Source organism: Nuphar pumila, chromosome 5 (genome assembly GCF_984573655.1).
Source record: "Nuphar pumila chromosome 5, dmNupPumi1.hap1.1, whole genome shotgun sequence".
Taxonomy (NCBI): Eukaryota; Viridiplantae; Streptophyta; class Magnoliopsida; order Nymphaeales; family Nymphaeaceae; genus Nuphar; species Nuphar pumila.
The window spans coordinates 24,826,840-24,898,928 of record NC_143253.1 but is presented as its reverse complement, the minus strand read 5'-3'; the positions used below and the strand labels follow the sequence as shown (position 1 = coordinate 24,898,928).

General features: G+C 38.4%; 3 protein-coding genes across 4 annotated transcripts; all 3 read right to left on the bottom strand.

The window, feature by feature from the left end:
* Nucleotides 1-7,661: 7,661 nt before the first annotated feature.
* Nucleotides 7,662-9,003, bottom strand: LOC149837159 (uncharacterized). The gene is made up of 3 exons (XM_090007980.1): nt 8,540-9,003; nt 8,372-8,480; nt 7,662-8,228 (listed from the first exon to the last, which is right to left on the bottom strand). Exons 1-3 carry the CDS (start codon nt 9,001-9,003, stop codon nt 7,662-7,664), a joined length of 1,140 nt encoding a protein of 379 aa, XP_089864106.1.
* Nucleotides 9,004-14,035: 5,032 nt separating this feature from the next.
* LOC149837158 (uncharacterized) lies at nt 14,036-16,037 on the bottom strand. Its single transcript, XM_090007979.1, has 3 exons — nt 15,999-16,037; nt 15,746-15,821; nt 14,036-15,598 (listed from the first exon to the last, which is right to left on the bottom strand). The coding sequence occupies exons 1-3, from the start codon at nt 16,035-16,037 to the stop codon at nt 14,253-14,255; spliced, it is 1,461 nt and encodes a 486-aa protein (XP_089864105.1). The 3' UTR covers nt 14,036-14,252.
* A 13,899-nt stretch (nt 16,038-29,936) lies between these two features.
* LOC149837157 (putative E3 ubiquitin-protein ligase LUL2) lies at nt 29,937-65,256 on the bottom strand. 2 transcript variants are annotated; one of them, XM_090005859.1, is made up of 4 exons: nt 64,354-65,256; nt 40,712-41,183; nt 31,188-31,222; nt 29,937-30,234 (listed from the first exon to the last, which is right to left on the bottom strand). In XM_090005859.1, exons 1-3 carry the CDS (start codon nt 64,995-64,997, stop codon nt 31,190-31,192), a joined length of 1,149 nt encoding a protein of 382 aa, XP_089861985.1. In that variant the 5' UTR covers nt 64,998-65,256; the 3' UTR covers nt 29,937-30,234; nt 31,188-31,189. The 2 variants fall into 2 exon arrangements, with proteins under 2 accessions (XP_089861985.1, XP_089861984.1); XM_090005858.1 differs by lacking the exon at nt 31,188-31,222.
* Nucleotides 65,257-72,089: the final 6,833 nt, after the last annotated feature.

Below are 72,089 nucleotides of genomic sequence, written 5' to 3'. Positions count from 1 at the left end.
ACAAAAGAAATCACATATTTGACAGACAATAGAAGTGAGAATAACTTGGTGTTATCAAAGTTTAGCGTGCCTGCAGCCTTGGTTTTGACCCTCAACAATTGCTCTTTTTTTTGGTATGTTTGATGGTTTGTCTAAGATTAAACCAAATGAACAAAAAAGACAACAAACAAGTAAGGATGCCATCCTCACACCTATAGAGTACACAGCCACTCAACAGGGTACAAACATTATTGCTTTGAACATTGAAAATAGTGGTAAGTAAAATATCATGCTTATCAGGTAGTGGTAGGCTTTTCTTTTTAAACTGAGGTGGGAGCTCTAAAGTACAAACAAGTAGGGATGTCAACGGTTTGAGTTTGGATCCAGTATCTGGCTGACCTGAACCCTATTAATCGCGTTTGGTACAGAAAACTGTATCCTATAATCAAATCGGGTTGGATTCGATTTGTACAATCGGATTCGGTTTCGAAGCTGGTTTTTTATCGAGATCCAATCGGATTCTCAAGGGTACCATATATTTTCAGGAAAAAGAGTCACCCATGAAACTCAAACACAGCAGACTTCATGCATATCAACAACCTTGAGGCACTGTTTGAAAACTAACAGCTGGGATGGGAAGCGGCAGCTGCCAAATCGTGGATTTGGCAGCTACCACCACTTAGTGGTGGTGGAAATTGTCAATTGTGGAAATACAATGCCACTTCCCATCCCCAAATGCATTAACTCTCATCCCAGCTACCAGTTTCCAAAGTCACTAGGCGCTAGTTTGACCAACTTTTTGTCAAATGCATTAACTCCTATCCCAGTTCCTAGATCCCAAACAGGCCCTTAATGTTGGCTGCTAACCACCCAAGATGGCGTGCACTGACTGCTCCTGCCAGACAAGCGGAACCCCCATTGATGATAGGTTGTGGAACATTGTTTCTTACAACCTAACAATTAATCCGATCCAAATCACATTTTTTAACATGGATTTGTGGTTGGATTCGGATTTGTTTTCAATAATTTCGTGTCCTACTTTCAATCTGATTCCAAGTCCTATTTTTCAGATTTGATAATGCCCACATCCAACCCGAATCAGACCCGTTTACATCCCTACAAACAAGTGCAGGACCCTGGTTAGGGATGGAAAAAAGTAAAACGCTATAATCGCTTTAACAATCAAATAAGATGCTCAAAAGGCATTTTTGAACCGTTTCATAAAGAAAGAAAGAAAGCAGTTTAATTTGGACAAGTATGCCAAGTCCATCACGGCATTGTTGGTGATGTCGATGAAAACAGATAGATCAGGATATATGGACGGGAACACTGCTTCAGTTTTGTTTAATCTTGTAAAGAAAAAGCCAAGGAGAAAAGCTGCAGTTTCAGTGCTGGATATTTCAGGAAAATTTTCAAGGTTTTCGGATCTCACTCTTTTCTTAGAAGTTCTTAGATCTGTTTTATCTCTATGTACTCAAATGGTACACAAAAAAGAGAGAAAAGATTTAATTAAATAGTGGGGAAGATATCATGCAGGGTGAATGCTTTCCCCTCCTCCAAGAAAAAGATGTGGGGGAGTAGAACTAGAGGGTGAGTACATGATAGTGTTGGCAAACAAAGTGTACGTTTCTCACCTTTTCTTCTTCACTCATACCAAGGGAAGCCACTTTAGACCCAACACTGACGTTGTGATATTAAAGCTATAACATACTGGCCTGCCTAACGTACACTTTTTTCAAATTGAAGCATCTAGGGGACAAAAAGCTTCATGTGGGGCACCCCCACTTTGCCTGAAGTGTATCTCTCTGCACAAATTTAATTCAGTCATAACCTTCTTCTGATTCCTATTTAAAAGTAACCGAAGATTTGATTACAAATTAAATAAATAATAGAAATGCCACAAGAAATTCTGCTAACTGCTCTGCTTAATTATTGAGATTTGCAGGTTGTAAACATGAGCTTTAGAAAGTGGTGGGGATGGAGCCCGGTTTTTCTGGAGTTTGGTATGTATGAGAGACAATTACACCATGCCAGGTGCGCCGAATGTAATTAATTTAATTAATTGAAGATTTAATTAAATTAATTACATTCTGCGCACCTGGTATGGTGGATATATATATATATATATATATATATATATATATATATATATATATATATATCCAGGGGCTGTGAACGTGGTCATTTATTTTGAATTGGATTGATAATAATAATAATATTATTATTATTATTTCACTTCGAACAGCTTGACTATACAAAACCTTGATTGGGGATGTAAACGGTTTGGATTCGGGTCGGATGTAGCGAATACTATATCTGACTAATTGGATGTTGTCTAAACGGATTCTTATTTGGTTTCAGATTTGAGCAGTGAAAAGCTCATACCAAATTCAACTAAACAAAGTCATATTCAGTTGGATATCTCATAAAATTCAATTCAGTGATCAAATCCCTACCTTGAACCTTAATAAATTGACTGCTAACCAGATCATGGCAGTATAATACGAGTAAGATGTTCTATTTCTAGCTTCAAAATGAAACATATAGAACGCTGTAAGGCACCAATTCAGTCACACCTGTTTTTTGCTCAATACAAAGAGGTAAAACCATAGTTTTGGCCCAAATCATGGAAACTTGGTATTGAAAGGTATTAATTTTCCTGCCTCCATTAAGCATGATCTCTGTTTTTTGGCATGAGAAATTTTTCTTCGATTTTTTAACTACCATAATAATAAATGAGTACTTGTTTGAGCGAAAACCTGTAACAGTGGATGGGCAAGACGTCAGGCGTTCTTCCAAAGTCCATCTACAGGAATTAGCGGCGGTCATTGACCGCAGCTAATGTTCTGGGCGGAAAAATGGTATTTAGCGGTGGTCGCAACTGCCACAAAATGTCATTTTCCCCTTGAAAGCATGACCACCATTAATCGCACATGCGATCAGAGGTGGGCGTGCATCCGACTAACAGTGGACGTTTTGTCGGTTCAACGTTACAGGTTAGTCCTTGTTTAAGAACACTAATATATATAAATGACAATTTGGTTTTCAATGTTTTATCACGTTTTTTCAAATCAGACCTTTTAAATGTGATCTCTATAGTTTATTTAATGGAAAGTGTATTAGAGAAGAAATTTTAATGTCTGCATATTTATAAAGGAATATAAAAATCAACGGTTGATAATAGCACCTAAACTTTATAACGAAAAAATCAAGTTTTTTCATTGAAATAGTTTGACCCAGCAAATGTTTTCTGATAAACAAGCAATGATAAATACTTCGGTGGATTCAAATTAAGTAGAAACCAGTTGTACCATTGAAAATTAAAACTGTTCGTGTCGCCCACACTGTAAGATGTTAACCAGAGCCTCTCTCTCTCTCTCTCTCTCTCTCTCTCTCTCTCTCTCTCTCTATATATATATATATATATATATATATATATATATATATATATATATATATATATATATGGTAATGATAGGGTGCTGCCGGAGTCCCTACTCTCACCTAATAGAAGCTTCAATTTTTCTAAATTTTTGAATTTTTTTTGTTGACAAGAGCTTATAGATATGATCTACAATTATTATTCAGTGAAAAACAAGTTTTAGATCATGTGATTATAGCATACGTGTAGGTTTTTTAAGATCTTCGAAATCGATGGCTCACAATATACTAACATTTTATGACTTAAAATATCTTATTTTTCTATCCAAAACGCATGATCGAAACATGATTCATATCAAATAATCTATGTGAATACATCTATAAAGTTTCATTGAAAAGATGCAACATAGATATATGACTTTCACTAGGTGGAAGTAGGTGCTCCCTGAGAACCCTAGCCTTACTCACATATATATGAGTTATTAATATTGGGTGTTATTCTCTACTACTCATCTTCTTTTCATGTTTTTAAGTTTTCTTTTCGTAGATAGGACCTTATGATTTACAAGATTTGGTCAACTAGAAAGTAAATTTCCAATCATGTGATTGTGACATATAATCAAGCTTTTTAAATACTTTAGAAAAACAACGCTCCACAATACAGTACAAATTTTTTTTTTTACTCAAAAAGCCATACTTTTAGATTGAAATAACATGATCTAAGGTTTCATCAATTCGAGTCAATAAGGGGTTGTTTGCATGGCATTGTGAAAAGGGATTTCAGCTAAAACTGAAATCTCCCCCAAAGCCCCTCCCCCCCTTCGGCGGAAAATGCTTCCTCAGCAGCAGGTAGGGATGGCAGTGGACCGAGAGAAAACGGGGCCCCGTCCTGCCTCACCCCGTTTGGACCAGGGATGAAGGGTATGAAACGGGGATGGAGGTGGGGACGAAGGTTAAAATCCATCCCCGTCCGGGGGTGGAGGCGGGGATGGACGTGCACTTTTCCCCGCCCCGTCCCCGCCCCAACCACTTTTTCTCGCAATATCCCCGCCCCGCCTCATCCCCGTTTGAACCGGGGATGGAGGACATGAAACGGGGATGGAGGATAAAATCCATTCCCCGCCGGGGATGGAGGCGGGGGTGGAGGATAAAATCTTGAGGCGGGGCGGGGGTGGAGACCTTGTCCCCCGCCCCACCCCACTGACATCCCTAGCAGCAGGTGTGTGTGTGACATGGGTTTTAACTCGCTCTTTTCCACTTGACGTTTGTTTCAATCCTGGCTGAAAACTGCACCAGTAGAGGTGGGCAACGGGCCAGCCCGTTCAAAGCCCAGGCAGTCAGTTTATGGGTCGGGCGTTTCCATTGAGAAAACCCCGAATCATGGCCCACCCATTAGGCCCATGTTCCTAAACAGGCTGGGACGGGTTGAATATATATTCGGATCGAGCTATAGGCTCTGTTGGAGCTGATCCAGAGCAAAATTTACTGGCCCAGGCCCAGGCCCAGCTCATGGCGGGCTGGGCAGACCCACCCGCAGGCTGCCTGGCCCAGGCCCAGGCCCAGCTCATGGCGGGCTGGGCAGACCCACCCGCAGGCTGCCTGGCCCAGTGCACCCCTCTAAGCACCACCAATGCCGTCAGTTGTATATAATGAGTCCGATTTTAAGACATAAGGGCACGTTACAAGGATGACTGTCCCTGCTACTGGCAGATTGTTCCGAATCAAACGCGGCATACTGAGTTGTGTTTTGACAATTAATTTTTTGTAAAGCAGAAAAATATGATCAAGAGTAATAAGACAGCTGAATGCTGTACAGGGTCAATGTTTAGTCGGCTAATTTCCACGGCTTCAAGTCAGCTTGTTTTTTTGGCTTCGAATTCCCAAAAAAAAAAAGAAGAAAAGATTGAGACATCATTTCAAAGGGATCATGTCAGTGAAACCCGCAAATTGGGGAAAATGTCTTGCGCGTGTATCGACTTCGTACGGTAAACGTAGACAGAACGCTTGTCTTGCATTCTCTCTCTCTCTCTCTCTCTCTCTCTCTCTGAATATTATTTTTTACTTATGCTTGTGCAATTTCAACATGAATAAAATAACCAAACAATTAGCATATGCAAACTTTCTTGAATAACTGACATTAAAGCCTTGATGGTATACAGTTAAATTTTACAAGATAAAGACACTCATAGTTGTCTAACGGAATGGTTTGATTTTATGGGACAGGTCTTTTCCTCAAAAAAGAAAAATAAAAAAAGATTTAATGGGACTGGTCGCCGTGATAGTGGTAATGATGATTATGTTTTGAAAACCCTTGATTTTATTCAATGTTGTTGCATAGATGAGAGAGAGATGCAGCCTGGATCTGGAGGACTCAAAATCTATGTTACCTTACTCTTCTATGCAAATTGAACTATAAAAGGATAAAATTTTAACAATAAATAAATTTATAAAATTAAAAAAAATAATTGAAATGTCAATCAATTAAACATTTATGAGAATCACTGTAATAAGTATTTATAGAGAATATGAAAAACCCTAATCTTAATTAATGGATTAGAGATAGATCCATTACATGACAAAATTATCTAAATCTAAATAAAAACTGCAACATTCTTTTGGGGGTTGGGGAAGGCTTTCTCTCAATTATAGATCTTGTTTGTGCTTCTTTCAATTTAGTTCTACTTTAGGGGTAATATCTTTCAATTTTTTGCCCACAATATGAAATTGAATAGTTTTTTTTACTCTAGAAACTGTGTAGACCAAACATGATATGCTCCAATATATATGTTGAGAAAACCTGAAATGTTATTCAACCATCATCAGATGCATCATCAAATAAATCAAATAGATTAAACAGATCTAGTTTCAGTTTGATCCAACTTGAAGAAGTCCATGAGGAGATAACCTAAATCTCTTGTTCTATCATCCTACGCTCTACTGATGCGTACAAAATAAGCTCAAGTTTGGTTTAGGTGAGATGGGTATGGCTGAAGTTTGGATCTAGATAAAAGGTAATGCATATGATAGGTTTTTGGAGATTGGATCAAATGGACTCAAGTTTAGTTTCATGATAAGGTTTTCGGATATGAGGATAAGATAGTTTAAGATGGGTTTAGAAAGATCAAACAAAATGAATTTGGACTCATCACGTGGTTTTGGATCTCAAACTTCTTTAATTGTATCTAGGCTTGGGATGGGCTCTATAAAAGGTTTTAAGGTCATTCCATCAACGAAAGGCTTTTATTATTTCTCTGCCAATCAACACGTGTTTCTCTTGCTTTGTCTTGCAACAATCCATACCTTGGTCATCATTATACGCCATGAGAATCATCGTTCCCAAATGGGGCTTATCTAATTCTAGTGTTAGAATTGACCTGAATGTTGATGCAGTGAAACATTTGTGTGTGTAGGGATGCACACGAGCCCAGTTTGAGCCAAGCCTGGGTTGTTCGTATTCGGCTTGGTGCAACCATGCTCGGAGCCGAGCTTGAATGGCTTTGTCCAAACTTGGCTTGGTTCCGAGCCAAGCTTTAAGGCATTCCAAAAAAAATCATTTTTTTAAAAATATTGTTGAAGGTGGGTTTCAAACCCAAACCTCTCAAGTTTTCCAAAATGACTCACCACTAAGCCAAAGCATACATTTTAATCATTGACACTGAAAATAATATATACATACTAAAAGTACTCTATATTAACGACATAAAACAGTGAAAACGAGATTTAAACTATGAGCTTTTTGATAAAAACCCAATAGCCAAACCATTACATCAACAATAACTTATTAAATAGATTTGCAAATATATTATATATATACTTATATATGAGCCTTATCAAGTCTATCGACCTCGGTAGGCTGATCAAGCTCGGCTCGTGGTCTGAGCATTAGAACCATGTTCAAGCTTGGCTCATTTAAAGCATAAACAAGCTTCAAACCGGCTCGGTCCGTTGTGCATCCCTATGTGTGTGTATGAAAGTTAATATCGGCACATCCATGAGATCAGGGGATGTGGTTGTGTTTGGTTCAAACACTCATAAGAGTGCTTGCCATTTTAATAAGGGGTAGTATTGTTAAGAGTATACGATCCAGATCTAAATTCCAGCATCAAGAAAGATCCAGAAGGTGGGTCAAATGAGAAAGATTTAGAAGATAAGAGACAAAAGAATAAAGACCATCAAGAAGATAAGAAGTCCATCCAAGAGAGGACTCATAGGTCGACTTACTTTCTCATAAGATGCAGTTATTTATGTGATATGGCATCTATTTTTTGGTGATTGTACACGAACCACTAAGTGGTAAACAACTACGACCTCCAGATTAACCGCCATCGCTTACTGCGTTGAAGGCAGACCAGACCCAAGATGAGGTCTAACACAAAGGACTCCTTCATAACCAGGACCTCTGGGTGCCTCCATGTCCTACGAAAGATCTCCACAAAGGTAGGGCAAGACCAGAAGAGGTGGAACGAAGATTCCTTAGCAGCAAGACAAAGCACACACCAGCTCGAAAGCTGGAAGCCCCACCTCTTTAAGGTAGAGTGAGTTTGGACCTTATCGTGCAAGATTAACCAAGCTAAGAACCGAGAACGGGGTGAAGGGCCCTTCGCCCAGAGTGCAGATTTAGGCAACCAGGCTGCCCCCAGGAGAAGCAACGATCTATAGACTTTGTTGGTCAGGAACTTATTGGTAGGAGCAATAGCCCAATGCACCCAGTTATCAATATCGGCGGGATCATCAAAATTGTCATTGAAGAAAGCTAAAGCCAACAACCATGACTTACGCAGATGGGAAAACGCTCCACACAGCAAGCGGAGGAAAACTGAAAGGAGAGAAGGAGGCTCATACTTAGAGAGGAAAACCGGAAGGATTATCTGATTGATGAGCAAGCCAGCATTGCTTAGAGACCAGAGCAATACTTCTGAGTCTGGGCACAAGAACACCTAAACCGACCATAGAACGCGACAAGACCACCGAACGCCAGCCAACCAGATGGCGCTTACCCTTGAGATGTTACCCAGACCAAAGGAATCCTGCCATCAGACGTGTCAGTTGTTTCTCCATACCCACAGGCATCAGAAACATGGACATAAAGAATTCCAGAATGGTTGAGAGAACGTGCTTCACTAAAATTAGGCGACCAGCATACGAGAGATAAGAAGCTTATCACGAGAGTAATTTGTACCTAACTTTAAGAAGCGTCGAAGCCCAGGTCACAGAGGAAAGACACTTAACTTGTAACGGCAAACCCAAGTACAACATAGGCAGCTCAGATATAACATAATTAAAAATCTTCATCACAACAGCTAACATAGACGGTTGGACGTGGAACACAGAAAGAGAACACTTTTGCGCATTAAGAGAAAGGCCGGAAAGAGATAAACAAAAGTAAGGAATAAGCTTAAATCTAAGCATCTGCTGAACACTAGCGCGATAAAAAATAATCATATCATCGGCATAAATAAGAGCATGAGCATGGAAGTCTTGGACCGGTAAGGGATCAATGAAACTGCAGGCAACAGCTCGTTTAAGCAGCACAATAAGACCCTCAGCGACCGCATTGAACAATAAAGGCGAAAGAGGGCAACCTTGACAATAACCCCTATCCGGCTTGAACAGTTCCCCGAAAGTGTCGTTGATATTCAACATAGCCTGGGCATTCAAGACTAGTTCCCTAACCCAACCAGAGAACCGATGACCAAACCCGAAGTTCGATAACATTTGAAATAAAAAGGGCCATTGAACAGAGTCAAAGGCCTTATGAAAATCTAATTTAAAAACAAAAGAAGGCTGACTGCAAAGATGCAAAGAGTGCACAACCTTGGTTGCCATGATAAAATAATGATGTACCCTCTTATTATGGATGAAGGCAAACTGGGAGTCCGAGAAGATCTACTGAGCTATCAATTTTAGCTTGTTTGCCAAAACCTTGACAATCATACAGTAAAGAGCACTCGTCATCGAAATCGGGCAGAACTGAGAGATATCTGAAGCGTCGACGTCTTTAGGAATAAGCAAAATAATGGCTAAATGAAAAGGGTAGGGCGGCCTATAATTGTGATAAAACTCATCGAAGAGGCTGACCACGTTCGGTTTGATAGAATTCCAGAAAATCTTGAAAAAGTCAACATGAAACCCATCAAAGCTAGGTGCTTTCCAACCATACAGATCCTTAATAGCACAAAGGATCTCAACATCCAAAAATCTTTTTTGTAAAGCACAAGCTTGGTCATGAGAGGTCGTTCGTAGCATGATAGACCCAATATTCTCCTCTGCAACCACTGAAGAGGCATAAATAGACTTGAAATAGCATGTGACGACTTGGTTGACAAGCTGATCAGAGAAAGAGACACCCTCAATGGAGATAGAAGGGATGGCTTTCCTTCGATGGCGATGGGATGCATAAGAGTGAAAAAATTTAGTGTTGTCATCACCGGCTTTTAGCCAATTCACCCTGGATTGCTGCTTCCAACGGATTTCAGCCCTGACTCTCAAGTTATTCAACAACATAGATAGCTTAATGGACCTGGCCTGAAAACTCAAGAGTTGAGGTTCAGAAAAAGCGTCAAGGGAAAGACATAGACTGGTACAATTTAGAAAGCTCACGCTCCCAGGAATCTAAATGCTGAAATTTCACAACGTTGCAATTATGGATCCAAGCCCTAATATCTTTAGTAAGACGCAAAAGTTTGTCGATAAGCCGAAGAGCAGCTCAATGCTCGGCAGAAGGTTTAGATAAAGAGGTCGAAATAACTGAATTGAAATCTGACTTCTAAAGCCACAATTGCTCAAAAACAAAGCGCCTGGTGAAGGAGAAGTCATCCCCTAAAGAGTGATGAGCTGACCATAGTCAAAGATAGAGGGCGCAAGCAAGACACATTTAATGTCAGGGATGAGGTCCAACAAAGAAGGAGTGACAAATACCCTATCCAGAACCTGACAGCACGAGCGCGACCGCCTATTCAACCAAGAGAAGCGCTCATTGGTAAGAGAAAGAGGATAAAGGAGATGCTGGTGAACAAATTCTTGGAAGCCTCGAATAGAGAGATTAGGAAGGATGATAGAATTGGAATCATGAGAAAAAAGCAAACAATTGAAATCACTCATAATAAGGTGGCACTAATCATTAGAAGTAACCAGCCTATCAAGGTCATCCCAAAATGCGGGCCTCCTGTTAGGGAGGTTGGGTCCATAAACCACGAACACCACTGCTCTCCGACCAACCGACTGTAAGCTGAAGGCAACTGACAAAGAGTAGAGATCCACGTCCAGTTGCGATAAATTTAAAGACTTCTTACTGAAGAGGAGAATACCACTGGCATGGTTGACTGCTGGCTTAAAGAAAAAAATTGCACTTTACTAAATGGAAGAAGCGACGCAAGCGAGATGTCCTCCATTTTAGTTTCACAAATGGCAAACAGGTCAAGATTAGCCTATCTAATCCAACTCACAAAAACCAAGCGCTTGGAGGCAGAATTGAGGCTCATAATATTTTAACAAACAAGTTTTATGGCATAAAATCTAAAAAGACTCGTGGTTGCCGCAGCCTAGGTGATCTATGAGGAGACCAACCAAGAGAAACTGAATCTGAAAAGACAAACATCCTCCATCTATGGTTACCAATGGGAGAACACTGAACATGCCCAATAAGAGAGTCATTCTGCGAAGAATCGAATGAAACAGAAGGGGGGGGGGGGGGACAAAGGATATCCCCGAAAACAGAATGGAGACCAAAAATAGTTGAATCTATGACAGCCGATAGAGCTAGAAACTGAGATGTAGAGAGAGATATCCAGCAGCGTCGCCGATCTCAATACCCAAGAGGTGTGAACTAAGGTGCAGATGGAGCTGAGAGGAAGGCAAGTGAGTAGACACACCCCCCGACAGACAGTCATCGGGGCCGATGATAGGAGAAAAAATCGATCACGGGGAATATGAGATAACCTCCAGGGCACGAGAGGAAAAAGGGCGAGGATGAGGAACCGAGAAGCCAATCACCATGCAGTTTCTGGTCTGGTTGGAGATAGCGTGAATCGTCATAATATGAATAACAGGATAATCAAAATTCTGGGATGGAAAGAGAATGAAGGAAGAGATTGAACTAAGGCCACCATGAGCAAGACTATCCACCTGCACCACCGAACAGCAACTGGAGAGGGAGAAGGTCGAAGAAAATGTTGGGTCCCAAGGATGTAAAGAAATGATCGACTGACTTGGAGAATAGAAATGAGAGCAGGCCTTGGCATGGGATTGTGAGCCCAAATCTGGCAGCACGAGCTGCAAAGGAGAAGGCAGAGGCACCACAAGTCCACCTCGGGCAAGCAAACCTGAAGGCATCACCAACGAGACTTGAGAAGGCGTGCAAGAACAAGCAGGTTGAGAGCCCCGCTCAGGAGGATAAAAAATTGCCAGGTCCCGAGAAGAGAAATCATTGAAAGAAACAGACTGCATGTAGCCATCCCCATGCGGAATGACCAACGTTCTGGAGAGGGATGAAAAAGGTGTCAGGTCCCAAGAAGGAGACAAATTACCCGTATGAGTTGTATTATTGAAATCAATGCAGGCCTGGGCATAGGCATGCAAGCCCATACAAGACAGCACGAGCGACGATGTTGAATGATGAAGGTTTGATTCTCCACTACATTCAAGCATACCTGGAGAAGCCGCCATAGAGACCTGAGAAAGAGCGCCAGAAAAACCAGACCCTCGCGAAGCAGACGACAACTGGGAGACACGTGCATCGAGAAGTTGGGCTGGAACGAAGATATTCTTCACCAAAGAAGAGGCAGGGGAAGCCGAAGACGAGGACTGAGAAACCTTTGCAATGGGCGGCGGCCGAACCGGAGAGAGAGAGAGAGAGAGAGAGAGAGAGAGAGAGATTGGTAGTTGCTCACATGTAAGGTGTGAAACGTTATGTGCTAAATGGGTTTTCTACTCTTTCAGTATTTTTTTACAGTTTTGATCCCATAAATGTATCGTGCATGTTCGATTTATGAGGAATCCACACCTAGATCATGTGTTTTAAATAAAAAAATGATATTTGGATCCTTGAGAATTTATTAAGATTTTGAATTGTTAATTTTTTGAAGTTTATAAAAACCCACCCATGTGTCAGAATCTAACGCTTCCAGAGTTGATCCCTATAAAATCAAGTATATAGATCACGTCAAAGAAGCTGAAAAATTCATTTAGCATGTTCATTTTGCATAGCAGCTACCAATCACCTTTATATATATATATATATATATATATATATATATATATATATATATATATAGAGAGAGAGAGAGAGAGAGAGAGAGAAACCTACCATGTAGAAAACGCACCAACCCTACCCTACTAAGTATTTCTCCCATATTTTTTTAAAAATTCTGACTTTAAAGATGTGTTTTGATTTACTAGAAAATGACACTTGGATCATGCATTTTGGATGGAAAAAAATGGTATTTGAAGCCCAAAAAAATTATGAAAAATGTATATTGCTGATTTTTTTAACCTTATAAAAACATATTCATGCATCAAAATCAAATTATTCAAGTGTCAATTTCTAGTAAATCAATGAGGCTGAACACCTCTATAAGGTCAAATTTTTTAAAATTGCCGGTCCCAAGCAATATGGTAACATCTAGTAGGAATGCAATAATATATCAAAAATGAGAACTGAACATATTAGGTCCTCTTTTTTGGTTCTGCCCCATTAGGCTTCATAGTTTGAAGTGTTTTCCCATAGATCTAAACTGTGAAGATGTATTTAACATGCTTGATTTAGTGGGAATCAACTCTTGGATCATGTTTTTTGACAAAATAATATATTTTTATGAGAAAAAAAATTGATGCCTTTTATAACCATTGATTTTGGATCACCGGAAAAACTGCCGGTGATCCAAAATTCCATTCCCACTAATCAAAACCTATAGAGAAAAATACCTAAAAACACGGGGGCAGAACAAGCCCATTACTCTCTCTCTCTCTCTCTCTCTCTCTCTCTCTCTCTCTCTCTCTCTCTATATATATATATATATATATATATATATATATATATATATATATATATATATATATATATATATATGTCATTTCACCAGAGCACAACACTGTCACGTTCGGTTGGATCATTCTGATCATTTTTAAATGAGAAAGTGAATCTGATTTGTATAAGCAGCCGAACTTAAAAAGTTAAAAGTCATGCTGTGAGAAAGCGAATCTAATTGCTTAAGATTCAAAATCACAATCACAATGAGACCACGTGATTCTGGATCTCAAGCACGTTAGGAAGTGATTCTAAATCATGTTTTTTTTTTAATGGATCAGCCGAACGTATAGTTCACCTTGCTGCTTGTGAAAAGGCATGTAGTAGTTGAAACTTGAATGCGATTGGCTTCCTGCATTTACTCCACAGGTCTGCATGTCTCTGACCTTCGCAGAGTGCGAGGAGGAGCACCAAATGCAGACTTCCATATATAAATAGCTAAAATGATTGCGCGTGACACCATTGATTCAATTTGGCTTGAAGCCAAACATAAATATAAATTACAAACTCTTATGCACCACCACCACCACCACCACATTCGCATCCTATGAGCTACAGACCATTCTATTCCACTACACGAACCCTAAACATCTTACACCGGAAAAAAAAAAAAAAAAGAGAAGAGCAAGAAAGAACACAATCACACGTGACTTGAGTAATTCACCATCTATTTTTATATAAAAATATTAACATGATACGCTTGGTAATAACAATAAAAATATACTCCAACCCAACCCCAGCTAAGAAAAAAGATAACAAGGAAATTAAGACCACTTTCCTGCCTGCTTCAAACATGCACTGAGCGCGCCAACTCAACGAACCAACCCGGTTCGATCCAGAGGTTGGACCTCTTGTAAGAACCGGTTTATCACATGACGCAGCAGCTGTTGGCGTTCTCGTCACTGAAGAAATGGGTGGCGTACTCGGCCGACTCGGAGGGCGGCGGCTGGTAGGCGAAGGCGGGGGCCGGCGGCCGGCTGTAGGCCATCTGATGGTACCGCTCGTTTGCAGCGGCCACCTGCCGGTTGTTCATCATGGCTAGGTACTGCTGGTAGTAGGGGTTCCCGGCCAGAGACTCCGGCGTGGCTCCCTGGAAATAGCCGCCGCCGTTCGTCACGGCCGGCACGCCGTGGCTAGCCGGAAACCCGCCCATCTGACCACCACCACCACCGACAACACGAGCAGCAGCATGACCACCATTAGTACCAACTTCTATGTTGTGAAAACCGTGCATTTGGTGAGCACCACCTTCGTTTTTCCCACCCTTCTTGCCTCCATTGTTGTTGCCACCACCATTATTGGGGGGCTTGCCACCACCATTAGCACCATTAGGCATCTTGTTCTTGCCATTGCTATCACCACCACCACCAGTTTTTACATCAATAAAGCCAACGTTTTTACCACCAGTTTTTACATCAATAAAGCCAACGTTTTTACTACCAGTTTTTCCACCACTCCCTTGATCTGTATTGCTTCCAACATTGTTCCCACCTTTCTTACCTCCAGCACCACCACCGCCATTTTTGGCGTCACCATGACCACCTTTGTTTTGGGGATTGGAATCTCCACCACCACCCTTTTTCCCACCATTTTCATTCACGCTATGTTGGTTGCCTTTCATGACTTGACCCCCATTCGCCGGCTTCTGCGGTTTCGCTTGCTTCAGGGACTGCATCTTGTGGAACATTTCAATCTCATCCTCATCGAAGTCATCGTATTCGTCGTCGTCGTCATCATAGGCGTCGAAATCATCATCATCATCGTCACCGAAATCATCTTCCTCAGGCATGTTGAACTTGACGGATTTGGGGTCTTTGAATGGGAGTTTCATGTCTTTGAAATGAGGAAGGAACTTCATGTCCTTGAGGCCTTTAGCCATCTGCTGCTGCTGCTGGAGAAGCTGCTGTTGCTGCAGCAGCTGCTGGTGTTGCTGCAGAAGCTGCTGTTGGTGTTGCTGCTGTAGTAGTTGTTGCTGCTGCTGCTGCTGATTGCCTCTTTGATCATTGCCGCCCTTTTGAGATTTGCCATCCTTTTGGTTCTTGCTGTTATCAAGTTGCAACTTTTGAAATTGGGAGTTGAATTGGTTTCCCTTCTGACCCCACAACTCGGCATGCTTTCCTGATTTTGCCAGTTTCTTGATCAGAGTTGCCGGATCTACATTACCTGAAACCGTCACCTTCCCCTGTTCCGCATCAATTGTGGTCGTATATACCCCTGAAAATTAACCCCCACAGAAAAGAAGAAAATAAATAACTGCAGAAGCAACGATTAATAAGCAAGCAAGCGGACGGATTAAAACAACAAGAAAAGGTGAACTCGAATGACAGAAAAAAAATTCTAAGTTTGAGAAATGGTATTCACCATCTATTTTCTGCAGCAGCTTCTTGACCTTCTGCTTACATCCATCACAATGAATGTTCACTTTGAGCACACACGTCTGAAAGAAAAACAAAACAGAGAGCACTCAGATAGCAGATTAAAGAAGAACCAGGATTTGGCATAAGAACAGTCGAATTTCATTAAATGGAATAGTTCAAACAAAAAAGTGAGAAGACAGGAAAACACAGGACGAATATTTGCAAGATCTGGGCTTTTTGAAGCAAAACAAAAGTACCTGGATCTTCAAGAACTTCATCTCTTCCTCTTTACTCATTCTTTTGACTCACAATGGAAGAAGAAGACCAAACAGAGTTTACAGAGAGAGAGAGAGAGAGAGAGTCTAATACCATAAAACCATGGATAGGGCCATTTTTAAGAGGCAGTTGAGAGAGAGAGAGAGACGCGGTGATTTTTGCTAATGGAAAGAGAGTTGTTGGAGGCGCAACAGGTTAAAACATAACTTCATAACTTAGCTGCTATTTCTAGATGCCCTTCCTTCCTGTTGGATTGAAGAGAGAGAGAGAGGCACCTCCACTCCAGCACCCTCTCTCCTTTTTATTTCAGCGTATGTTATTTATTTATTCAAAGTAATTCATCTTAAATTTTCACTTTTCCTACTTTTTCAACACGTCACTTTTTTTCTCACCGAAGTTTTCTACTGTTCCAATTATTATTACAAATAATGCCTCCCCCCACCCACCACCACCACCACCACCACCACACACACACACACACACAAGCCGGTTGCCTCCCCAAATCGGAGTTTACTTTCCCCGAGAAATTACTCGCCAGGAAAAATTTAACTCGGCCATTAGTCGCTGGGGGCAGGGTACATCACCCACGTTTGGCTGAGGCAAGATGGGATCACTCAAAACCTATATTAAGTTTACAATAATTTAGTGGTCAATCCATGCTATTCTGTATAAGCAAGATCCACATGAAGTGGGACAGTGGGGTCCTGTAATCATGTACATAGGTAAGTCTAAAAGGGGACCAATCTTGATTCTTGAGGGCTATCCCAATGTGAGATGGATGGTTGTGGGTATCCCATTGTACAACACTAGCAGTTGGACACTACGTTAGAACTTTTTTCTCTCTCATAGTTTGATTGATGGCTGTGAAGCCAATTCTGTACAGTGGTATAGCCCTGTAAGAAGATTCAACAGCTACATCGGTGTGAGATGGTCGGCTCGGTGAGTCGCAATCGTACAATGGTATCACTTCACCAAAAAGTTTGCAAAATGCCTAAAAACAATGGTCACAACTTTTTACTTCTCAAGGGAAACGCTGTTACGGGGACATGGTCTCCTAGTTGATCCGCGCACCTTCCTTTTTTATGAAAATCACGAACCAGATGCATGGCTTGACAGTGCAAGTCAAGGAGATGAAAGGGTGACTAATAGGTTTGTTGATTGGGTGGGTCTCAACTTTCTCTTTTCTTTTGGTTTGATGAATGTGCAAACCATAAACTCTTTCTCTCTTTCTTGCATGGTTGGCAAATGGTGATGATAATACACGATTTTTTCATATGAATGCATCAAATAAGTACAGAAAGAAAAGGTTCCTCTCGATCGAGATCGATGGATGCCAGTTTGATCAGCATAATTGTCTGTCAGCTATTACTTCTTATTTCTCCAAGCTGTATTCGACTGACGTAGGAGTTGGGGGGGTCATCGACGATATGGGGTATAAGCGGTTGGCGGCAAACCAATCTGTTCCTCTGCAGTCTAGATTCACCGAAGCTGAGATTTCAGATGCTATTAGCAGCCTATTAGGATGGAAGGCCCCAGGCATTGATGGTTTTCACGTAGGCTTCTTCAAAGCTTTTTGGCCAATTGTTAAAGCCGACCTGGTCCAGTTGTTCGATGAATTTTATCGTAATGCCAGGCGACCTAAACCATACCATGTGGCAGTCATTTATTTGATTCCTAAAAGGCAAGGGGTGTCAGACATATCCAACTTCAGGCCGATTTCGGTGATGGGCGCTCTGTATCGCATTATATCTAAGGTGTTGGCTAACCGGTTGCGCGCTGTCATTGATCAACTCGTCTCTCCGAATTAGGGGGCTTTTATTCCAGGTCGAAGTGTGCAAGGGTCATTTATTTGTGCAACTGAGCTTCTTCACTCTTTACAGTCGACTGGAGCACCGTACTTCTTGTTAAAATTGGATTTTCACAAGGCTTATGATAGTCTGGCATGAGATTTTTTGTTTGAATCTCTAACAAATATGGGGTTCGGCAATCGGTTTATTGCATGGGTTAAGGAGCTGGTCACGAAATCAGTGTCGTCGGTGTGCATCAACGGAATGAGAGGGAAAAAATTCAAGTTGGCTAGAGGCGTGCGACAGGGTTGTCCCCTAGCCCCCATCCTTTTTAATATCGCGGCAGAGGGTTTACCTATTCTCATGAAAAGGGCAGAACAAACAGGTTTCTTGAATCCGTTGGGCATTCCTGGTTTTGTTGGTCACACAATTCAATATGCAGATGATACTTTAATATTTGGTCATGCGAATGTTAATCAAATGTCTAGGTTGTGCTTCATTATTAAAATATTCGCTGCAATTTCTGGCCTTCGCCTGAATGAGAGCAAGTGCGCTCTGGTCTTACTCAATGTTGACCCGCTCCTCCAATCGGCTGCTGCAAGGATCTTCAACTGCCCGATATCCGACCTTCCTGTTAATTTCTTGGGTCTATCATTGCACTCACTGCAGCCGTCGAGAACTTCGTCTTGGACGTCTACTATAGAGCGGGTGCAAGGGAGATTGCAGTCTTGGAAGGCCCGATATTTATCCTTTGCGGGACGATTGACGCTCATTCGCCATGTTTTGGCCAGATTACCAGATTTTCGTATGAGCATGTCCATTATACCGACGACAGTAGAACGAACGATTAACCGTTTGCTTTCACACTTTCTTTGGTCTGGGAATGCGTCTCAAAAAAAGTACCCACTTGTTTCTTGGCAGCAGATCGTTCTCCCAAAGCAGCGAGGCGGCTTGGAGATTCCGGCTCTGAGAAAGAGGAGCATCGTGTTAGTCTTGAAGTGGGCTTGGGTCGCTTCCACATCTTCATCTTCTTGGGCTACGTTTGTTAGGGAAAAATATGGTAGTTTACCTGACTCCCTTCTTTCGACGACCAGTTCAGTGTGTCATTCGTCCATCTGGTTGGAGTGGCGGAAAACACTTCGCTCCTTCAGTGACAGGGATCTTAGGCCTGGCCATGGCCGCCCGTGGCTTCATTGGGCCATGGCAAGCGGAGATAGGTTCTCAATTAAGCAAGTTTACTATTCCTTGTTGTCATCCGGGATGAATTGGTTTTCCATTGATTGTATATGGGGTAAGGGGCCCGCTCCAAGGGCAAAGGCATTGGCGTGGTTAGTGGCTCTGGATCATGTTCAAACCCAGATTAATGTCAGGAAACGAGGGCTTCAGTTTCCAAGCATGTGTGTTCTTTGCGAGAAGGCGGTAGAGGACACGACTCACCTATTTTGGTTTTGCCCGGTAGTATTAGACCTATTCTTTCAAACTTGGGGTGCACCGCCGGTTCAAACGCGTTCAAGTTCTGTTATTCGGGACCTCTTGTTTGGTCCCATGAGTTTACGAAACAAAAAAAAATGGAGATTATTGTGGCGGGTATGGTTGTTTTCAGCATGGTGGGTGATATGGACCGAAAGAAACGATATCTTTTTCAGGGGCATCAAATTCAATTTTGGAAGGCTACGTCAGCGGGTTATGTTTGATGTGTATCTGACTCTTAAATTGCATAGTAGAGACGGGGGTTTGGATCTACTTGTACTCTGAACTGTGCACAGTCACCATCTAGATGGTGGCTGTCTTACTCTTATGTTCCTCTCTCATCCAATATTCGGTTGGATGTATTTTGGTAATGTTGAATGATAAATGTTCTTCTCTCTCTCTTAAGGATTAAGTGCAACAAGGAAGGGTGGTAGGAAATCGAGGAGGCTGTGCCCCATTTGGGGAATACCATGGATATGAGGCATACCATTTCTATCGTGTGCTCTTAATAATGCGCCCACTTTACAGGTACATTTAGCATTTCCTCAACAAAAAGTTTCCAAAAGAATTTTTTAGGGAATAAGCACATATAATGCAGGTTTCAAGTGCATATCCATAGCTATCACATAACGTCCAGCTTGTTTAACTATATCTTTTAATGTTAGGCTCGATTTCAAGCCTTACAAGATTCAAATTAACTTGTTCAATTGTTTCTTGGGATGCCACAGATTTCTGTTATATATATATATATATATATAAACTTTTTATCCAGCTCTCCAAAAAGAGAGAGAGAGAAAGAGACCTCCTGAATTGAACTATATTATGGTTTAAGCATACAATTTGTTAGCAGAATATGCAGAAAGACAAAAGTTAATCGACACTGAGTTAATGTCTAAATGAAACCTCATTTCCCATTACAGATTTAAAATTAAGATCTGAACATCAGCTTGTCGCTGGAAGGGTTTAATCAGATCTGAATGTACCCTCGTTTATGAGAAGTTCTAGACGTTTGGACTATCTACAAAAGGTCAGTCGTAGTCCGTTTTAAGCTCAATGAGCCGATCGAATAAAGTATCCATTATACCAAAGGGGGCTCCGCTTGTCTGGTAGGAGCAGCTAGTGCACGTCCCCTTGTGTTGGGACGTCGCAAGTTCGAATCTCAATGGTAACTTTGTATAACTGGTAGGGGTCTGCCTAACCCCATCTTGCCTTTCAAAAAGAAAAAAGTATCCACTATGGAAATTCATTTTCCTCCCCCAGAGGGAGGGGTGGATCAAGATTAACCTTAATTAAGGGTATTTTGAAAGTAGGTTGACATTTTTGGCTACACCCTGAGAGATCACCTGAGACAATTTTTTGGAGGCCGGCTGCTTCTCTTGAATAGGGAAGGTAGCAGATAGAAAGTGGTTAGGATTGATAGAAGTTCTGCAAAAAGTCCAACTAGTGTAATCTGAGAATTAGAAGGCACGAGGGTGGAGGAAAATGAAAACCTACAAACATGTTAAACCTACCCAATGAAAAAAATTTAGTATTTTTTTCAAAATTCTGATCGTATGTGTTCAGCATGATTGATTTACTAGACATCGATACTTGGATCATGAATTTTGGATAGAAAAAATGGTATTTGGAGCCTTGAAAATTTATTTAAAAATTGTAATACATTGATTTTTTAAACTAATAAAAAACTATCCATGTATCGGAATCAAATGCTTCAAGAACTGATTCCTATAAAACAAACATATAGATCACATCTGTACAGTCAAAATTTTGAAAAAAACACCAAAAATCCAATAAAACATGTGGTAGGCTGGTTTTCATTTTCGATGGGCTGCACGCGGGAAGGATCCCTGTGTGATGCACAGGTTAAAACTTTTTACAGTTTTTTGTAAAGTTCAAATGAAATCTTACCCCAACCATAAGAACTTTTTTGGCGATTGACCAAGCCATGTTGGCTAGGTCCGGTGAGGATATCATGGAAGGATCACCCCCAAGACTGGCATCCCCCGATATGAGGGGTACATTGTTTTGTAAAGTTTCTTTGCCAAATACTGGCTTTACTAAAAAAAAACGAAATTCATTTTCCTGTGGGGCAATAGCACCCCGTCCTTCTAGTGGCAACTTCTAGACTTTGGTACTTTACCACCTATTTCTGTTCTATAGATCAAAACTGTGGTTCATTGTTAACAAACTCAGGCTTGTTAACATTATCAAATCAGATCTGTATGTCTAAATAAATATTTTCTGTATACCCAATGAGTGCACATGCTGTGGCATAGGTCCTAGTTTCACGCCATTAAAATAAAAGCAAATGGTACCAATAACATGCTCCCTCTTTCAAGACAATATATACCTGATTTTCTAATATTTTTAACTGCCTGGAAGAGCTTTTCCCATTAGCCTTTTTTCTTTTTACCATTATCAAGTTCACATTGACACAAATTGGTAGTCTAGGATTCGGATGACCATTCCACAATCAACTCTCAAACCTTTTAATTATTATATAATGTACAGCTCTGCTGTGAAGAGCAGTACGTGCAATGTAAAATGATCACTGTCGTTGGCATGCTTAAGTATTCAAAAAGTGCATCAGTTTATCTCTTCTAATTGGATCATACTCTTTTGGCTCATTCTCTCTTTTGACAGACACTGTCATACAGTAATTGGTGGTTGACCACATATTTCTCTGATCGATTTGATCATTAGGATACGTGTCAATATTGGGTATTGCTTTACTTGTTTTCTTTGTTTGTGTTTGCATATATTTGCATCTTTTCTTGGTCTATGATCTTCATACTATAAAAGCATAGAGAAGTGACCGAGAGTCAATCTGATCACTACACATGCACTGACAATTTCATATTTGAGCCAGGCTTGCAGCATCCAAGTTGCAGGTGTTGCATTAAAATGTATAACTATGTAAGTTGCAGGCGTGGGCTTTGGGTGGCAGGGAATCCAAGGTCCAAGCAGTATAGTACATGGATGTCGCGTGAGTTTGAGAACCACTTGGCACTGTCATTTTTGGTAAGAGTAAGACGACCGAAATTAAGGCTTGAGCTGGCCACTTACAAGAAAGAAACAGATAAACTTATTTCTCTAGGTGGGTTTCAGCCATGTTACAGAGTGGTTATCAGATCCACAATTGCCATGAGACTTGCATATAGAGAAGGATAATGATGATAACTTCTGCCCCCACTTTTGCTCTATTCTAGTTGGGGGTTCTTTGTAGTTTTGGGGCCTTCTGGAGCTGGTGATAGTATAGAGTATAGAGTCCCATAGTGACAAATAGCCCGAGATTTATGATAAAATCTGGTGATAATATCGCGAGAAATTGCCTGAATGTTTAAAACGGCAATTTCTTGCAAGATTTTCAAAATACCGCGAGATTTATGAAAAAAACATAAATACTGCAATTTAAACGCAATATTTATGTTTTAAACGGCTATTTATCATGAAAAAAATCATGTATTTTTTTTTTGAAATAATTTTTATTAATATTTTCTTATAAAATATTTTTTATATTTATTTATTTATTTTTATTGCCAAGATTTTGCTGAACAAAATGCAAGATTTATGAAAAAAATTCAATTTCTTGCGAGTTTTTGAAAAATGAGATTTTGCTGATAAAAATGTTTGGCTTGCATTCTGGCTACCACTTGCGGCTCGGCTTATGTTTGGCTTGTGAAGAGATCGTTTGAACTCATAAAATAGGCTCAGCAAGCTCGAGCATGAACAACCAATGCTCGGCTCAGCTTGCTTGTGTAGTTCATTAATCAGTAATACTATATATATTATATTTTTTATAGTAAAGAGTGAAGATGGTTGAAGTGTTTGGCTTGTAAGCATTAAGTTTAGAATTCAAATCTTATTGCTTGCAAGTTTGAAACAATTAATCATTTTATAAATACATCAGTTTGAGCTTGGCTTAGTAGGTTTAAGATCCAAATTAATTATAGTATTTTCAACTCTGAAAAAATATATACCTTTCGTAAATGAGTTGACTCAAGATTGGCTTGTTTAGCTCGGGCTTTTCATGGATGCAAGCTCGGCTCGGCTCAGCTCAACACAAAAAATGAGCTGAGCTTGAACACCCTTTGTTTGATTTGTTCATCTCATTTACCAGCCCTATTGCCAAGTCCATCCAAACTGTGTATTCTTCTACACTCACCTGTACCAAACTCTCTAGTAGCTAAAAACCACCCATTTTGGAGCATTTTCTTGTTACTTTTGTAGATGAAAGTTCAAACCCCTATGATATGATCTACAATTGGTTCATTTAGTTTTGAACCGTCCAAGATTTTTAAGAGCATCAAAATTGACGGTCCACAATGCAACAAAATTTCACGATTGAAAAAAAAAACTGTATTTTTACACATAAAAACACTCAATCAAAGGTGCAGTTGCTCAAAACGTGTTGAACCACCCGTGCTGGGATGAGATTGCATTGATAAAGCTTGCAATCGTGACTTTCTACTGGAGAGTCCGGTACAGTCGAGTACACCAAAATAAAATCCCTAATCTAGATGGCAAGGTAAACATTTTATCATGTGTACATTTTCCCCTACACAACGGTGATTTTTCAATTTTGACCAACATATTAAAGCTCCCTGAACTCTCTCTCTCTCTCTCTCTCTCTCTCTCTCTCTCTCTCTCTCTCTCTCTCTCTCTCTCTCTCTCTCTCTATAGATATATATATATATATATATATATATATATATATATATATATATATAGAGAGAGAGAGAGAGAGAGAGAGAGAGAGAGAGTCCTGTATTCTAGTATGGTGATATGGGGTGAATTTGGTCAGCAAATATGTAAGCCCAGTTGATCGAATAAACGGAGAACCCAATTGATTGGTCATTTTGGTTATTTTCAGTACAGCTCCTATTGGGAACCCGATTCAATTTTCAGCAACATCTAGAAATTTTTTAAACTCACAGGATCCAGTTTCACTACATGATTCCGAATCTGATTGGTTGGATTCGGTTAAGAAAACTGAATCCTATTAGTAATCAGATTCAGTGTATCTCATGACCAAATCCAATGGATATGTGAATGCAATTACATGTATTTTTCCAGGTTCGGTTTAGCTTTTTTTCATCCGAATCCGAGCCCCAATTAGCCATTATCCGATTCATCATCGGATTTGGTAATGGCTACATCCAACCCGAATTCTAACCATTTACATATCCATTGCCAATGACCATGAATTAACTAACCCCCTAGTGGAACTGATTCGAGCTATCTTAATTGAACTGACTTGCCTGAATACACAGAGTTGGACAGCAGCTGCAAGTGTTGGCATTCCAGTCGGGCCTTGAACACTGACACTCTTTGGAGGCCCTCTCTTACTTCTGCTGGACATTTGAAAGCACGTCATGTTATGCAGTAGAAGCACATGGATCCTCTAGCTAGTTACTAGCGTACCTCACTTGTTCTTGAGCTTCTAGATGTACTTTGCCCCTTGAACAAGGCCGACTGAAGCAATGCTAGTGTGAACCTGGGTGCACAACCTCATGGTAACAGTGCAGGCCTTGTCCCTATGCCTGCAGGCATAGCTAGTGTACTGTATGAGGAGATTCTTCAAGTGATTCCGAATCAATGTTCTCCTTTTTGCCTTTTATAAGTTCATCTTCCCTGGTGAAGACTAAATAATTTTAATATATATATATGTATATATATATAGAGAGAGAGAGAGAGAAAGAAATGTATTGTTTTAAATGTATGGTGTGGATAGTATTGATTTAAATGTATCAAGCCATGTTTGATAAATCAGACCCACAGATGTGTTCAACATGCTCCATTTGCTAGGAATCAACTGTTAGATCATGTGTTTTTTCGTTGCAAAAATATTATTTATAAGCTTTAAAATTAAAAAAAAAAATTGAGCTGTTGATTTTTTTTAATCTTTATAAAAATCTGCCCACATGTCATAATCGAATGATTTAAAGCCAATTCTTACTAAACAAACCATCTAAACCATATCTGTAAGGTTGGATTTCAAAAAAAATGAAAAATTGAATATATATATATATATATATATATATATATATATATATATATATGGGACAGCATTTGATACCCTCTGGGTAAGGAATCTCCTAATTAGAACTCATAAGGGGAGGTTGTTTTGACAAAATCTGACCTCATGGATAAGTTCAGCATGGTTAAAATAATAGGAATCAACTTTTGGATCAAATTTTTTTTTAGATAAAACCATGTTTTTTTCTTAGGTTTGAAAATTTGTTACATAGGCCGTTGGTTTTTCAATACTTGTAAAATCTACATCAGAAAAACATGATACAAACGTCAGTGTCTACTAAACTTGATGTGTAGATCACATCTAGAGGGTCAATCAATCTAGTTGGCATCTCATGATGCAACTTGTTTCTCAATCTAACCTCGTACATGTGTTGATGCAATGAAATCAAGGAGTTGCTCCTGAAATACCACAAATCGATACCCTACTATAGCTACAAATTAAAAAATTTAAAAATATAGAAAAAATTTAGTAAAATAGGAAAAAACAATAAATAACTAGAATTTAAATAAATTTGGAATTAATCTCAATTCTAAACTCTGAATTACCCTTAGATATCTCATCTAATTATATATGAGAAGTCTAATTCTATCAGATAGAGACTGATAAATCTTAATTAAGATAAAATTTAAATCTTAGTAAACTTCCTAAGATACAAATCTAATATGGATCTAATATCCAAATACAAGATATGACCCAAATAAAAAAAAATCCAAAGTATAGGATTGGATCCAGTTGGACTCATGGATCCCTGTCGCATCTAATTCATGTATGTTTCATTCTCCCTGAATTAAATAAAGCTTGCCCTCAAGTCTAGATCATGCACTTGAGTTTCTTCTGATTTCACTCTAATTTGCGGGTTATTGACCCACATCTGCAATGCGAAAATGGCAATGCTCGTCAAATTGAAGATGGTAAGCACGACCCATTCCAAGGAGTGTAGAGAAATCAAGAATGCTCTTGCCAAGCCTACCATATTTATCCTCTTGAGTCTTTTATATTGATCTGGGTCAAATGGAACAATGTGTAGACTTGATTAAGTCTAGAGAAGTTGACATTAAGATATTTTGAATATTTGGATTTGGGGTATCCATCATTTTAGCTTCCACACACTAAAGATGGTGATCCATAAGCGATCACGGTATTTGGGAAAAGTTTTGAGTTAGGTAAAACGTGTGAAGTTTTTGTGGGCCAAAGTTGCGTTATATCCACCAAATGTTGTTTCTTTTTTTCTTTTTTTGATAGGCAAGCTGGGGTTAGACCAGTTATACAACTATACCATTGGGTTTTGAACTTGCAACGTCCCAACAGAAGGTGACATGCACTAGCTTCTCCTACCAGACAAGCGGAGTCCCCGTTGATTGGGTTTTTGTATCTTACTAAATGTAAAGTTGAAACAGTATGGCTAGCTATAGTACGTCCCAGATGTATGCTTAGTAAAGTTTCAGGTTGGGTACCAACGGGGGGCTCTGCTTGTCTGGTAGGAGCAGTTAGTGCACGTCACCTTGTGTTGGGACGTTGCAGGTTCAAAACCCAATGGTATAGTTGTATAACTGGTAGGGGTCTGCCTAACCCCAGCTTGCCTTTCAAAAAAAAAAAAAAATCAGGTTGGGTGTTTGGACAAACACATGAATCATGATGTTCATGCTATACAGTTATAAACCAATCCCTTGTGCGGATCAACTTGAGACTACCAAGCATCTAGAACTGCCAGAGAGAGAGAGAGACAAAAGCATGGCAAAGTGGTAGAAATGTTTTCTTGAGAGAAGAATGAAAGATGAAGTGGTAGAAATTATAGGCACCATCGTGACAGGTTAGCCAGAACATGTGATGACACCCTGGTCCTTGCCCACATGAAAGTTCAAATGTTTTTTTTTTTTTATTGGCAAGCTGGGGTTAGGCAGCACTGAAATATTTCAATGTGAAGCCACCGTAAAATAAACGGGCTAATCCATCAGGTTGGACCAGTAACAGTACCTTAGTCTCCGACGCATGCATCAAAAAGCTTAGGGTATCTTTCAACTATCAAAAAGCAACCACAAGAAAAAGAAAAGAGGGAATAAGAAGGGAAAAGAGAAAAGCATAGCCCTTAACCGTACAACACTCTTCTCTGCCCGGTTCCCTACAGTGGTCAATGGCCTGTCAAAGACTTAAAATTATACCACAGTATAACGGGTCCCACTAACTACCATTTCATGGAACAAGAAATGAAAAAAATGCTCACGGCTAGGTTGGAAAGTGGTAGTCATGATGACATTCTACGTTTCAGAAAAAAGAGTGGCAACTTGCAAAGCTAAGGCAAAGCATAGAAGCAGACAATATGAGTTTTGGCACCTCCATCATTCCTGGCTTTTGAAGCTTCTCTCCTCATACTTCATACTTATTGCTTGCAGCAAGTGGTATGGAAGGACTTGTAGGGTTCGAATCCTATTGGGGGCTAAAGAGTGATAAAACATCTAGTTAACCCTAGAATTCTGGGATGTTGGATAGAACCTGTTCATCAATTCATGCCCATAAAACTGATGCAGTCACCCAGCTTGAATTTTGATTCATGAATGAGAGAAGACTTCACATTACATGCGGCATCGCTGCATGTTGGGCATACAGCAAAAAAATGGCCTCATGAGAGCAAAAAGAGATGGATGCTGGTCTATGAAGAGGTTGAAACACAATTGTAGGGCATTCTAGCAGGCAAACTTATTCCAAGCCCAAGAAATAAGCTCTCTCTCTCTCTCTCTCTCTCTCTCTCTCTCTCTCTCTCTCGCATATGCACTATGTCCTCCTCGAAGAGAGAACCTTCGTCTCTTAATTCAATGCTCCAAAAGAGAGCAACCCACTCTCTTTTCTTTTTTATTTTCACACCCAAGGAATTTTCATATTTTTCCTTTTCAAACCTATCATATGGGTTATCAAAAATTGATATCAAGAAGTAGACTTTCCATGTAGCGATCGAGTCCCATTCAATGACCTGTTCAACCAACACAATTCAACATTCTCCACCTTGGCTTGTCGATCAACTCTGAATCAACACCCTTCTCCCTAAGGCCCGAATACTCTTGACTCGAATCAAGTTCAGCCAAGCTCTGAACTTTACTCCTTGCATCATTATGCTCTTTTTGCCCATAGTCGGTTTACTCAATGTATCGACAAACGCCTTGTGCAAGCCGTGTTGAATCAACAAGTCCTTTGACCATCTCTACCATAAGTTGAAGTTTCCATGGTCATCAGATTGCTCCACCTCAAACTGAAAACTCATCATCTTCATGGTCATCTAGGATCTTCCATGCAACCAACTTTGACGCCACTTGTTGAGGTGTCAATGCCCATGCCCAGGATCCCACAAGGACAGATCTGAAACCGACAAATAGGAAACACACTAAATCACAATAAAATATACCATTACAGCTCCATGCTTAACCGTGCAGATAATAGTAAATACCAAGAGTCAACCACAACTGCGATCAGCGTGCCAATATTTATGCCAAGCAGTTTGGCCAGTAATATTGTGGAGTTTATACCATTATAATACCAAACCAAGGTCTCAATCATCTGGGTCAGGTGGTCTGCCACTACCAGTTATTAATTTGATCCGATCAAGTTGGGCATCTAAAAGATGCCAATTACTGCCACAAATCTCACAGAACAGCTCTCACTTTTGACTTGCCCCTAGGCCTTGGCATTCATTCATACAAAGCGGCCTAACATCAAATATAACCCCCAAAGTGCAATTTACATAAAAGATGGCGGCATCTAATGAGTAGCAACATGACAACCATATGTTGGATGCAACCAAGCCTCTCTTTTTTGGGCACCGCATTCAAAGGGATCATAACAAGACTGCAGAAAAACGGCAGGTTCAAGTGGTCATCAAGAAAATCAACAGAAGCACCACCACCGCCACCATTAGGAAACGCAATATACAAAATCAAATGAGAAATCAGCCTTCAGATAGGCAAAGCACAACCATTATGGCTTCCGCCATCACCACAGAAACCACGCGGAGAACGTCAACTAACAAACTCAATTAAGAGTGAAATTATTCTACACGTAAGGCAGATTCACATATAATGAGATCGCCGAAAACTCAGAGGTTACCTAACCTAAACAGAAGTCATCACTCGACATCACACATGATCCTCTCTCTCTCTCTCTCTCTCTCTCTCTCTCTCTCTCTCTCTCTCTCTCTCTCTCTGCTGGCTGCTGGGTTGGGCGTTCAGGCAAAACCGTGGGATTCAAATCCTGTCTACATAAATAGAGAGGGGAGGGTGAATCCATGGAGTCATGCAGACTTTACCATGAAGCATTCCTTTGTCAAAATATTAAGGATGCAGTTCTGTTTACACTGTCATGTCATCAAAATGGACAACGACAAATCTCATTTTCAGGAATTTCTCGGCAAGGAAAGCCGCATGAGATTAAAAACAAAAGAAAAAAAATCTAACAATCATATCCCAGTAAATGAAAAAGAAAAAAAGGAACAATGAAATCATAAAAATAAAGAAAACCAATAGTAGAAAAGGACTTGGATTCTGAGAATGTGTTAAAATCACAATATGGTGGAATTTGAGAATAAATTCTCGAGATTTTTCATGTTTTGTGAATGGAAAACAAAGAAACTGGATTAATCATAAACACCGTTACCATTTTTATTTATTCTGTAGTATCAGTGCTATGGCTCAAATAAATTTTCAAGAGAAAAAAAATATGAATCTGATAAAGTAATTACACTCATGGAAATATATAAGCATTACAAAAGAATAGTATCAGACATAATTAGCAATTCAAGCACATGCAATATACACAACATTCAGTCACTGCTCAAGCTTACACTTTGATCTCCATAAGTTGCTCAACAGGATTACGACATATTGGACACCGATTTGATTGGTGCCTCAGTATCTCTGCACACTCGCTGCACAAGCACTGCAAAAAACAATCTAGTAGTCAGACCATAGAAGCAAAAGTCAGCATAGTAGTAAAATCATATATATATATATATATGATTTATATATCATAGTCACCTGTATCATTAAAGGTAATTTCTCGGTGAGGGTATTTCTCAGAAAGATTTTCAAAAGTTGATAAATCTCGGTAGTTTAAAATTTTGAAAAAAATAAAATAACAAAAAAGCTAAGAAAATAATGAGTTTTGCATTTTTTTTCTTTCAAAAATATAAAGAAACATGTTATAAAGGTTTTAAAATATAAAAGAAACAAAAAAATAGGAAATGCAAACTTAAAATAAATAAAAAAAGAGTTTTTCCCAAAAATATTGCGATAATTGTCTTCTGGTGAAACTATAGTGAGATACTACCTTTAATATCAGTATTTCTTATGATATTTTCAACATGTCACCGATATCAGTGACAGTGATATATATATATATATATATATATATATATATATATATATATATATAATCGGGAAATGGAAACCTACAAAATAGGCACCATGCTAACTGAAACACGATATTCGATTTTCGGTGTTTTTTCAAAATTTCAACCCCATATTGGATCATGGATTTTGGATGAAAAAAAATGGTATTTGGAGCCTAGAAAATTTCTGAAAATTGTAGGTCATTGATTTTTGAAACATTATAAAAATTTATTCATGCATTGGAATCAAATGCTCCAAGAAGTGATTCCTATAAAATCAAGCATATAGATCACATATGTACGGTCAGAATTTCCAAAAACACTGAAAATCCGATAACATGTTTCATTTAGCACCATGCCCATTTGTAGGTTTCCATTATATATATATATATATATATATAGCCCCATTTTTCGTTCTGCCCCATAGTTTTGAAGTATTTTATGATAGATCTGAACCATTCGACAAAAAAGTATTATTTTATGAGCTGGGAAAAACTGGTACCTTCATAGCCATTGATTTTGGATCACTGGAAAAACCTGTATATAGGTCAGATTCTGGTGGTCCAAAAGCCAGTTTCTACTAAACAAAACCTATAGATCACATCTATGGTGTTAGATGTGAGAAAAAAACCCAAAAATGACCTTTTTGAGAGGGCAGAGAAGCTGGGCAGGAGGAGCATATATATATATATATATATATATATATATATATATATATATATATATATATATATATATATATTTGGTGCCTTTGAATGCACAAAATTACATGGAACTATTGAGCTGAAGATCATACGCTTTAGTCTTTTTTTGTAAATTAAATATTATGGATGTGATTTACAATGTTTAGTGAGAAATGAGTTTTGAATCATGTGATTGTGACACATAAGCAAGCTTTTTAAAGGCTTCAAAAATGAACAGTCTACAATGCACTAAAATTTCATGACAAAAGTCATAACTTTGGATCGAAATAACACGATCCAAGGCTTGATCCTTAGCAAACAAACCTTACTGAACACATTTATGTAGTCAGATTGAGTTGAGAAAGCTTGAACCTATGATTTTTAGCTCAATAGTGAAAGTTTTTCTTTGTGCTTCACCTGCGTTGAGAAAGAGAAGAGAGAGAGAGGGAGAGAGAGAGCAGTTACGGCTATCACGATTTCAGTAAATGAAATCGTGACCTAACTTGTGTATTTAAGTTACATTACAGTTTGGGTCCGGGTCTGGTGTATCCAGACCCGATAAATGAAAAAATTGTTACATGGTTACGTTACATGTTACATGGATTGGGTACATGGATCGGGTCAGATCCTATGCACCTTTTTCACCCCCCCCCCTCAAGTTGATTATGGTTTTGAACCATGAACAACTTGCTTTTAAGCATCCAAAAGCGGTCCTTGTTCACCCTTTGGTAAATATGTCTGCAACCTGTCTTTCAGTGCTGACAAACTCAGGCTCAATCTCTTTTTCTTCAACCTTCTGTCTCACAAAGTGTTGGTCGATCTCAATGTGCTTGGCACGACTGTGATGTACTGGATTGAAAGACATGTTGATGGCACTTTGATTGTCACAGAGCAAGGTAGTGTGGGAGATCTTTTCTCCTGCTTCAGTTAGAAGATGCCAGATCCATGTGACTTCGGCAGTGGCAGCAGCCATGGATCTATATTCAGCCTCAGTGCTTGATCTAGCGATAGCCTTTTCAAGAGACCAAATTTCTTCCAATGAAGGCACAATATCCTGATGTAGATCTTCGTTCGTCAGGATCCCCTGCCCAGTCTGCATCACAATATACAGTAATTTCGTGCTCGTCTTGGCCATATGACTGTGGTAATCATATCAATCCATCTCCAATAGTCCCTTTCAGATATCGAAGGATCCTCTTGACTGCTTCCATATGTCCAGTACGTAGCGCATGCATAAATTGAGACACTTGATTGACTGAATAAACAATATCAGGTCTAGTGAATGTGAGGTATTGTAACATTCCTATTATGCTGCGATACCTGGTAGGGTCATCACACAGATCTTCATCATGAGCGCTAAGTTTTTGATAAAGTACACTCGGAGTTCCCAGAGGTTTGCAGTCTTTCATACCTGCCTTCTGAGAACGTCTACGGTGTACTTGTGTTGAGTGAGTGTCAAGCCATGAGCCTGGTTATCAACTTCTACACCAAGAAAATAGCGTAGAATTCCAAGATCTTTCATTTTGAACCTTTGACCTAATAAGTCTTTTATTTCTTGGATGTGGTCCGCAGAGTTTCCTGTGATGATAATATCATCGACATAAATTAATAATAGAGTGGTCACAAGCGGGCTTTTAAAAATAAACAATGAGTGGTCCAACATGGAACGTGAAAATCCATGTTTCTGAATCTCTAGCGAGAAGCTATCAAACCAAGAGCGAGATGCTTGCTTCAGGCCGTAGATGGCTCTTTTTAGCTTCATACATGGGTTTTACAATTTTGTTCTTGATATCCAGGGGGTTGTTCCATGTATACTTCTTCCTTCAAATTCCTATGTAAGAATACATTTTTTACATCAAGCTGACTCAAATTCCATTCATGTTCAACAACCATGGAGATGATGATTCAAATCGTTCCCATTCTTGCAACCGGACTAAAAGTCTCATCATAGTCTTGCCCTGCTTCTTGAGTGAATCCTTTTGCTACAAGTCTTGCCTTATATCGTTCAATGGTTTCATCTGGCTTGTACTTGATTTTGTAGACCCATTTGCATCCGACAACATTTTTATCAGGTGGTCTGGGAACAACTTCCCATGTTTCACATTCATGCAAGGCTTGCATTTCATCGTTCATGGCTTCTACCCATTTCATAGAAGCGGCTGCCTGATAATACATGATGGGCTCTTCGTCCTTATTGATGGCAGTTAAAAACAGTTGAAGATTCAAGGAAAAGTTGTTATAACTAACCCACCTGTCAATAGGATGTCGTATGCGGTTTGATTTTCTGGCTGCAAGAGTATGAGAAGCACAGGATTGGCGACTGAGACATGATCTGAATGGCTTGATGTTGTCGGTCTCTATCTAGAATAGACAATACCTTTGTATCTGCCCGGTACTTCCTCTGCATTCTGTGACCCCGACGTCCCAGTGTTCTCAAACACCTCTCTTTCTTGTTGCACACAGTTTGAGGAACATGCTTCATTGGAGCCAGCAAAAGTTCTGAGTTCAGCCAAGGATAATAAATTTCAGTTGGCATATTCGTTATGTCAGCTCCGTGATCAAAATTTTGTTCATCAAAGACAACGTTTCTTGAGGTTCTAATGCGTTTGTTGGTGGGATCATAACACCTATATCCTTTATAATCCTCTGCATATCCCACAAATCTGCACTTTTGGGCCTTGTCTTGAAACTTGTTTCTCAGGGACTGATCGATATGTACATAGCAGACACATCCAAAAACACGCAGATCATAATAACTAGGATGAGTTCCAAAAAGACAATGATAAGGAGACTTATTTTCCAGAACAACCATAGGCAGTCTATTTATCACATGCACGGCAGAATGAAAAGCTTTTGTCCATAGGTTGATGGGAAGATTGCTGTCATGAAGCATACTCATGGCACTTTCAACGATATGTCTGTGTTTTCGTTCAGCAATTTCATTTTGTTGAGGAGTGTGAGGACAGGACACCCTTCTTCCTATTCCGTTATTTTGAAGAAAAGAAATAAAATCACGGGATGAGAATTCCCCACCTCCATCACATTGGAAAAATTGAATGGACTCAGAAAATTGATTTTTGACAAGGGAAAGAAAATTTTGAAACAAAGAGAAGACTTCCGACTTATTTTTTATGAAATATATCCAAGTGTATCGAGAATAGTTATCAACAAATATTAGATAGTATTTGCTTCCAGATCTAAAGGCAATTGGAGCGGGTCCCCATACATCAGAACAGATTATCTCAAAAGGTTTTGAAGCTCTCTTATTAATGGAATGAAAAGGCAATACATGACTCTTGCAGGAAAGACAACTTGAACATTTGTGACTTTTCTCATCCCTATTGAGACTTTCTTTCGGAATGAGATTATTAGATACAAGTTTCTCAATAAAATGACTCCCACAATGTGCTAACCGACTATGCCATAAGAATGGCTTATTACATTCAGAAATACTAAAAACATTAGCAGAAGAGGATGAACACGACTCTAATGAGAGCTTTGAATTCAGGTGGACAGGGCGAACAACATGACAAGGAGCTTCTTCAAAGACATACATATTGCCTCGTCTCTTTCCTTCAGCGAATGTTTCCCTCGTGCGTAGGTCCTTGACCTGCACAGAGAAGGGAGTGAATTCAACTGAAGCATTATTATCATCAATAAGTTTGGAAACAGAGACAATATTTTTCTTAATGTCAGGAGCATGAAGAACGTCTGAAAGAGTAAGAGTGGAATATGACATGGGAATGACAGTTTTTCTAACATGAAAAACAGGATGGTGGGATCCATCTCCAGTGACAATCTTACTTTTTCCAAAATAAGGAATGGGATTAGAAATTTTACCTGCATCACCTGTCACATGAGTCGCTGCCCCTGAGTCGACAAACCAAGTACCTTCATCACTCTGCTTCAATTTCAACTCTGACAAGGCAGATATTAGCAGATCTTTAATCTCTCCACTATTTGATAACTTCCTTTTGTTTTCTGTCTGTGGACCCTTTCCTTTATTCTCTGGATTATGCCAACAATTCGCTTTGATATGCCCCTTTTTGTTACAAAAGAAGCAAGTAGGAATGGTTCTTGATCCCTGCGCATGAGCTGACGTATTTGTAGTGGGAAGCAGACCACGCCCTCCGTGTCCACTGCGCCCTTGTCCTCCTCGTCCTCTACCATAAGTCACTCCTGTGGCAAAAACTTCTTGGGAATTTGTGTGAATGTGAGATTCCTCAGAGAACCCTTTCAGAGTCATCTCATACTGAATCAATTTTGCTCGCAACTCATCAAATATAGGAAGGGCAGGGAGACACAATAGTGAAGTGACGATCATATTGTAGTCGGATCCCAATCCACTCAGAGTCTATTGCACCATATCACTGTCACTCACCGCGCATCCTATAACTGCAAGTTGGTCTGTGATAGTCTTCATCTTGTTTAGATATTCCATGATGGTCATGGAATCTTTTCTCAGCATTTGAAATTCCCTCTTGAGAAAAACCATTCGTGCCTGCGAAACTTGTGAATATGTTTGAACCAATTTTTCACAAAGTTGCAGAGCAGTACAATTGTCGGGAATTGCAACAAGGACCTCTTGGAACAAGGTGGAAGTGATATATGCAACCACCGACTGATCTTTCCTTTCCCAGTTGAGGTACTCTACATTCTTGACATACACAATTGAACTTACTCCTTTGTCATCTTTTTCTTCTCTCGTAACAAATTCGAGTGGAGCGAGAGTGGTTCCATTAAGGTGACCTAAGAGACCTTGACTCCTTATAAAAGGAATGATTTGTCTCTTCCAAATCAAGAAGTTTGAGGTAGTTAACTTTTCAGAAACGAGTTGAGTGAGAAAACTTGAAGAGAGATTGGATGAAGAGGAATGAAGATCCATGAAGAAGAGTTTTAACAAGAAAAGGAACCCCTTTTGTATTACCAGAGTACCCACAGAGTGCTCAGTCTGCAGCCAGAGAGGTTTGTTGACTTTTTTTTTTTGACGACTGAGAAACTCGAAAATTGGCGACCAGAGGCTGTCAAAAGAAATGCAGACTGTATTCCAAGACTGAGTTTTTTTTTTTTACTTTTGTAAGGTCGGATATTTAAGCAATGAAAAGAAATTCAGACTGTAATTTTAATGTGGAAGCAATGAGGAACGGAAGAAAAGAAGAGAAAAAAAAAATCCAGACTGTATTTTCAAAGTGGATCCCACTCGTAACAGTCAAAAGGAATATAATACGAGAGAGGGATCCCACTCGTAATAGTCAAAAGGAATATAATACGAGAGAGGGGTTCTGAGAGTCGACTCAAAAGAAGTGGTCACACAGCAGGCTGGACATCAAAGGGGTTTAGAATCCCAGATTTGATGTCGCAGGTCTGCCCCGAAAGCACGATCAGACTTGGATATCCAGCCCAGTAGAAGAAGGGATATCGTGAACCATAATAGGGGATATCGTGAACCAGGTTTCACGTGATTCCCTTACGTGAAGGGCTTAGGGATTCACATGAGGCGTGAATCCACTAAACAGAAGAAGAAAAGACTGAAGAAAAACAAAAAAAGAGAAAATGAGAGATGGAAATTGGGGATGGAGGTAGAGAAAAAAAATCTGAAGAAGAAAAGAAGATGGGAGATGAACGAAACCTCAAACCTTTGATCTGTCGCACCTTTGGAATCCCCTTCGACCCCAAGATGGATCTATCGCTTTGATACCATGAAAGTTTTTCTCTGCGCTGCACCTGCGTTGAGAAAGAGAAGAGAGAGAGAGAGAGGGAGAGAGAGAGAGTAGTTACGGCTGTCACGATTTCAGTAAATGAAATCGTGACCTAACTTGTGTATTTAAGTTACATTACAGTTTAGGTCCGGGTCTGGTGTATCCAGACCCGATAAATGAAAAAATTGTTACATGGTTACGTTACATGTTACATGGATTGGGTACATGGATCGGGTCAGATCCTATGCACCTTTTTCAAATAGTTCTATATAATTTGGTGCCTTCAAAGGCACCAAACATTAACCGATATATATATATATATATATGAGATGTTTGTATAGTCAAACACCCATCTCTCGCCTCATGCAAATCGGATGCAATATGCGTCGTTGATCGCATGTGTGATCAGCGGCACATTTTTTTTGTGTTTTTGTCACTCTTTAGCGGGGGTTAAAGACCGCTGCTAAAGTGTTTTTTTCAAAACACATGCGTGCGTCCGACGAAAGGGGGGTTCGATGATACCCCCTTTCGTGTGTGTGTGTGTGTGTGTGTAGTTAAGAGCCTACTGCGAGCAACCAAGGATTTTCGGGTGTTTTTTGCAAATGTGACACCGCAAATGGACGATTTGCAAGAAAAGACATGAACTATGTTTTTTCGATGAAAAAATATGAATTTTTTAGCTTGAATATTTATGAAAATTGTAAACCATCGATTTTCAAAACTTATAAAAACCTACCCATACGTCGGAACCGGACAATCAAAGAGTCCATTCATATAAAATCAAGTATGTAGAACACACCTATACAATCATATTTGAGAAAAAACATAAAAAAAAAAGCTTTCAGAAGCCCGATATGTTGGCGGTAAGCACAGATCTAGAAATCATAGGTACAAGTTGTATAGACTCAAACCTAACCACATAAATGTATTCAGCATGGTTTGTTTGCTAAGGATCAAGCCTTGGATCGTTCTTTTCTGATGTAAAAATGTGACATTTTGAGTTATGAAATTTTGGCACATTATGGGCCGTTGATTTTTGGAAACCTTTAAAAACCTAATTATTAGTCATAATCACATGCTTCAAAACAAATTTCTTACTAAAAAAACCATGTAGATCACATCCGCAGCATTTGATATGCAAAAATTTAGAATTTTTTTAAGAAAAAAAGTGATTTCTACTCATTAGCTGTGTACCTTCATTAGTAGACTATATATATATATATCATAGTCACAAATATCGGTATTGGCTATATCTCGTTTTCTAATAAATCTCAAGAAAAAATCAGAATTTAAAAAATAAAATAAACAAATAAGACAAAAATAAATGTAAAGTCCCCTTTCCTCTTCCTTCCTCTTTTTTTTTCTTCCTTCCCTTCCTCTTTTTTTTTCTTCCTTCCCTTTTCTTTCTTTCTTTTTTGTCTTCCTTCCCTTTTCTTTCTTTCTTTTTTTTCTTCCTTCCCTTCCTCTTCCTTTTCTTCCTTCTTTTCTTTTTCTTCCTTTCCTCTCTCCTTCCTCTTTTTTTTCTTCCTTCCCTTTTCTTTCTTTTTTCTTTATTTCCTTCCCTTCCTCTTTCTTTTATTCCTTCCCTTTCTTTTTCTTCATTTCTTTATTTCCTTCTTTTCTTCCTTCCTTTCCTCTTTCTTTCCTTCTTTTCTTCCTTCTCTCCTCTTTTTTTCCTTCTTTCTTTCCTTCCTTCCTTCCTTCTTTCCTTGTTACGGTTCTGGCTGGGTTGCAGGACCGATAATATCGTGATATATTTAAGTTACCGATATTTTGAAAATAGTGGTATATTTTATTGTTAATATCGCTTGTTCAATTTCTAAAGATAATATCGTGATATTTTCAAAATATCGGATATAACAGTGACTATGATATATATATATATATATATATATATATATATATATATATATATATATATATATCATTGTCACCGATATTGGCAATATTTTGAAAATATTGCGATATTATCGGCTATTTCAGGGTAACCGATAGTATTGGGAATATATCACAACAAAAACAAAATATCACGATATTATAGTGATATTTTTTTAGAAAATCATTATTTTTATTTTAAGTTTGCATTTCCTATTTTTTTTCTTTTATATTTTAAAACCTTTAAAACATGTTTATTTATATTTTTGAAAAAAAAAATAATTCAAAATTTATTATTTTCTTAGCTTTTTTGTTGTTATTTATATTTTTTTCAATTTTTTAAACTCCCAAGATATGACCGAGATTTATCAACTTTTGAAAATTTCTCCGAGAAATACCCTCACCAAGAAATTACCTTTAACAATACAAGTGACTATAATATATATATAAGGGGGATGGTCCACCCCTTGTCCTCGCCATCGAAATATGTATGTTAGACATAGTTTTTGGCAAATCTGACCATATGAATGTGATTTTCATGATTGAAAACATATAAATAGAATATTAGATCAAAGTTTTTTAATGTATAGGAAATTTCAGAAATTTTAAAACCGTTGATTTTTTAATCCTTATAAAATCCTACATACACATCAAAAAAGTTTGATTCAAGAGTTGATTCATATGTTTTCAACCATGGAGATCATATCCATATGGTTAGATTTGTCAAAAAACATATCTAACATAAACTTTTTGAAGTGGAGGACAAAGAGTTTTATGCTGCCAGGACAGCAACCGTAAGTACGGCAAGCAAAGCCAGCACGGCTAGATATCTGATCCTAGGTTTGGTTTCTCCATGTAAATATCAAAAAAAATGGGTGTATCATCCCCCCTCTCTCTCTCCATATATATATATATATATATATATATAGGGTAAATATTGGCTACTAATGAAAGTAAGGAATTAATGAGTAGAAATCACTATTTTCTTCAAAAAAAATTTATTTTTTTACGGATGTGATCTACATGGTTTGTTTAGTAAGAAACTTGTTTTGAATCATGTGATTATGACAAGTAATTAGTTTTTTAAAGGGGTCCAAAAATCAATGGCCCACAATGTGTCAAAATTTCATAACTCAAAAGATCATATTTTTACATCAGAAAAGCATGATCGAAGGCTTGATCCTGAGCAAACAAGCCATGTTGAACACATCCATGTGGTTAGATTGAGTGGATACAACTTGCACCTTGATTTCTAGCTCATTAGTTCCTTACCTTCATTATATATATATATATAGAGAGAGAGAGAGAGAGAGTATGTGTAATGTGCTCGTTCTACCCTGTTAGGCCCCTTCAAAAATCATAGTTTTCAGTATTTTTTTCTCACATCTAACACCATAGATGTGATCTATAGGTTTCGTTTAGCAGGAACTGGCTTTTGTATCACCAGAATCTGACCTGTACACAGGTTTTCCGGTGATCAAAAGTCAATGGCTATGAAGGCATCAATTTTTTATGGCTCATAAAAATACATTTTTTCGTCGAAAAAACATGATCCAAGTGTCGATTCCCACTAAATCGAGCATGTTAAACACATCTAACGGTTCAAATCTATCATGTATATATATATATAGAGAGAGAGAGAGATATGTGTGTGTGTGAGAGAGAGAGCCACGAGCGGTAACCAAACTCTATTCAGATTCCTCTCAAATCAGCATAGGCCACCAAATCCAATATCAGATCATCTACGGTTTCAAAAGACCAGTTCTTACCATGTGTCGACAAGGCATTACTGCCGTGTTCCTTCGCTCAGACATGCAAATCACACACTCTTTTCCTGGATCATCATCAAACTCTGTTTCACTTGATGAGCCTATACCATAAATCTCCTGCAATTCATAACGAACATCATCTATCCATAGTATCTGCTTGATGACCTTCACCTGGAACTCGCCACCTTCCTTCTTCTCAAGGACTGCTAGAGTGATCTGAGCACGTGACTTAGTATCAGGGGTCAGTGAGCATGCTTCAGCTGATATAACAAGAGGATAGACTTCACCAGGTGATGGCTTTGCGAGATCATCCAATTCAAAGAATCCAAGATCGACGCCAGTCCCTGAAGGCTGACAGAATTTCTGACTGAGGCCTTTCTGGAAAGGTAAATTGACGGGTTTGTAAACCTCTGGATCCTGTGGAGAGAAGCTACACTCGTTTCCTTCCTTTGCCATGTAAAAAATAGTGAAACTGTATTTTCAAACATAAAGCTCGTCACAACTAAGGTCTTGTGAGGCAGTCAATGTAGCTACTTGTTAGTTTAAAATTTAACAAATTAACAGAGAAGATATCACCATAGATCATTTTGAAGAAAGCCAGAACTACACATCTTATGATACCTTACACAGTCTGAAATGTCCCACATCTGTGGTCACATGGATGCAATCAAACCAAGTTAGTCTAGTCCAACAGGACTAATATCTGGGTCCTGATTTTGGTTGTCAATCTTAAATTTCAGAAAATATCATGTGACAGCTCTAAGCTACTCTAAACTAAAGATACTTTAAAAAGAATCAAATGGCTTTAGATTGTAGATACTCATTAACACTATAAGTGTAGTGGTGCCCAAGTGTGATGTTCCCAAAAGATGATGCAAGCAAGTGTGGAACCCGAAGTCATATGAGATCCTTTTCTATGCAGTCAAAAGTACTAGTCAGAGCCTACATGGCAAACATGTGAAAGCCCTAAGCCAGACTAGTCAGCCTAGTTGGGGCAACAAAAAAAAGAGAAACATGGAACTTGCAATAATATATAATGATATAGATTCGGTAGTGTGTGTGTGTGTGTGTGTGAAGAAATAAAGCTGTCAAAAGTAAGTTCCTACTAAAAACATGTAGACCACATCTACAAAGTTAGATTTAACAGAAAAAAAAACAATAAAAATTTTCTTTTGCTAGGTCGATTATAGGTACAATTCATTATAGCAAACTTTAACTGATATAAAACATATATATATGCATAATTATAGGTACAATTGATTATAGCGAACTTTAACTGATATAAAACATATATATGTACAATAAAATTGTCTGTTGCCTCGAAACTAAAAATATGTCATCAACTTCCCAATTTTCTTCTCTTAAATCTTGCAGGCTCACACTTTATCTTTCATGATTAGTTTCACATGTATTTTTGTAATATCTTATGCCATTCTTAGATTACTTTTTCCACAAACTCACAATACATGGTATTTCCTTCTTCTGTCTTTGTATACACATCTCCACACACACACACACACACAAGCATGCAAAAAGGGTTGTATTGTTAAAATACAGTTTGCGTATGGATCTGGATCCATATCCATACGCATGTTAAATGAAACACATGCTCAATATAACCTCATTAATGGCATTCTTGTAATATCATTGTATATGTTTTACTTTATAATGTTTAGGGTTTTGGAGGTCGAGCCATTGAGTGCCGCCCTAGCCATTGTGCATCTCTCTCTCTCTCTCTCTCTCTCTCTCTCTCTCTCTCTCTCTCTCTCTCTCTCTCTCTCTCTCTCTCTCTCTCTCTCCTTGTTTCCTGTGGAAGCTGAACCACATACATACGAAAGAAAATCTTATAGAAATCTGATATGGTATCAGAGCTTGATTAATCCTGTGTGTGAAGAAGTTCTGAAACTTGGCAGATCAAGCCCCTGATCAGCGTGAACAACAGATTTGAAATCTCATCTTCTGAAACCCCTTTTTCAGCGTGAACAGAAGCCCCCTTTTTCAGCGTGAACAGGTCCCAGCGTGAACATGTCCCAGCGTGGACAGTTCCAGCGTGAAAAGAAGATCTGAAATCTCATCTTCTGAAAGTTGGTACCTTTTCTCTTTTCCTTTCGGCGTTAAAAATCTCATCTTCTGAAAGTTGGTACCTTTTCTCTTTTCCTTTCAGCGTTCTCATCGTTCCTTTCTTTTCTGTTACTCATTTTTTGTTATTCTCGTTCATTGGTATCTGTTTATCTTCTTCATTCCATCGTCTGTGTTGATTCCATCTTTTCCTCAACATCAACGACGGGTTCTTCAGATGTGTGTTGGTTCCATCTTTTCCTAAACATCAACGACTGCATCCTTGAATTGCAGACAAACCGACTGCAGTCCCCTTTTTTATTTCAAACCAGCTTTTTGATTCCACAAGTTTTTCCTTTCCTTTATTGTTGATTTAGTGTTCTTTGTGCAACACTTTTGGTAGTACAGGTATATGCCTTATTAAAGTTTTATTGATTGATTAAGTGATCTCAAATCTGTTTATTTCTTTTCATTCATCTTGTTTGCTTATTCATTGTTTCACTGATATGGATTACTCTTTGTCATCTGGTCCCTCTGCCAATTTTTTGAGTCAGCTCGTTACAGAAAAACTTACTCATTCTAATTTTTTGACCTGGAAGAGGCAAATCCTTCCTTTTATACGGAGTCAGGATCTCGATGAACATTTATATGGTTTAGTTCATATACCACCACGGCTTATTTTGCAGGAAACCAAGGATGAGAAGGGTGACACAATTACCATTTCTATTAAGAATCCAGAGTATACAGCTTGGAGGAAGCGGGATCAGTCTTTGGTTGCTTATATTACGTCAACACTCTTTCAAGAAGTGTTGGTTACTCTTTCAGATGATTGCACTGCGGCGGATATGTGGATTAAGCTGTCTCTGACATACTCTCAAATATCAGAAGCCCGAGTTATGTACTTAAAAAATGAATTTCAAAGTTTGAAGAAAGGCTCCATGACAGTCATGGAATACATAGGTCGCTTGAAGAGTATTACTGATCAATTGGCTGTTGTTGGAAGTGCTAATGCAGATAAAGATAAAGTTCAACAACTTCTCAATGGATTGGGTCCTGATTTTGACATGTTTACCATAGCTTTATCATGCCTTCCTCACTTGCCCACTTTTGACGACCTCCAAGCGAAACTTCTCCAGCATGAGATGATTATGAAGCAAAGGGTAGAAGGAAATGAATCAGCTCGTCCTCATTCAGTTTTGGCCATGGACACTTTTGTAGGTTTTGGACGAGGGAATGGAGGGCATCAAGGAGGCAGAGGTCGCAGACGTTTTGGGCAGGAAGGACGTGGTATCTTGCCTACACCTAATATTTCAGGGGTTTTTAATACAGGGAATCAGAGGAGAGTGCCCACTTGTTTCTTATGTAACAAAAGAGGATATGTGAAAGCTGATTGTTGGTTCAATCTACAGAACAAAGGAAAAATAAACAAAATTGAGAATAAATTAGCTACTGCTGTGGACACAAAAGTGTCATCCACAGATGTGCAACAACTTTTGTTATCAGCATTGTCACAGATGACGATCAAGCAAAATGAACAAGGCGAATGGTATGTTGATTCAGGTGCCGCCACACATGTTACGGGTAATGCGGGTAAGTTATCTCACTTATTGCCTTATTTTGAAAAAGGTAGTATAGTTACGGGAGATGGAACTTATCACTCCATTAGTCATACTGGCAATGAACATATCCCTATGTCAAAGTCCTCACTTCACTTGTCCAATGTCCTTCTTGCTCCTAATATTAAAAAGAACATTGTTTCTGTAGCTAAACTTGTTGACGATATGAATTCTTCCGTCGAATTTACTCCCTCTTCTGTTTATGTTAAGGATTTACGAATGAAGGAGACATTCGCTAAGGGGGAGCGACAAGGAAACATGTACGTCTTCAAGGAGATTCCTTCAGTGTCTTCGCCCTCAGTCCCAGTCCTCCAGTTGAAGTCATCCAAGCATTCTTCAGTGTCTTCGCCTTCAGAGTCTTTGTTTTTTCCTTCATTGGAAGTTTTTAATTCATCTCATTGTAATAAGCCAGATGTTGAATCCATGTCACCTATGCGGTTACAAATGTCATGACACAATAACTAGCCTCTATGCTAGATCTTGTAACAGTTCTTTGCATTTGATTGCTCCATGAAACTAAGTGGTTATCGAAATACACACAATACTTAAAACTGACCACCTTGCCTTGGGATCTTTTGCCTGATCAACGGCAGAGTATTGATATTTCATTCACAAAGTATAGTATATCAGGACTCCTGAAAGTCAAGTATTGAAGAGCACCTGCTATGCTTCTGTACTGCTCAGGATGAGGTAACGACTCTTCATCATCATCTCTCAATCTTGTTTCTAGATTCATAGTTATTCTTATGAACTTGCAATGAATCATACTAGTGCGCTTGAGAAAATCAAACACATTTATGCTGCATAAAAGTCATTAAATCAACCCTCTTATCTGCTTCAATCCAAAGAAATATTGTAATGGACACAAACCTTCATCTAAAATTGTTCTCATAAAATCTTCTTCACTAGCGATGTGTGTCTCATTGTTGCCAATAATGAATGTCACCTATGTAGAGTAAGATAATTGTGATCCTATGTGCACCAATAGAAATAAACTAGGCGTAATCAACATCATTGTGTGTCAAATCATGTGATTGAATAGCTCTAAAAAGCTCTCAAACCATGTTCTTGATGCTTGTTTGAGTCCTACATTGCTTTATTAAGTCATGACTTTTTTTCATATCTCCTTGAAATCAGCCAAAGGGTTGCTTCATGTTTACTTCTTCCTTTAGATCACCATGTCAAAAAATATTTTGTTACATACATTTGGTGTAAATTTCAGCCATGTATAACAACCATGAAAAATACAACTCAAATAGTTTCCATTCTAGCAACTGGACTAAATTCTCATCATAGTCCAATCCATGCTCTTGAGTGTACCCCTTTGCAACAGACCATGTCCTAAACCTCTCGATGGTGCCATACATTTACACCCACTTGCTGCCAACCCATTTAGTGTTGCTGCATAACTCATTATAAGCTTTTGATTCTAAATTCCCAAATAACTTCCAATGAGAACACGATATTCTATAAAAATGCCTCGCAAATCACCCATCGATCAACAAAATGACATGGACTAGATGATCTTTGTGGTCCCTGGTCAACATGAGTCAAAAGCAGGGTTACCGGAAGCGCCTAGCTAAAAGGGGAAGTGTGCTTCCCCGAAGCGCGCTTCGGAAGCGCGAAACGTCGCGCTTCCGAAGCGTGGGGGGAAGCGTCCCCCTTTTTTGGGAAGCGCGTTTCCCTTTAATGGGGGACGTGTTTCCCTTTAATGGAGGACGCGCTTCCCATCACGCTTCCCCCTCGCTTCCTCCACGCTTCCCCCTCGCTTCCCCTGTTTTTTTCAATTTTTTGTATTTTTTTATTTTTATTTTTTTCGCTTCCCCCTCTCTTCTGAGACACTTCCCGAATCGGTCCTAAGTGGTCCCACGCTTCCCCGCTTCCTAAAATTTTGAAAGTGCCTCGCTTCCCGCTCCCGCTTCCCGTATCGCTCCCCGCTCCCGCTTCCTCAACTGGCAACCATGGTCAAAAGTATATCTTAACTCAGATGAGCCTCAGCAACTTCGGGCTAATCAGAATTGGAGGTCTCTATGCTTTCATCTATGATAGACAATGGGAGGATCATAGAGCTTTGATCTTGTGGTTGGCATATCCCAAGTGGATGAGTTAGAAGTGCACCCATGGGGGGGCGACGCCCCTGCCGCCCCCTTTCCTACTTCGGTCAAGCCGGCGGGCAGGGGCTGCGGCCCTGCCCCCTACTTTCACTTCCTTGGTTCAACCCCTAACATGGGTCAACGCTTCCTTTATTTGAGTAATCAGCTTTTATTTTTCGCAGCTCATGCAACGGATCTCGCTCGCGCCCTGAGGCCCGAGTCGTTTGTCACTTACGCCCGGAGACGTTCGCAACCCCGAGACTCCCTAAGGTAGGGGAAAGTTGTGCAAAAAGACAATAAACGAATTAAATTAAGCAATTAATACTAAAATGAAAAAAGGACAAATATATATATATATATATACGCTTTTAACTCAAGGATGCGGTTTCGCAATCCTTGTCCTTTCCTTTCTGTCATTTATTGCTTTTTGTTTTTTCTTTGTCGTCGCGCTTTAGTACACAGGCTTTTGCCTTAGCATTTACTGATTTATGTCATTTACTTTGCCCCCGCGCTTTAGTGCACAGGCTTTTGCTTTCGCATTTACTGTTTTTTGTCTTTACTTTGTTGTCGCGCTTTAGTGCACAGGCTTCTGCTTTCACATTTACTGCTTTTTGTTTTTGCTTTGCCGCCGCATTATTACGTGTACAGGCTAGTGTTTATGTTGTTTATTTGGCCAATGTACAGTTTCGTACACCGTGCATTGCTTATGCAGTTTATTTAGCTCGTTGTGTGGTTTCACACATTGAGTCTCGCTTTATGTCAATTACTTTACTGCCACACTAAAATGTGCACAGGCTTACGCTTACTCTTAAAGACGCAGTTTTGCTCATCCTTGCCTAGTCTTTAAAAAAAAATCATGCAAGATTCAAATATTTGAAATATCTATTGCTTTGAAATTTTGGGATGAAGGCGTAGTTGTTGTTGTTTGTTGTTGTATCTATTGTTTTGAAAGACAAAAATCAAACTTTTGGCGGTTGCACATTCACAACCAAGTCTTTCCCTCAGCCCCACGTAACCCTAAGAGTTACGTACGGTCATTCGTTTTGATATTCGATAATGACTCTGATATCCCCGGCCAAAGGTACGAGACGTTGAGATTTTCTAAATAGAGTTGGGGTTATATTGTAATATATGTATTTACATAAATGCACCCCCGTAGGACACGCAAGAGTGTATCCTATCCTACCTGCTTCTCAATTGCTCGTGTTCGAAAGACACGAGATTGCATATGAGAGTTAGAGTTTTTAAGAAAATGGTTCCTTGCGAGAATCTAGTTTTCTAAATACGTAGTTTTTGCAAAGCAAAGTTTGCTCGCTTATAGGTTATGAAATTGCAACTAAGCTGCCCAGGTCGGCACATTTGGGAAAAATGTTTTACAAATTTTGGTCTGAACTTCCGATATGACTCAGATAACCCCGGTTGGGGGCATTAGCATGTGTTTGGGCGGGGTTTCTGTTATGAAACGCATACCCCGTTGATAGAAAACAGTATCGCAAGACATGCGCAATATGTAGACAAAAAATGTTGTTCACACCTTCGTGTGTGTTTTTAGCCCATTGTTGGCTTTGTTCTCTTGATCTAGTAGTTGAACACACTTATTTTGAGTGCCATTATATGTAGACAAGGCTTGTTGTTTCACACCATTGAGTGTGATGTTAGCTCATGGTTGGCTTTTGTGTCCTTGTTCTAGTCGTTGATACACTCATTTCAAGTGTCATTTTATGTAGACAAAAGATGTTTAGTCACACCTTCGTGTGTGTTTTAGCCCATGGTTGGCTTTTGTACTCTTGTTCTAGTAACTGAACACACTTGATTTTGAGTGTCATTATATGTAGACAAGAGATGTTTATTCACATTTTTATGTGTGATTTTAGCCCATGGTTGGCTTTTGTACTCTTGTTTTAGTTGTTGATACACTCATTTTAAGTATTATTATATGTAGACAAGAGGTGTTTATACACACATTTGTGTGTGTCTTTGGTCATTTGGTGGCATGATACTTATGTTCTTGTTATAGTCGTTTATACACTTGATTTGTGGGTTTTGGAGGTCTAATAAGGTGATTGCTTGTAGCGGATGAACTATCGTTGAGATTTACAAAAATCCATATTTATGGGAATTTGAAATTTGGTTTTGATATAAGATTTTCTAACTCATGTTTATTTTATAGCACAATTGCTATGTGCACATCTCCTTCAAGAGAATTGCTCGATTGAATAATACTTGTTTTTCTCATCTTGTAAGCTCAAGTAATATACTTGATTAAAGTATGATTGGAGCATGTTCATTAATGACTCTTTTAGGGTTGATTCATTTCATTATATGATATCGTATGTATATGCTCGTAATGGCTTTTTAAGCCCTCACTCAATTAAGATTCATATTTTTTTTTTATGTATTGTCTGTTTGAAGGCTCTTTATGTTGTCCCTTCGTGGACTATTTCAATATTCTCCATTGGGGTTCTTGTTTATCCATTATTGGACCGTATGAATGCATTAAGCATTCTTATTATACATTTTCGCATACATTTTAAAATTTACTCACTTTTAATTATTTTCAAGTATATGACTTTTGAAAGTTGGTCTTCTAAAAACATTTTATATGCATAAGTAATTATCTTGTCTTGATGGATCCTATGCTTTAAATAAGATAATTAAGTGTTTATTAAAAAACAAGATAATTAAGCGTTTATTGAAATGCATAGAATATCTTTTTGCATCATTGTTTTTTGATGAATCATATGATATGGTTTTGTTGATTCATCTTTATTAGAATATTCAACTTGATTAAAGTTCAAAGATATCTTTTACTTGGACTTTTTTTTGTTTGTTCCACAGGATCTTGAAGATGAGATGGAAAGAAGTACCTTAGATAGATCATGGAAGGTGTTCACCATTAAAGACAAATGGAGAAAGACATTTGCAAATCGCAATGGCATCTTTACTAAAGACTCTTGAAGCCTTGAGATTCTTCCTCTTGTATTTCTTCAAACTTTTTGTTTCCCCACACAAAGTTTGAGGGGGGTGTTAAAATGTAACTGTAATTCCTTTTGTATATATATATATATTTCTTGTAATACCCTAAAAGGGTATTTTTGTCATTTCTATTTTATGCATATTCCATTAGGAATATGATTGTACTTTTTTATTTTTTTTATTTTAGTTTTTTTCTTTCTTTCTTATTTTCTTTTTTATATTCGTACCACCTTAGGGGGCCAATGTAGACGTTGGACCCCTCCAACGGTCATGGGCTCCAACAACTACATTGGAGCCCATCCAAGGCCCTCAATGTAACCCCTATAAAAGGGGGTCCTCTCCTTTGTATTTATATTCTTAAGGGAGCTTTAGCTCCATTGTAAAAGGGTTTTACCCTATTTCTCATAGTAAAGATATATTTTTTTTGCCTTTTGGCTTAACCCCTTTGTGGGTTTATGGGTTTTGCACTTTATGTGATTTAGTTGCCCTTTAGTGGGTTTATGTATTTGCACCTTAAGTGTGCATTTATGGGTTCATTATCGAACCCTTTGTTTTCTAAGGGCCCTGTCCTCGAAATTTGATAGGACCACATTTGCTCTTAGTGGCCCTAAAAATAGAGGAATTTTTTAAGTTTGGTCCAACCAAGAATTGCAAATCAAAGTGGACCAGTTGACTAGAAAGGTGGATCAACTACTAGCCAACCCAACTTCAGTAAATCAAGTTAGTAAAGTGTATGAGCTATGCGCTAGCCCTGCACACTATGTATCTGACTGTTTGACAGCACCGCTCTATCCTGCGTTTGTTCAGGAGCATGTGAATGTTGCCAAAAGTTTTACCAGACCGGTGCATGACCCATATATACCTACCTATAACCCGGGATAGCGAAACCACCCCAACTTTGCATGGAGAAATTCACACGACCCATTATCAATTCCTTCTCAGACACAGGTCAGACCGGGTAACTTCCCACAAAGTTACCCAAGCCCTACATTCCCACAGGCCCCTTCCCAGTTTAGGTAGCCTCCTCCTAAAAAACCCACATCGAGTCAATCCTCTCAGGAGAAGCTCCCTGAGGCCTTTTCTAATATAAAGGTCAACCTCAACTCCCACACGCAATCAATAGCCAAGTTGGAGACTCAGATTGAATAGTTAGCTGAGGCCTTGAGCAGGCGTCACGAAGAGAACCTTCCTAGTCAGTCTGTCGTCAACCCGAGAGGCAAAAAACTCATGCATTCTAGCCTACACATGACTGACTCACACCACGAGCAGGTTCAGGCGATTACTACCCTTTGGAGTGGGGAGAAATTTCACCCCATTCAGGAGACAACTAAAGAACCCAAAGAAAGATTTACTGACCAGTCGATCTTTTCTACCAGGCCCAAGGAAAGCAGCCAGACTGGGCCTTCACCTTCATATATTCCTAAAGCCTCTTTTCCTCGGACCTTAGAAAAACTAAATGATTTTGGCAAAAAGGGGGCAAGAAATGCTTGAGATATTCAAACATATTCACATAAACCTCCCCATGCTCGATGCCATCTAACAAGTGCACAAGTGCCCGCTTATGCAAAGTTTCTTAAAGAACTTTGCACACAGAAGAGAAAATCAATCTTCTTGACTGAGCAGGTAAGCTACATCTTTCAGCACCAAGCTCCATCTAAACTTTAGGATCCCGGGGCACCGGTCAACTCTTGAGTCATCAGGAACATGATTATTGGTCATGCACTGCTCGACCTTAGGGCCAGTATAAACATAATGTCGGGTTTCCTTTATGACATTTTTGAGATTGGGGATTTAAAACTCACCACAACCATCTTACAATTGGCAGACAGGTCCACCAAGCTTCCCTAGGAAACTTGTAAGAAGTGTTAGTCAAGGTCGAGGACTTTTATTTCCTTATTGATTTTCTTGTTCTAGATATAGAAGGCACTGATGTCGCTCACCGGACCCCTATCATTCTCGGTAGACCATTCTTGGTCACTGCCAACTCTTGTATTAACTGTCGTACTGTGGAGATGGATGTTTCTTTTGGCAATAAGCGATTGCGGATACACATATTTGATACTGCCATGAGAGCGAATGCTTCCATGTAAATGACGTTAAATGAAAGCAATCTGATCCACAGTTGGATACTTGCATGGATAGATATTCGGTTTATAACACACCATTATATGAGAATCATCTCCATGAGATTCACCACGATTTTCAATCATACGTGGAGAGTAAGCTCGTTCTTAGCAGAAAAAAGAGTCATCGCAGGGTCCAAAGGGATAGAGTTGAAGAAAATGTAGTCAACAGGGCAAAAGATGAAACCATATATCTCATACCTCTCGATTTAGTATGACCTTGAGTCCATTGATCTCATGAACGATGAATGTTAACCAGAGATCCATTTGGCTGAAAACGTAAAATTTAACGCTTTTTGAGAGGCAACCCATAATGTTGTTGTAATTTTAGTAACCTAAGTAGTTTTTTTATTTATCTATTTTCTTCTTTTTGTTTTATGAGCATGTAGGATAGATCGTGTACACATTTCATTTCTTGGATATGGTTTATGAGTTACAGGTGATAGAACAGCTTCCAGCAAATATATCAGGTGATATCTATCCCTTCTCTTGTGTGTCTTTTGTTCCTAGTGTGCATTCATTTAGTTGCATATAAGCATGGGGGAGTGTCACTGAGGACAGTGTCATTCAAGCATAGGGGAAGGTGTAGTTTGCACACCTAATTTTTTTTCTGTCTATGTATATGTATTGAGGAAAACTCATAAAAATTAGGCTTTTAAAAAATAAGTTTAAGCTTATATGAATGCTTCACATAATCAAACATTTTGGACAATTTTTAAGCCCCACGAAAAAAAATCTGATACTAAATTGAAAAAATGTGGTCATTCATGCGGATTTCAAAGAAATGACGATAGATGCATGTTAGAGTTTATTTTGAACCACAAGTATCAATATGCAGGGGTTTATTTTTGAAAAACTAAGCAAATGAACAACAAAAAAAGAGCTTAAAAGAGAAAAAGAGCATTCGTTTAGTTGTTTGATGTCTTCGTTATTTTCTGATAGTTGGGCTCTGACACAAGTTGAAGTTTTTGATTTCCATGTCGAAAAGGACAATGAAGGAAATCACTTATTTGTCTAAGTCAACATGTGTAGCTTATTCGGTTCGAGCAAGTAGAGCCTGAGGAGTGTTTACACAAGGTGCCCTAAAGCCATCTGATTTGAGAGCCATTGGCCCGAAAGCTTGTTACATAAACTTTATAGAGAGCCTAAGAAATTTTGACAGTGCATATGACAAGAAGAAATTTATACGTAAAATTATAAAAATAGAAGGTCTAGTGACTCGAGCAATTAAGCCTGAGGGATATTTTGTATCTAGTGCCCTAAGGTCGTCTAGCTTGGAAGTCACTAACCCAAAGCTCGTTACACGGGTCACGAAAACTGAAAATTTGATATAGTACTCAATTGAATGAAGAAAAAGTGTGAAAAAATTAAAATAGAAAAAGAAGAAAGAAAATCAAGAGCATAATGACAAAGTTCACTCCTTAGAAAGAATTATAAAGAACTATGCAGAAAACATATAAGTGAGGATAAATAAGCAATGGCGTGTGTACTTGATTTTCAGATAATAAAGCATAAATGGTCACAATTTTTAGAAAAGTAAAGGAAACAGTTTTTCTCCTGTGGTGGCATGTAAAGACTCTAAACATGTGAAAGTGTAATGGCATGAAATGTTTTCTTAGACAAACTTCTTAATTGGCTAATGCTTTTTTAATTTGAATCTAATGTATACATAACAGCGATATTTGTGGGTAGCATCACCGCAAACCCTTACGAGACCTTACTCGTCCAGTGGGGTAACCCAGGGATTTAAAGGGCTTATTGCATACACTAAATGCAATCGTGATTCCAACGAAAGTGACTTAAAATTTGATTTGCTTGTTTTGTTTTGTTTTACTTTTTTTGTGCGGGTATGTTTGCTCAAGGACTAGCAAATGATAAGCATGGGAGAATTTGATCATGCACAGTTTATGCATATTAGTCACATTTTTATTCATGGTCTGTCGAAAAAATGAAATAAATACCCAGACTTATCAACATTTTCTAAGGCATTAATTAATTTGCAAAAAGAAGAAAAATCTTACAAAACAAGTTTACCTGAGTGTTTTTGAATTTTTTATTTCTTTTAATAGCCTTCATTTGAAAATATTTTTTTAGAAAAGGTAGTTTTAGGAATTTTATAAAAATAGGTAGAATGTTTAGAAAATAATTAGTTTAACCTAATTTTTTTTTATAAATAGCATTATGGAGAAAGAGGTTGGCGTCCTCCCATTGGAAAAAACGCCAACCCCTTCTCTCCCTCTTCTCTTCTCTTTCCCTCTCTCTCTCCTTTCGTTCTATGACTGGTTCATCCCCATCTCTTCCTCTCTTCCTCCTTGATTTCATCCTTCTTCGTATCCTTGCTATTGTCGGTGCTTCTTGCCCCATCATCGGAGCGGGTGTTTCACCGCGGGAACGATCACTTCTTCCTCTCAACCCCTCCATCGGAAGCGATTGTCAGGTATGCTTCTTCTCCTTGGTTTCTTTGCTTATATGCATTTAGTTGGGATTTTTGTTTGTTTCATTTAATGCATAAAGTTTGTTTCAGCATTATATAGTGCATAGCATGTTAATCGTTTATTAGTTGCATGTAGTTTAGAATAAAACTGAATTTCACACGGTGTCTAGTTAGTTCATTTTTATTTTCCTTCATTTTAGTTAGTATTGTTCTTTTCTTTTCTTTTTCTTTTTCTTTTTTCTGAAGACGCATATTAATTTAGCCTGAGGCCATCAAACGGACCTGCGTGACTAACGTTTGTTAAAATGTAAACTTGTAAACATATATATATAACAATATTATATATATATATAATATTTTTTTCTATTTTTTGTATTTTGTCATCTAGTTCAATTTGAACTAGAATGACATAACTAGCCAAGTCTTAGTTAAGACTTGACTAGCAATAGAGTCGTTGGACTCTAGTCGAACGGCTCTATTTAGAGTCGTTGGACTGAGTCCAACGACTCTATTGAGTCCCTCATTCTCTCCCTCTCTCATACTGTGTATATATAGGGGTGCAACCCCTTTTGTAATGCATGTAAAATGCTTCTTAAGCATTGCTTTCTCCTTGTTCAATAAAAGAATATTTTTAGGCCTAATGATGCTCCAGTTAGAAGGATGGAGAAATGGGAAAATATATTAGTTAAAAGAGGTTGGGGTAGGCCTAGGAAAACATGGATGGAGGTGATAGGAAAGGATATGAATGCTTTGAACCTCACCGAGGACATGGCATTGGATAGAAATGAATGGAGGAGAAGGATTCATGTGGAAGACCCAGAATGATTTTCTTTGTTGGTTCATATCGCCGACCCCAATTGTTTTGGGATGAAGGCGTAGTTGTTGTTGTCGTTGTTGTTGTTTTTGTTTCCTTTTATACCCTTCTTAAGGGTAGGGGTGGCAAAATCTGACACGACCCGTCAACCCGCTTCTTAGCCGGGTTCGGGTTTGGCTTAAACGGGTTCATGTCGTAAACGGGTCGACCCGCCTAACCCGTTTATTAAGCGGGTCGGGTTCGTGTTAGGGGTATGCCAACCCGGCTGACCCGTTTAATAAAGGGGTTAGCCGGGCGGGTCAACCCGTTTACATGAACCCTGGTGTGGGCTGTGGGCAAGGTGAAGAGGGAGGCGGACCGGCTCGAGAGCGAGCTCCAAAGTTCCAAACGCAGGAGACGGTGGACAAGGTTCGGAGCCAGTCGAGATAGCAGCTCCGCCTGAACGAGGAGCTGATGTGGCTGTTGTTCTGCATCGACATCGTACTGGGGACCATCCCATTTGAAAAGGAGATGAGGCGCCTCCTCAGCCAGAAGATCGTTGGCTTGCTATTGCATCACTACTGAGAAGGAGGTGGTGGTGGACGTCGAACGATCACGAAACCCAACATTCTGCTTCTACAGAGGTTTTCGGCATCAATGGAGGCGGAGTCAAGGTCTCTATGGGATAGTTGTTGCCGGCGTCAATGGAGGCGGCTTCAGGGGCGATGGTGGTGGTTTTCGAAGGTGGGAGCGGCAGAGGCAACCGGTGGTGGAATCCCCTCCACCGAACGGCGGGCCTGTCAGAACCCGTGATGAAGGTGACGGCAGCCACCCCACTGCTTCTTCTGGTTTTTTACCCATTCGTAAAAGGGATTTACGGAAGAGGGTGAGAAAGAAAGGAAAAGCAAAAAGAAAGAAAAGGAAAAGCAAAAAAAAAGGAGAAAAAGGGGCTTTAGGGTTCTAAAGGTTGGAATCCATTAAGATAAACGGGTCGTCGTGTTTAGGGTCTATGTTATCGTGTCGACCCGTTTAATAAATGGGTCATCGTGTCGTGTAATCAGGTCGTGTCGACCCGACCCGTTTATTAAACGGGTTAACCGTGTCGGGTCGGGTTACCCGTTTAATAAACGGGTCGTGTTCGTGTTTGCCATATCCGACCCGTTTAATAAACAGGTCGTGTTCGGGTTGAGGTATTCTGACCCGCCAACCTGCCAACCCGACCCGCCGACCCGACCCGATTGCCACCCCTACTTAAGGGTTATGCTTAAATGTCTTGTTAAGACATCATTTCGAATCTCAATTCGTGTTTGGAAGATCATCATCTCATTTCATGGTATCAGAGCCGCGAAAGTATTAGACCTTGAAGAAAAACTGCCTCGGTTCTTGTGCCCATTTGCAAAAGTGTTCGCCACTTGAAGAGAAGTGTTTTATCACTTCGTTGGAAAAGATTTCACATCTTCTTGTATTGTATATCTTTCTTTTTATCACTTCTCTTCTTGTTTCTCTTCTATCCCTATTCTTTCGCTCTCCTTGTAATCGATGGATGACAATGATAAGGTCACCATCATGCCTATGAAATTGAGCGATACAAACTATGTAACATGGGCTTCAATCATGAAGCACCATATATGGGGAAAAAGCACCATATATGGGGAAAAGGCTTATGGGAGATTGTGGATGGTTCTGATTCGAAACCTAAGCTATCTCTTACTAAAAAAGAGGGAGATAAAGAGGTTCCTCCATCGAAAGAAGAGAAAATCAAGGCTCTAGCCTCTTACGATAAAAAATGAAAAGAGTAGAGAATATCTCATGCGAAGATAATGTCATGGCTTATCAATAGCGTTGACATTAAAAAATGCTCAAGTCTTGCCAAGTTTGATCATGCCGATAAGGCATGAGAATACCTTAAAAATATGTATTCCCTTAAAAATATTACACACGTGTGCAATCTCCAAGAAAAAGTTCGAATGATGACCCAAGAAAACAAAACAATTCGTGAATATTACAATGGTTTGTCCGAACTTCGGGAAGAACTTTCCCTTTTAGAACCAAAGTGGTATTGTGCCGAAGACATCGAGCTTCGTCAGAAACAACTCGATGTTGAACATTTTTACCAGTTTATAATTGGATTGAGGCCAGAATTTGAAACTACTAAATCAGCCCTCCTTCACCGAGGAAAAATTCCTTCTATTGTTGAAACTATTGAAGAATTAACAATTGAAGAAAATCGTCTCCGGAAAGGTTCTTCTAAAACAGAAGATGATTCTATTCTAGCTGTCTAGACCAGGGAATCATATTCGATCTTATAGACCTCCTCACTTTAATCGTCAAAATGGTGACTACGACAAGAAGAAAGTTTTTTATCATCATTGTCATAAACCGGGACACTACAGGCCACAATGTCCCAAACTTAAGGAGCTGAGAGAGAAAAGAGTTGCAATTGTTGGATCGGAGCCCAAAGATCAAGATGAACCAGTTTACATGGCCCAACTAATGGTGATTCTTCAGCCTCTCATCAAAAGTGCATCTTCTTCATCTGAAGCTTCAACCGACGTAGCAGCCTTATCTTTTTCCAATCCAGGTAAAATTTCTTGGCTCCTTGACTCTGATGCATCTTTTCATATGACCTTAAATAATCAAAGTCTAACCGAATGTATTCAAAACAAAACAAGTGTGTCAAAGGTCTTTAGAGCCGATGGGAGTTCTCTTGAAATAGAAGGAATAGGAAAAATTGAAAAAAATTATAAAACAAAGAAATTTTCTATTTCAGAAATTAGATATGTTCCCAAATTGAATTTAAATCTCTTATTTGTATCTCAAATTTCTGACTATGGGTGTAATATTTTTTTTTCTCATGGTTGTTGGGTACAGGATCGTCAGTCAGGCAAGTTGATTGGGGAAGGCCATAGAGAAAGACTCTATTACATGGATTTTTTGGAAATGTCAAAGAATGTTTTTTGCTATAATATTTAGAAAATTGAGTTGAAACTGTGGCATAAGAAACTTGGTCACCCACGTATGGCCAAAATCCAACTTTTTCCAAATCTAGGAAAATTTTGTAACTCTGAATCATTTGACTATAAAGATTGTATTCTTGGCAAAATAAAAAGATTATCATTTCAGAACAGAACTTTTTTCTCTTCAAGACCACTTGAATTAGTACACTCGGATGTTTGGGGTCCTACACCAGTAATTTCTAAAGGAGGATTTACTTACTATGTTATTTTTGTCGATGATTTCTCTCAACATACGTGGATTTACTTTCTTAATCATAAGTCTGAAGTATTTTCATACTTTCAAACATTTCATAATATGGTTAAAAACAAGTTTCAAAATGATATTACCATTTTTTGCACAGATTCAGAGGGAGAGTTTTTATCCACAGATTTTCAAAATTATCTTAAGTCGCATGGCATCACACATCAAAGATTTTGTCCTTATACACCTCAACAAAATGGGCTGGCAGAACGTAAACATCATCATATTATGGAAACCACTAGACTTTTATATAGCAAATCAAGTCCCGAAAGACTTTTGGGTAAAAGTTGTCTTAACTGCTACCCATCTGATTAATAGGATGTCATCCTCTTCTTTACAAAATATCACTCCCATTGAAAAACTTATAAACGTTTCTCCAAACTACTCTAGACTGAGAATATTTGGGTGCAAATGTTTCATATTTACCGACAAAAATGATAAACTTTTCCCTCGTGCGAATCTCTGTGCCTTTCTAGGATATGCTGAAAATCAGAAAGGTTATAGGTGTTTTGACTTCAAAAATAATAGATTATATGTCTAAAAATGTTTCCTTTCTCAAAAAGGAGAGCTTCTTTGATTTTGAAAAACCAAAAGAAGACACTGAGTACTCTTTTTGTTAGATTTGACATCAAAATCTGATGAATATGATCTTGACTATAACTTTGATAATGATCAAGGAATTATTGATCTTGATCATAACGTTGACAATGAAGAAGTTTATAGAGACACTAGTATCCAATATTCCAGGCGACAAGGGTCTAATCCTCCATGTGCACTTGAAAAATATTCTGACATTCCAACTAGACGATCATCCCGAGTCTCGAGGCCTCCAGGAAAGTTTGTGTCATACGAGTCTTTCTAACCTACATATAGGGCAGTCATTGCATTAATTCACTCATATAAAGAACCATCTACATATCTCCAAGCAAAAAATGATGTCAAATGGATAGAAGTCATGAAAGTTGAATTAGATGCACTAGAAAAGGCTTCTACATGGACTATTCAAGATCTTCCTCCAGGGAAGAAAACTATAGGATGTCGATGGGTTTATAAAATTAAAACCAAGAGTGATGGCACTCTTGAAATATATAAAGCTCGATTAGTAGCCAAAGGTTATGCCCAAAAATATGGCATTGATTATGAAGAAACCTTTGCTCATGTGGCTCGTATGACAACTGTCAGAACCTTAATTGCCTTAGCCTCTATCAAGAAATGGTTCATTTGCAAAATGAATGTCAAAAATGTCTTTTTAAATGGAAAGCTAGTTGAAGAAGTATACATGGAACCCCCTCCTGGTCTAAGTATTCCTAAGGGTAAAGCCCTTCGCTTAGAAAAAACCCTTTAGAGGCTTAAACAAGCACCAAAAGCTTGGTATGATAGGTTTAGTCGTGTTATGATTGATATTGGTTTTCAATTTTGTTTAATTGACACTGCTTTGTTTGTTAAGAATTCTGATGTTGGAATCTTTGTGCTTCTTCGTTATGTGGATGATATGATCATCACTAGAAGCGATAAACAGGGAGTTGAAACGATCAAAACACTTCTTAAATCTCATTTTGAAATGACTGATTTAGGCTTATTAAGATATTTTTTAAGCATTGAAGTTGCTTATTCTCCTAGAGGATATTTATTATCTCAAGTTGTTAATGTTAAAATGAAGATTGATAATAGAGAATTTCTTGTCAATCCTACTCTTTACATACAGCTTGTCGATGCACTTTCCTATCTATCCATTACCAGACCAGATATTGCACATGTTGTTCACACAGTAAGCCAGTTTCAACATGCTCCTACTTCTGTTCATATGGGAGCAGTCATGAGTATTATCAGATACATCCAATCCTCTCTTTCACGAAGATTTTTCTTGTCTTCTTTCTCCTTTCTTGATTTACTTGCATATACTAATGTCGATTTTGGAGGTGATTCCAATAACAGACACTCAACTACTGGTTTTTGTGTTTTTTTAGATGAATCATTAATCTCGTGGAGGTGCAAAAAGCAACATAAAGTATCTATATCATCCACCGAAGCTGAATACAGAGCCATAGCAACCACGACCATGGAAGTAGTTTGGCTCCGACGACTGTTTGCTGACATGGGAGTTGTTGAAGCAACAAAAGCTTCACAGATATGCTGTGACAACAAAAGTGCGATCTATATTGCAGGTAACAGAACATTCCACAAACGCACCAAACACATCAAAATAGATTGTCACTATGTCAGAGAGGAATATCTACATGGGACAATTGATCTGTCATATGTTACTTTAAAATATCAGTTAGCAGACTTCTTTACAAAGCCCCTCGTTGCTCCTCGATTTCACTTTCTCTTAGACAAACTTTCGCTCATTATACCATAAGTTTAAGGGGGAGTGTTAAAATGTAAACTTGTAAACATATATATATATATAATATTATTATAGTATTATATATATCCTCTTTTTGTATTTTTTTCTGTTTTTTGTATTTTGTCATCTAGTTCAATTTGAACTAAAATGACATAACTAGTCAAGTCTTAGTTAAGACTTGACTAGCAATAGAGTCGTTAGACTCTAGTCTAACGACTCTAATTCTCTCCCTCTCTCATACTGTGTATATATAGGGGTACAACCCCTCTTGTAATGCATGTAAAATGCTTCTTAAGCATTGCTTTCTCCTTGTTCAATAAAATAATATTGTTATTCCTTTTTGTTTCCTTTTATACCCTTATTAAGGGTTATGCTTAAATGTCTTGTTAAGACATCATTTCGAATCTTAGTTCGTGTTTGGAAGATCATCATCTCATTTCAACATTTTCACGTAGATCCGTTTGGCTTTGCAAAGTGCCTAAAAGATCAGCGTGAGCCAGCATGTTCACGCAAGAGTTGCTCAGATTCAATCTGAGGTATTTCTTTGTTTCGATTGGATCTGATCTTTGAATGATCAGATCAGATCGAAATCGATCTGCAGAGCTGCGCGCGAAAAGGAAATTATATTTTCTTGTTAAGACAGCACCCGTGCCAAAACTGATTTGATCGGACCTTGTTGAAAACGCTGATTAGCGTGACTTTTAAATCATGCATATCAGCTTGATTTTCAGATCACACCCTTTCGTTATTTTCTAAAGTAACGTGATTCTAAAGCAACGTGGATTTTGGCATATTCACGCAGATTGGCATGTTGAAGATCGGGAGTCTTTGATTGATCTGATCTGACTCGCAGATCACGTTCCCTCTTTGGCTTGCAGAACTCAATTCACACACTGCTTTAGAAATGCAAATTCGATATGTAATGTCGACTATTTTTTTTCGTGGATTTGGGTGTTTCGCAAGAACATCAGATCGCAGGTTGATCACGTTTTCTTTCTCTAACATGAACTGCAGATCACAGCCTTGATCTGTTTAGATCATGTGTGTGTGTGTTCAGCAGTTCACGCAAACCACGTAAATCAGAGTGCGTTTTGATCTGCAGAGTATTGGCGTCACCGTGACAGTGTTCACGATTTTTTTTTCGTTTCCTGTTAATCGATTATAGCAGATCACACACTCTTGCGTGAATATGCAATTTTCGGGCCTCACCTTTAGTGTGCGTGTTTCGTAACATGCGTCTTCTCTTTAATTTTTATTTTAGTGTTTAGTTCAGCATGTCATTGCATGTTAGTTTAGATTCTTTTGTTTTTTTTACAGAGTTAGTTGATTAGTTATTACTAATAGTTTTTATGGTTTTTAATTATTTCTCATATTTGCAGAGACTAACATTTGTTATTTTAGAACTCGTGTGTGTGCGTTTGGGAGTCATGAGTCATACTATGAAACTTTGGGAGAGGGTGATTGAGACTAGGTTGAGGAAGGTTGTCATGATATCGGAGAAGCAATTTGGTTTTATGCCTAGAAGATCAACTATGGAAGCTATACATCTTCTTAGATAACTTATTGAGAGAAATAGAGAGCGGAACAAAGATTTGCATATGGTTTTTATTGATTTGGAGAAGGCATACGACAGAGTACCTAGGGACGTTCTCTGGCGGACAATGATGAAGAAAGGTGTTTCTCTCAAGTACATTAGTATAATTAAGGATATGTATGAAGGAGTAGTAACCAATGTCTGCACTTGTGGAGGGGTGACAACCAATTTTCCTATAACGGTTGGGCTACATCAAGGATCTTCTTTAAGCCCTTTCCTATTTGCTATAGTGGTGGATGAGCTTACAAGATCAATTCAAGAAAATGTGTTGTGGTGTATGTTGTTTGCTGATGATATTGTTTTGATTGATGAGTCTAGAGCTGGGGTTAATGCTAAGTTAGAATTATGGAGACAGACATTGGAAGCAAGAGGTTTTAAGTTGAGTAAGAGTAAGACAGAATATATGGAATGTCAGTTTAGTAAGCAACGAAGTAGTGATGGGAGTGTAGTAAAGCTTGGTGAGAAAGAAATACCGGTGGATGATTGTTTCAAATATTTGGGATCTATCATTCAAAAGTATGGAGAAATTGATGAAGATGTAAATCATACGATAAAGGTTGGGTGAATGAAATGGAAAAGTGCAACTGGAGTGATGTGCGATCGTAGAATGCCATTGCGGTTGAAGGGAAAGTTTTATAGGACGACTATTAGGCCCGCTTTACTATATGGTACGGAATGTTGGGCTGCCAAGAGACATCATATTCAAAAAATGAGTGTAGCTGAGATGTGTATGCTTAGATGGATGTGTGGAAATACAATAAAAGATAAGATTCGAAACGAGGAGATACGTAAGAAGGTAGGCGTTGCACCCATTGAAAATAAGATGAGAGAGAATCGTTTACGGTGGTTTGGACATATTCGACAAAGGCCTAATGATGCTCCAGTTAGAAGGATGGAGAAATGGGAAAATATATTAGTTAAAAGAGGTCGGGGTAGGCCTAGGAAGACTTGGATGGAGATGATAGGAAAGGATATGAATGCTTTGAACCTCACCGAGGACATGACATTGGATAGAAATGATTGGAGGAGAAGGATTCATGTGGAAGACCCAGAATGATTTTCTTTGTTGGTTCATATCGCCGACCCCAATTGTTTTGGGATGAAGGCGTAGTAGTAGTTGTTGTTGTTGTTGTTGTTGTTGTTGTTGTTGTTGTTGTTGTTGTTGTGTGTGTGTGTGCGTTTTCTTTTGTTTTTGTGTTTGTTTCTTGTGTTTTGCAGGTAAACCTCCTTATGTGAAGGTATTGCTCTCGTGAGGGTCATGCCCGCGCAAAGAAAAAGAGGCTAGAGTGCAAGCGAAGAAGACCCTATCGATTTTACTTTTCTTTGATTTTTATTTTTTTGGGGTCAGAGGGCCATTTATTTTAAGTTGGTTTGTAATAAGGCCCTTTTTGTTTTTGAACCCTATGCAGAGGGTAGAACATTTTAATTGTTTTATTTTATTTATTCAAGGCAATAAAGTTTGTTCTTATGTGGGGTACAAAAGTTTTTTTTTTCACGTTTTCTATGTTTGACTCGGACTTCACCACTAGTGTGAACTGGAATTTGAAATTTGATGCACGATTTACACAAGCAAATTTTACAAAAAAACATCTTTTAAAATACTTTAAAAAAAGTTGCATTAGATAACATAGCATCCGTAAGTGCAGGAAACTAAGGTGAGAAAATAGATGTGCCTACACATTGCCTAAGTGCCTTTTTACTCTTGCATTGCAACTTAATCCACAAATAAAAAACCTCAAACTTCCATGATTTCCATTTTTGGTAATAACCAAGCAAACCTCATGAGGTAAAGGTTATGAACTAGTTCAATTATGATGCAATGTTTTAAATAGCATATACTAATGGTTTATGGTTGGCATGGCTATATCATTTGCTCACCATCAACAAAATAGAAAAAGTAATGACTACTTGACTGCTTAACCAAAATCAGAATGGAAGCATTTGTCATACATGCAAACCCATGGTAATTAAATGTTTGCAATGCAGAGCAAGTATACCATTTACCACATACTCGAAGCAGGTAAAACAATAGCTACACAAAAATGAAAGCACATAAATGGCAATGAACTAGTTTTGGATATGCACGAATTGTCAAATCTCCACAACAAATACAATATACTCCAACATGAACCAATAATCCACAAAACTTAAATAAACGCCTACATTGAAGTGGTAACAGACATGGTGAACGGCAAGGCAAGTTGAAACACCAAATTTCCAAAATCAAATATAAAAATGTACATATACTCATTAAACAGTTGGTTCTAGTCACCTTATTCAACAACACAGAAGGAGCAACACTGACAGAACTTCTATCCAAGATCGATAAAGAAGAACAGAGCAAAAGTACCTTCCATCAACGGTGGAGTCAAAAGTGAACGTGACCAAGTAGTGATCAGGATTCTGCTCATCCACTTCCAACCGGATCGTTTCCTTCCTCAAATTGATATCATTCCTGATTGTTGTCGCCTTATTGTGATCCACATAAGGCGGTGGCTGGGGCGGAGGCGGAACAGGATAAGACGGAATTGGCTGAGCATACGGACACCCACCTCGCGGGTTCACATAGTAAGGGTGGCTCGATTGCCCAGATGCCGGAACTGGAACAGTGTAACCACCGGAATAGCGTGAATAATGAGAGTAGTGGATGTAATTGGGCGGGTAGTGCGGCACACAAGGGGTATTGGGGGAAAAGGCATAAGGAGGTAAAGGCGGTGGGGGAAGTGGTGGAGGCGAATACCTCCCATCGTGATTATGTGGTGTTGGTGGTGGTGGTCGTGGAGGAGGAGGAGGAGGTGGTGGTGGTGGTGGTGGTGGTGGTGGTGGTCGTCGCCGTGGAGGAGGAGGAGGTGGTGGTGGTGGTGGCGGCGGGGGAGGAGGCACCGGTAGTGACAAGAGGACAATTGGACGAGAAGAAGAAGTGGGGAGTGGTGGAGGGAATGGACGAGGGGGGACTTGATCGTTTCTCCTCCGTGTGCTCCAGAAAGAACCCATATTTCTCTTGAGTAGACGCACCCTCTACTGATGGGTATGAAGGGATCCTATCGGAATCGTTGAATGGGGGAGAGCCCTACAGAGGTAATAAGAAAGAAGGGACACGTTGGAAGTTCAGGGGAAGAAGAAAATAGACGGTAGTGATGGGTTATAGAGAATTCTTCTTCATTTGACGTGCCAAGAAGCGATTGGGGAGAGAGAAAAAGAGATTATAGTTTCTTCATCCCTGAAATGACTAGAACAGAAAGGACCCACTGACATCCTTTGTTAGAGAGAGTCCGCAAATTCGCTTCAACCTTTAGATCATTTTGTACTTGGCTCTAAGTCTAGACAGCTGGAAATGCGCAGAGACCTAGCAGCGCCTGCTTAGCCTGCCGTACTTGCCGTCTCTGGTCATGACAGCATAAAACTCTCAGAAATTACCTTAGAAGTCGCCAAGCTTAGGCTTATGCAGGAGGTGACGCTTATGGGATTTGAACCTAGACTGCCCGCAAAACAGTCTAGGCCCCATCCCACTACAACAAACTCCTTGGGTCTAAATATACTTTGTTACTAATAATGCATGAAAATCAAAATTGTAGGGGCGTTTGCTTTGGTTCCAGGAGCCATCACACTTGAAAAAGTTCAAGCTGTGATTGTTGCTCACAGGGTCAATCTTGTGACCAACTTTCTTAAGTTTCAAGAAAACAGCATTATCAAGTGAGAATCACAATATCTACTTTCACTTTCTCACGTTACAATAAACTTGAGAAAGGGATGTAACTTTGATTTGCAATCACAGGATCTTGAGAAAATCCAACTTTAAAATAACGTTGCAAACAGGGTCTATGTCGTTTGTCATGGGCAACTGTATTAGTTAGGTGATAGAAAAGGTTTGTTGTTTACTGAACCACATGCTTAGGTGAAATGGAGGTCCAACCCAATTGATGTGAAAGAAGGAGTTTTTTTTTTCTGAAAGGCATGTTAGGGTTAGGCAGACCCTCTGTAACAAATATCGTGAGATTTCTAAAAATCTCACGATAATATCATGAGAAATTGCTTGAAAGTTTAAAACGGCAATTTCTTGCGAGATTTTCAAACCATGAAAAATACCGTGATATTTACCATTTTTAGCAGATATTTATCGCAAGATTTTTATTTTTAAATGTGTTTTAGTTATATTTTCTTATAAAAAACTATTTTTTTATATTTTTTATTCCCAAGATTTTAACAAAAAAATATTTTTTATTGCCAAGATTTTAACAAAAAAAAGATATGTAGGAAAATGAAAGGGGGGGGGGCAGGAATATCTCTATGATGTTTGGATGCTAATTTGTGAAAGCATTCTAAAATAGAGAATTTTCTTTTTTGAGAAATAAAAATTGAGAATCTTCTAGATTACCTAGATTGTTACTTCTTCTAAGAGTGTCAAAAGGTCTAAAGTTTTCTTGATTTTAGGAGTAAGACATACTTTCGAATGCACGATTCAAAACCAAGAAATTTTGGGATGTATATGGCACTAATAAGGATCCCAACTTCAAATCCCATCCCCACCTTGACTATAGATGGAAAAAAAAGAACATCAAATATTACCGTATGGTTTCAATGCATTTTACTTATCCTCTTTGAGCTTTAAGACTTAAGAATGTTCTCGTACGTTAGGTGAGCCAACTAACTTGTCTCATTGACCAAGAAAATAAAATTTCTCTTAATGGCATTTGAATGAGCTTAAATATCTTGAAGGACATAACGTGGACTACAAGATTAATAGAAGCCCACTTTTGAAGCAAAGAAAGATGGCGCATATAATTAGTGAGACATTACTCTTTTCAAGAAAGAAATTGTAATCGCATCTAGATGAAAACTTTTCATGCAGGTGTGAAATTTTTACTTCGTGTATGATAGTGGATATCAAATAGATGATATAATTAAACTAATGATTTTTTCGTCAGCGATGATGTGGTTGGCAATGACTTCACATAATATGCACCAGCGACCTATTTGAGAGAAACCTGTCTTGGCATTTCTCAAGATGAGTGTGGTGCTCATTTCCAGAAATGTTGAGGTGAATGTGTTGGTGCACGGTAGTTAAAAAAACAGGACTTTGTAAATCAAAATACCAAGCCTAGGGGCAGACTCTTAAGATCGCTATCTTTATAACTTTAATCATCCCACCTCGAGATTTTCAAATATGTGAACTAGGATTTGTGTGGCTTGGATCTCAAGAGAGTCACTGTTTCACAAGACCATGTGACATTTTTCACACATGAACTTGCAAGCCAAACGAGAGCAAAAATGACAGAAAATAAGAAAAGCTTGAGAATCAAAAAAAATTGATGAACAAGGGGAGAACGAAGAATTTTTATAAACTTAGAAGACAAAATGATTTTGGCATATAAATGAGTTTAAATTATCATAAATCTTACATTTTAAAATTTAAACAAAAATGACAGTGTTCGTTAGGACCTCCAAAATTAACCGAATATAACAAAGGCTCATAAACACTTTTAAATACTCTTAAATGGTCCAATGAATGAGTATAAACCAAGAGTCAAAGTAGTCAAGGTTGGCTTGGTCAAAATAGTTAAATATAGGCCGAAATAAGTCAAAATGAATTTAGGCGCCTTTGAATGTGCATCACACCACTACAAAGTGCAAAGTGTGTCATCAAAGTGTCATGTTCCACTCCAAGTGCACTTTCACAAACACTCACGTGTGTGTGCACAGTCAAAGCGTTATGCAACAACGTCCACAGGCCACCCTCAGACAAGTGTTTTTTAAGTATAAATAAATAGAAAAAAACTCTATTTAAACCCTTAAAACCTTTTTCTCTCTCTCTTAGATATGGGACTAAACATTTCTTAAAGGAATTTCAGAAAGAATGAAATGAAGCAAAAATTATATTAAGAATATGTGATTATACACTTTCTCATCATTGAAAACTTCCTATTTTGAAAACTTTTTCCAACCATCCCCCACTATTTTCAAAATTTTGTGTGGCTTGTCTAGAAAACCTATGCATTAGTAAGAGCGTCTTTTGGAGTAGAACCCCCACTTAGTGAAAGAAAATCTAAATTAACCAAGGTACTAAATGGACTTACCTTGAACTTAGCTCATTATATTGTTAACCGAATTTTTCATCGCACATAGGTTCTCAAAGTTCTATTATATGAATTTCATGTTTGCACATTTAGACCATTATGCTTACCTGAATTCACGATTGCTCTATAGAATTGTCAATTCTCATAAAAAATAGCTCACTCTTATACACTCACATAGGTGAGTTTGTCTAGGTGTTTTGTAGTACACATCCTAGCTTTAAGGCATATAAACTTATTAAGAGTTATTAACTCAACCATCACATTTGTTATAACTCATGAGCACTCATCCAAAATGAGTTCGCATAAATATGCTCAGTACTTGTCATTCATTAATTTATTTTTCATTAAATCTAGGCATGTGAGATCTTTGGCGCTTTGTGTTGGGTATCCTTGGATGATAACTTAATTATCTTAATTCACATTCTCCTTGATGTTTTGATGATAGTATTTCTTGAAAGGCCTTTTGTTAATGTAACGACCCCAACTCGTACCCAAGAAAAAGTCATAATTTTTTTTTAAAGTGTAAAAACATTCCCAAAGACCCAGGGCCTTTACAATTACAACGCATCCACAACCACAAGGGATCTTATACTTCGCTTTCAAACCAAACCAAACTTTATTTATTAAAGTGCATATAGTCTGAGACAAACAAATAAAACGTAAATAAAGCAAAAAGAAGAGCTATGTTGTCCCAATAAAAGTCTGTCAAGAAGGCGCAACGCCCTCGTAGCATGTCGCAAAGCAAATCACCTCACTGGACCCCTGAGGCTGCGAAAAATACAAAAGTAAGAGTGTCAGAATCCAAAAAAAAATGTATATGAATCCCTCTAATAAAATAAATAAGTAAAAAGAACATAAATAAGACTCATACAATATTTTAGAGGGATGCAATTATGATAAATTCATAACTTGATTAACTATTCATGCAATAGAGAATAATTTAGTATGCATGAGAGATCAGTTAATAAACAATATGGACCACAATTAAGCAATAAAGACATTTAGCATGCATTTGAAAACAAACCTCATATATTCACCAATGTATAACTATTAATGAAATAAGTAAATATGCAAGATCTAATGCATAATAGGAATATGCATAATTTTTATGCACATGCATGAATAAATTATTAGCTTTTATCAGAGTTTTCTTTTCATATGCATGTCCGTATTAAATGCACATAATTTAAGTCTCTCTTTTTATTACTACTGTCCGCGGATACTCCAAACGGGTAAGAATTCTTGATATTAAGTAGGGTTCACAGGGTAACTTACAACATAAGTTGTATTTTATTATTGGGTTTCAAACTTAGCCTTCGACCGAAATAGCCTTCAAAACATTAGACCTCCACAGCTAATGTCAGGATACCAAGGACCTCCACATCCACAAGTGTCACTTTTTTTATATACTAAAACAACAGTTGTGTCTACACACCACTCCCAGGCAAAGTGGCAGATTCTCTTTAAAACCGTGGTTAGGAGAAAAAACCTTCATATCGGGTTCAGGAGTAACAACAATATACACAGAGTTTTTGTATTCTCACGGTTTCCCAAAATTGCAACTCTAAGAGTCTCATTCCAATAACAAGATATCTCATAACGTATATTACATTGTTCTCTTTTTTTTTTATTATTAATAGTCAATTCATTAATTTGTAATTCAGCATACAAGATCAATAACACAAGTTCGCATATCCTTATGCGAGACCCATCACAGGACCATAATCCACAAAAAAATATAAAACTATGAAATATAGTGAGAGAATATGAAGGTGACTTTTGCAATGCATTAAAAATAAGTAAGGAAGGAGCAATGCAAGCTCGAGGCTCATTAGACCTACGATGATTCATTTTGATCATCGATGCATCATATGCAAAAATTATAACATGTCATATATGCAATGATGTCAACATGATTTTCAATACATATTCATATAAGTCAATCTAAAAAATGTGCATGAATTACAATATTCATATGCATGTGTCCACACTATTCATATGCATGTGTTTGTGTAATTATGACACATGTTTTCAACCATGAATCAACTCAATTAGAGCATGTGAATATTCATGCATTTTCATATATGAAAACACATATCAATTTCATGTACACACATGCACTTGAAATAACATGTTGCTCAAGCATGTTGTATCGAGTCAAGGTAGGTGAAAAAATTCCATTATAAATATATACTAAAATCAAAGTTTATGCACATTACGAGATCTAGAAATTTACATACATAGTCAAATCAAATCGCAGATTTAAGCAAACATAAGGTGCTAAAAAAAATCATTTAGAAGTAGGTCAATCTAGCCAAGTCGACTTGTCGGTTGGGGTTCAAACCTAACCCAGCTGAACCCAAACAGCTGGGTGCAACAAACCACTCGTCTGTCACCAAACAAAGTTCTGTTGTTAAAAAAAAATTGTTTCAAAACATTTTTTTTTAAATCCACCTGCCAGTCGAGCCCACTCGACTCGACCTATAAGGCCCGACAAGCCTCGTAACAGGCCTGTCAGCACCTGCTTGGGTGTTGTCCGGATGTGGTCATACCACTAAAAAAAATTTCTTAGGCACCACTCGACCCAGTCGATGGGTCTTGGCTCCATCCCAACCGAGCTCAATTGACTAGGCCTGGAAGCCAACACACACTGGCTCAGACAAGGCCTGTGCACACGACCAGACAACCAAAAGAAAGAAACCTAGATTTCTTTTTTAGAAAAAATCTCAAGTTTTACATCCTACCCCTCTTAAAAAAAGTTGTCCTCGAAATTCGATATAAGCATAAAACAAAAGAAATACCCAAATATAGTTCATCACGCTTCCACTGCGCACTCTGATTAAATAATTTAACTTCAAAAATAAAATTTGTTTGAGTTCTCAGGCCCTACAGTCAAGACTGTTGTGTAATGTACCTAGATCTTTATTTATAGGTTCTCAATTCTTACAATATAATTCAATTACTTTTAAGTTCAAAAAAAAATAAAAAATGCTTGTTCACATGACCCTATAACATATATATTCTGATTTTGCAACCATCAACAAAGAAAACAGTTTTTAAGCATAGTATACCATCAAACTAAACTAAAATGGAACATACTTACAGTGATGGTGGTCGGTTGGACGAGCTTTGAGTCATTCTTTCCATAAGCTCTGATACCAAGTTGGAACGCCTTAATTTTTATAACCCGAAAATAGTAGATTTTTTTTAAATACCTTTTAAATATTTTAATATATAACAACAGAAAAACTCATCGGGTCTAAAAGTTGGCATTCTACTTTTCGTATTCATGTATAACCATACGATTGTGAAAACTTAAAAGAAATAGATCTCGTCATGCATAAAATGAATAAAGGTCCACAATCATTCAAAATATCAATTACTTTTATCCATTGACATAATAATTAAATAATAAATCAGAGTGTAGAAAATCTTGTAAATGCAAAGAAAAGGTAGGCTCAGCCTCCATCGCAACCTCTCTCCTTCGCATGTAAGTTGCTCCTCATTACCTGAAAAATATTAAATTATATAGGGTCGAACAAAACATGTCTCAGTAGAGTGAGATATACTAAACTTGTAAGACAGAAATACAAAGCAGGAATTTTAGTAGAAATTTCATAGTTTAGCATTTGGAATTAACTAAAACAATTACACAACTAGTCATGCTTATTCAATCAACCAAATTAGACAAGAGAGCGTGAATTTATACATTTCAAGAAGTTAAAATATATGAACAGTTAATATGCGTGACTTACCATATGATGAAGTCATTTTAATGCGTGCATAAATTCTTATCTTTAATTAAATTTTCTTTCTTAAATTATGCATTTGATGCCTGACTAATACACATACATCATAAATTATCACTTCTTAGCCTTGTTGATACGACACAGGCTTAGATTCCCATATCAAGACCATGACTCAGACAGTGTTTTACATACAAAGGTGGTTTTAGCCTGGTTAGACCCATTCACCAGAATGAGGTGAGGAACGTTAATGCGAGAGACATTTT

Coding starts and splice junctions, on each gene's coding strand:
- LOC149837158 (XM_090007979.1), bottom strand. CDS start 16,037: ATGAGTAAAGAGGAAGAGATGAAGTTCTTGAAGATCCAG. Junction 15,822..15,998: donor TGAAGTTCTTGAAGATCCAG/GTACTTTTGTTT, acceptor TTTTTCTTTCAG/ACGTGTGTGCTCAAAGTGAA. Junction 15,599..15,745: donor GCTGCTGCAGAAAATAGATG/GTGAATACCATT, acceptor GTTAATTTTCAG/GGGTATATACGACCACAATT.
- LOC149837157 (XM_090005858.1), bottom strand. CDS start 64,997: ATGGGTTCTTTCTGGAGCACACGGAGGAGAAACGATCAAGTCCCCCCT. Junction 41,184..64,353: donor GACTCCACCGTTGATGGAAG/GTACTTTTGCTC, acceptor TTGAAAATACAG/TTTCACTATTTTTTACATGG. Junction 30,235..40,711: donor TAATGCCTTGTCGACACATG/GTAAGAACTGGT, acceptor TGTTTTTTGCAG/TGCTTGTGCAGCGAGTGTGC.
- LOC149837159 (XM_090007980.1), bottom strand. CDS start 9,003: ATGTTGAATATCAACGACACTTTCGGGGAACTGTTCAAGCCGGATAGG. Junction 8,481..8,539: donor TCGACGCTTCTTAAAGTTAG/GTACAAATTACT, acceptor GCCTAATTTTAG/TGAAGCACGTTCTCTCAACC. Junction 8,229..8,371: donor GCAGGATTCCTTTGGTCTGG/GTAACATCTCAA, acceptor CTCATCAATCAG/ATAATCCTTCCGGTTTTCCT.